Source organism: Zingiber officinale, chromosome 1A (genome assembly GCF_018446385.1).
Source record: "Zingiber officinale cultivar Zhangliang chromosome 1A, Zo_v1.1, whole genome shotgun sequence".
Lineage (NCBI taxonomy): Eukaryota > Viridiplantae > Streptophyta > Magnoliopsida > Zingiberales > Zingiberaceae > Zingiber > Zingiber officinale.
Genome location: NC_055987.1, coordinates 103,380,344 through 103,452,432, shown reverse-complemented (window position 1 = coordinate 103,452,432; position 72,089 = coordinate 103,380,344). Strand labels below are relative to the sequence as shown.

The following is a 72,089-nucleotide window of genomic DNA, read 5'->3' as shown; positions in this document are numbered from 1 at the left end:
TTGACTAAATCAGCCCACTTCTTAGCCATCAGGATATCCTACTCCATGGAATAGCTAGCTCAGTTGTATCTCAAGGAGGTAGTCAGATTACATGGAGTCGCATGAACCATTATATCGATGCGAGATAGAGATTCACATAACACTTACGGGAGTGTATGCGGCACGGTTAAAGTTCAAGATGACCTTCCATCCCCGGATGGACAGAGGGCGAGTAATTCGTACTCAAGATATGCTCCGAGCATGCCCTAGACTTCAAGGAAGTTGGTGCAAATATCTGAGTCTAGCGAGTTTGCATACAATAATAGCTATCGTGCCACTATCGGTATGGCACCTACGAGGCTCTCTATGGGCGGAGGTGTAGATCTCTAATCTGCTGATATGAGAGTGGAGAACTAGAACTTGAGACAGATCTAGTAGCAGATACCACAATGGCTATACAACAGATCCGCCAGAGGATAGAGACATCTCAGAGCCGCTATGCTGATACACGGCGCAGACCCTTAGAGTTTTCAGTTGGGGATTCAGTGTTCCTCAGAGTAGATACCATGAAGGGAGTAATGCGTTTTGGGAAGAAGGGCAAACTAAGTCCCAGATATGTGGGACCATACCTTATCAGCAGGAGAGTTGGCAAGGTAGCATATGAGCTAGAGTTACCTCAGGAAATGTCAGTTGTCCACAATGTATTCCATGTCTCTATGCTGAAGAAGCACATCCCAGATGCCACCCAGGTGATTGAGCCCTAGTTGGTACGAGTCCGCGAAGACCTCAGCTATGACAGTCGGCCTACTTAGATAGTAGATCGAGCAGTTAAGAAATTGCGGAATAAGGAAGTACCATTAGTAAAGGTCATTTGGCAAAGTCACACAGCAGAAGAGGCAACCTGGGAGACAGAAGCCAGTATGAGACAGAAGTACCCAGAGTTATTCTAAGTTCGAGGACGAACTTTTTATAAGGTATGGGGGATTGTAATGCCTGAAATTTCTCAAAATAATTATTAGAAATATCCTAGTATTTTTCTGGAATTTTAGGATATTTTTATGGTATTTTTAGAACAGCGGAAGTAGCAAAAATAAATAGAAAATGAAAATAGCCTACACGGGAATTGAACCCGAGACCTAGCGAACCCTATGACTTATAGATAGCTTTAGTAAACCAAGTGAACCAAGCAGGGCCGTGCTGAAAGAAGAGGAAATCAATTATATTTATATTTAAGTTCGCCGAATTAACCACTTAATATAAATAGGGAAATAATTTAGTGAAGGGTTATTTTGATCGTGACTCTTCTCCTCCTCACCCTAACCTCACGCCGCCCCCTCCCTCTCCTCTTCCTCTCTCGGCGCACCAAGCCTAAGGGCTCTAGGAGCACCTTCCGGCGACGACTCCGACACGAGGACGTTTCCCTTCGCGAGAGGAACACGTAGACGCGAGAGAATCGTCGAGAAGATCGTCTCCACCGGAAATCTAGCGATCAGAATCGTAAGAAAATCCGAACAGGAGGTAAGAAACCCCTCACCTGCAGTATAAGTAGCTGTCGTATGAATTTTATGCTTCAGTTTAGTAGTATGTAGATTTTCGACACAAAGGATGCGAATTAGCGTATAGCAAGTGTTCGATTAAATTATTAGTACAGTTAAAATGCGACTTAAGCATTTTACTAGCTTAGCTAAATGCAATAGAAGCCTTTTCATAGCTTATTTAGTCTTGCTTCAGTTTTTACGGGACTAGACGTCCAATGGGTGGGCTCCCTTTAACGCCCGCCCTCCCTGCTAACCCTAAGGGACGGGGCTACGATACTCTATGTACAAATTTTTCTTTTTAAAAATAGCGGAAGACTTAAAATGATTTTGGCAGTTTAATAAAAACTTTTCTTTTGTTTTTCTTTTCATCAAATCCGAACTACACTATCATGACATCAATAACATGATATCAAAATTAGTAGAAACATAACATCAATTCACACATACGGTACTACAATTCATGATACCAAAGCATAATTCCTTAAAAGTTTTTAAAGCAGGTTCTTATTTGGTTGCCTAGTCACTGCCACACACATCTCCTTGCCTCTCCTACTGCTCCTTTAGCTCATCCAGCTTTAAGCTATGAGCACTCATGGCTCAGTAAGTTCCTTTCCTACTCACTAAAATCGAAAATCATCACATGATCAATAAATGTCTCAACATAACATGATCTCAACTAGTCATGGCATAACATATCATACTCTTTAAGCATATCATGCAACATAACAAAATCATAACTAGTCATGGCATATCATCTCTTAAAGCATAGCATGAAACATAACATAATCATATCTAATCATGGCATATCATAGTGTCATCATAAGTTGGCATGGCATATCAAGCTCTTAAAGCATAGCATGAAACATAACATAATCATATCTAATCATGGCATATCATAAATCATAGCATCATCACAACATGATCATAAGGTATATGCAATATGATTTTGAAAACATGTATCCGAAAAACATGTGTATGTCTCATGATCTTTAAAACCATTTCTTCTTACATATATACTTGAACATAATATCAACAAAATTAGGGCCCCGGCTTGTACCACACATAGATAAATCACGTAGATAAGCGCGCTTCCTAAGTATATCCAAGGTAGCAAGTCTTGAATCATACTAGGAACTAGGTCAGGATCACACAGCAATAGACCTAGGGGCGTACTAAGGAGCCCATCCCTTTATTTTTACTAGCCTGGATCACACAGCCAAAGGCCTAGGGACTGATTAGGAGCCCACCCTTGGTACAAGCCTTACAAAGTAAAGTAGCATGTATAAAAATGCATCATTTAGTCACTTAGCATATCATAGAAGTATGCATCACTTAGGCATACATTTTGTCATAAAAGTATGCATCACTTAGGCATATATCATATCATAAATAGTATGCATCACTTAGGCATACATCATGTCATAAAAAAAGTATGCATCACTTAGGCATACATCATGTCATAAAAAGTATGCATCACTTAGGCATACATCATGTCATAAAAAGTATGCATTACTTAGGCATACATCATGTCATAAAAGCATGCATATTTTCACCACATACCATATCATGAGAGCATGCATATTTTAGGCACATAGCATATCATCAAAGCATGCATATTTCTATCCACATAGCATATCATGAAAGCATGCATATTTTTAGCACATAGCATATCATCAAAGCATGCGTATTTCTATCCACATAGCATATCATGAAAGCATGCATATTTTAAGCACATAGCATATCATCAAAGCATGCATATTTCTATCCACATAGCATATCATGAAAGCATGCATATTTTAAGCACATAGCATATCATCAAAGCATGCATATTTTATATCCACATAGCATATCATGAAAGCATGCATATTTTAAGCACATATCATATCATGGAAAGTATAAATCACAAGCATACATGTTTAAGCATAAGAGTGTATCATGTGATTATACTATCATAAGAAACATGGTAACATAGTTAGCTTGGGTTCTAAGCTTCCTAATCCCTTGGGTTCTTATCATGGCCGAACCCCCCCTTAGATCTCAATTTAGGTAAAAACAACCTCCAAGCATGTGGAACCTAAATTATCATCACATCAATTTCATAGGAAGCATTATAAGCATGATTAACTTGGTTTCTAAGTTCTCCAAGTCCCTAAACTTCATGTAGCCGAACCCTATCAGGTGTGAAACAAGGTCCCAAATGTCATGAAAGCATGGAAACCTTAAACCATATTTATAGCATTTTTTCCCAAGTAACATAGTAAGCATATTTGAGCTAGTTCCTAAGTTCTTCAAGCCCTTAACATAGGTCATGGCCGAAATTTAACAAGTATTCATTAGGGCTAAAAGCAAGCATACAAGCATGTGAACTTGAACTAACATCATGTATAAATTCATAATAAGGCATTATACAATGGGTATGGCCGAAACTTACCTTAGCTTCATTTTAGGTCATTAAACAACATATAGCATGAGAACTTTAGCTTTCTACTTATCATATTTCATGTAGAGTGACATGAGCATATTTAATTTTTGTTCTAGGGTTTCTAGAGCATCTATCCCTTCATGGCCAAAACATACAATGGTCCATTTAGGTCATGGAAAAATTATACAAGCATGTGACACAATCAACATATTATCATATTTCCATAAGAAGCATTTTTAACACAATTTGTTTCAATTCTAAGGTCTCTAGGTCATTTAAACCCTACTTGGCCGAGACTCATCAGTGGTTAAATTGGCTTCAAATAGCCTAAAAGCATAGGAAGTCATACAAGTTTCATAGCATGTATAAAGACAAGCATAATAAACATACATGTGAATTGTGTCTTAGGCTTCCTAGGTTTCTTTCCTTTTTCTTTTATTTTTCCTCATGGCCGAAACCTACCAATCTCTAAACTAGGTTTTAAGTGGCCTAAAGCATGGAAAACCTAAGTAAGTTTCATGGAAAAAATTGCTAAGAACATCATATACAAACTTGGTTCATAAACAAGCTAGGACCCTTGTGATCTTACATGTCATATATCATGTAACTAAATTCTCTATACCCTAATTAAGCATGAGAGCATTAAATAACTTTCATATCTTAATATCACAGAGGTCTTGAGCATGTTAAAATTTTGTTTAAGCTTTTCTAAGCTATTCATCTTATCATGGCCGAAAATCTTAAATGAAGAGTTCATGAATTTCTAGCAATATTCAACATGCAATTCTTTAAGAGAACTCTATATTCTATCATATAAACATGGTTACTTAAATTTAAAGGTCTTCCTAACCATAAGCTCTTTCTTGGCCGAAACATATGAGTGGATTTCTTTTGGTTCCAAGTAACTTTCAAGCAAGAAAACCAATAAAAGACCCTTAGTAATTCATGGAGGAAATCTTGTACTAGTTTGGTTAAACAATGATTTCCCTAACCTCTTTAAAATAATTTTGGCCGAAATTCTAGGGTTAGGTACTCCTCTGATCAAGCATCATATAGGTATAAAAACATGAAGGAAAAACTTCCTACATATCATAGAAAAAAATATCATGAAATGAGGACTTGTTTAAACCTTCCTAGATTTGAAAACTCTTCTTTAGCCGAATTTTCTTAAATTCTATTCTTGGTTTTCTAATCCTCATAAAATTCGAAAAGCACATAAAACACCTTGTACCACAGGTGAGGGGAAGCTTACATCTTTTTCGCTTGTGGATCTAAGGTGTGGTGATGGAAGAAGTAGCCTCTTCTTCTAGTTCCCTTTCCTTGATTCCCTTGCTAAGTCCTTCTTGTATCTTAGGCTTTCTTAGGAGAAAACCTTGGCTTGGGGCCGAAGATGGAGGAGAGGGGACTGAGGGTTCGGTGAGGGAGAGGAGAGAATGAGAAAAATGAGAGAAAATAGAATTTTCCCTTTACATATTCTCTTTTATGTTAAGGGGGAAGAGGTAGCAAAATTGGTTTTTGCTTTCCTTCTCCCTTAGCCTTTTTTCCTATTTTCTTTTATTTATTTTATTTTCTAATTTATTCTCATCATTCATGATGAAACAAGGGGGAATGAATCCCCTTAATTTTCCATTTAAGGTCACGGCAAGAGAGGGAAAAGAGAGAGGAAGGGAGGAAGGCAAGTTGCCTTTCTCTTGTTCTTTTCTTGCTTTCTCTTCTTAGATCTTTACTCCTATCTTTATCATGCATTCCCTTTCCTTGCTATCAATATCTTCTCTCTATCCCAATTGGTTTCTACTAATGAATTCTATAAATTATAGTATAAGAGGTTCAAGGTTCAATCCTTGACCTCCTCTTCTTTTTATTTCATTTTATTTCTTTTTGCTTCAACTCACTTCTTATTATTTTTCTAAGGAAAAATTCATCATTCTCTTATTTATCTTAAAAGCTTAGTGGGTGTTACAGTACCCCGTACCTCATAAAAAGTTCGTCCTCGAACTTTAAAATAGTTACATCAGGTGGCACTGAACTTTCGGCTGAGTGCATCGGCCACTTTGTTCGCCTTTCCTGGGTGATAAAGAATCTCGCAGTCGTAATCTTTAACTAGCTCGAGCCATCGGCGTTGCCTCATATTCAGGTCTTTTTGCGTGAAGAATATTTCAGACTCTGATGGTCGGTATAAATCTTACACTGAGCTCCATATAAATAATGTCTCCATATTTTGAGAGCGAAGACCACGGCTGCTAGTTCTAAGTCGTGAATGGGATAATTATTCTCATGCTCTTTAAGTTGTCTAGAAGCGTAGGCAATGACTTTGCCATCTTGCATGAGTACAGCTCCAAGTCCTGTGATGGAAGCATCGCTGTACATATCGAAACCTCTGTTGGTTTCCGGAAGAGTAAGAATCGGAGCACTGGTCAGTCTCCTTTTTAATTCCGCGAAACTCTTCTCGCAAGCTTCTGTCCATTCATACTTGGTATTTTTCTTGGTGAGGGCTGTCATAGGGGCTGCGATTTTGGAGAAATTCTCTACGAATTTCCTGTAATAGCCTGCTAGCCCGAGAAAACTCTTGACTTCGCTGGCATTCCTTGGTCTGTTCCAGTTATTTACAGCTTCGATTTTGCTTGGATCCACCATAACTCCATCTTTGGAGATGACATGACCTAGGAACATTACCCGGTCAAGCCAAAACTCGCATTTGGAGAATTTTGCATATAGTTGTTTCTCTTGAAGGATCTGTAGTACAGTATTCAGGTGTTCACCATGTTCTTCTGGGGTTCTCGAGTAGATAAGTATATCGTCAATAAAGACGATTACAAATTTATCAAGATATGCCGTAAATACCCGATTCATCAGGTCCATAAATACTGCAGGAGCGTTGGTTACTCCGAAAGGCATAACTATGAACTCATAGTGTCCATATCGGGTTCGAAATGCTGTTTTTGGTATATCATCTGGTTTCACCTTCACTTGATGATAACCGGATCGTAGGTCTATCTTTGAGAAAACGGTCGCACCCTTCAGTTGATCGAACAGGTCATCGATCCGTGGGAGTGGGTACCGGTTCTTGATCGTCACATTATTCAGCGCTCGGTAGTCTATACACATTCGCATAGACCCATCCTTCTTCTTTACGAACAGCACTGGAGCTCCCAATGGAGAGTGACTAGGACGAATAAGTCCCTTGTCGAGTAATTCGGATAACTGTTCCTGAAGCTCCTTTAATTCAGCCGGAGCCATACGATAAGGTGCTTTTGAGATCGGCTGAGTACTAGGAATCAATTCGATCTCGAATTCTATTTCTCTATCAGGGGCCAACCCTGGTAGTTCATCAGGAAATACTTTTGGATAGTTGCATACTACCCTGACATCTTCTAGCTTCGGGTCTTTGACTTGATTGGTATCAACCACGTGCGCTAGAAACCCTATACATCCTTTATCTAACATCCTTTGTGCTTTAATAGATGACAATAACTTCTCTGTTCCTTTCGGTTCCCCGTAAAACTCAAACTCTGGTTCATTTTCGGGTCGGAAAATCACTTTCCTTTTGCGGCACTCAATTGAAGCGCCGTATTTGCTAAGGAAATCTATGCCCAATATTATGTCATACTCCTGCATATCAAGTACTATCAGATTGCAGTAGAGTTCTCTGTTTGCGATCCGAATGAGTACTGCTTGCAGCATATGGTCCGATGGCATAATCTCCCCGGATGGTAAGGTTGTTAAGAATGTGTCAGGTCTGGTGGAGTCACTGTCCCCTCGGTTCGTGCATTGCGTGTCCTAACCATGTTTATCTAAATAATGACAAATAGACTAGTGTAAGTGGTTATCATTTTTAGTCAATCTAACATACTGTTTTGTTTCTATCTATTTGTTCTGGTATTATTCCTAACCTACCGATATGTAATCCTAATCTAAATTATAACTAAAAGTATAGAATAAAGCATCAAGCATAAACATGCAAAACATGAAACTAAAGCATAAACAACATAAGGAAAAATAAGGAATAGAGTGACAAACAATATAACATAAGGAAATAAAGCATAAGCAACATAGCAACGAAAATAAAACATAGGCAATATAACAATGAAGAAAAATAAAGCATAAGTCATATAACAAGAAAATTAAGCATAAGCATATAACAAGAAAATTAAGCATAAACATTCTTACTTGGAGCGGCAGATCGGAGGCTTGATGTGTGTGTAGTGAGCTGACAAAAACATTGGCTCTGATACCAACCTGTAACGCCCGCCCTCCCTGCTAACCCTAAGGGACGGGGCTACAATACTCTATGTACAAATTTTTCTTTTTAAAAACAGCGGAAGACTTAAAATGATTTTGGCAATTTAATAAAAACTTTTCTTTTGTTTTTCTTTTCATCAAATCCGAACTACACTATCATGGCATCAATAACATGATATTAAAATTAGTAGAAACATAACATCAATTCACACATACGGTACTACAATTCATGATACCAAAGCATAGTTTCTTAAAAGTTTTTAAAGCAGGTTCTTATTTGGTTGCCTAACCACTGCCACACACATCTCCTTACCTCTCCTGCTGCTCCTTTAGCTCATCCAGCTTTTTCCTTTATCTGTGGTACAAGGAAAATAAGCTATGAGCACTCATGGCTCAGTAAGTTCCTTTCCTACTCACTAAAATCGAAAATCATCACATGATCAATAAATGTCTCAACATAACATGATCTCAACTAGTCATGGCATAACATATCATACTCTTTAAGCATATCATGCAACATAACAAAATCATAACTAGTCATGGCATATCATCTCTTAAAGCATAGCATGAAACATAACATAATCATATCTAATCATGGCATATCATAGTGTCATCATAAGTTGGCATGGCATATCAAGCTCTTAAAGCATAGCATGAAACATAACATAATCATATCTAATCATGGCATATCATAAATCATAGCATCATCACAACATGATCATAAGGTATATGCAATATGATTTTGAAAACATGTATCCGAAAAACATGTGTATGTCTCATGATCTTTAAAACCATTTCTTCTTACATATATACTTGAACATAATATCAACATAATTAGGGCCCCGACTTGTACCACACATAGATAAATCACGTAGATAAGCGCGCTTCCTAAGTATATCCAAGGTAGCAAGTCTTGAATCATACTAGGAACTAGGTCAGGATCACACAGCCATAGACCTAGGGGCGTACTAAGGAGCCCATCCCTTTATTTTTACTAGCCTGGATCACACAGCCAAAGGCCTAGGGACTGATTAGGAGCCCACCCTTGGTACATGCCTTACAAAGTAAAGTAGCATGTATAAAAATGCATCATTTAGTCACTTAGCATATCATAGAAGTATGCATCACTTAGGCATACATTATGTCATAAAAGTATGCATCACTTAGGCATACATCATATCATAAATAGTATGCATCACTTAGGCATACATCATGTCATAAAAGTATGCATCACTTAGGCATACATCATATCATAAATAGTATGCATCACTTAGGCATACATCATGTCATAAAAAGTATGCATCACTTAGGCATACATCATGTCATAAAAAATATGCATCACTTAGGCATACATCATGTCATAAAAAGTATGCATCACTTAGGCATACATCATGTCATAAAAGCATGCATATTTTCACCACATAGCATATCATGAGAGCATGCATATTTTAGGCACATAGCATATCATCAAAGCATGCATATTTCTATCCATATAGCATATCATGAAAACATGCATATTTTTAGCACATAGCATATCATCAAAGCATGGGTATTTCTATGCATATAGCATATCATGAAAGCATGCATATTTTAAGCACATAGCATATCATCAAAGCATGCATATTTCTATCCACATAGCATATCATGAAAGCATGCATATTTTAAGCACATAGCATATCATCAAAGCATGCATATTTTATATCCACATAGCATATCATGAAAGCATGCATATTTTAAGCACATAGCATATCATCAAAGCATGCATATTTTATATCCACATAGCATATCATGAAAGCATGCATATTTTAAGCACATATCATATCATCAAAGCATGCATATTTCTATCCACATAGCATATCATGAAAGCATGCATATTTTAAGCACATAGCATATCATCAAAGCATGCATATTTTATATCCACATAGCATATCATGAAAGCATGCATATTTTAAGCACATATCATATCATGGAAAGTATAAATCACAAGCATACATGTTTAAGCATAAGAGTGTATCATGTGATTATACTATCATAAGAAACATGGTAACATAGTTAGCTTGGGTTCTAAGCTTCCTAATCCCTTGGGTTCTTATCATGGCCAAACCCCCCCTTAGATCTCAATTTAGGTAAAAACAACCTCCAAGCATGTGGAACCTAAATTATCATCACATCAATTTCATAGGAAGCATTATAAGCATGATTAACTTGGTTTCTAAGTTCTCCAAGTCCCTAAACTTCATGTGGCCGAACCCTATCAGGTGTGAAACAAGGTCCCAAATGTCATGAAAGCATGAAAACCTTAAACCATATTTATAGCATTTTTTCCCAAGTAACATAGTAAGCATATTTGAGCTAATTCCTAAGTTCTTCAAGCCCTTAACATAGGTCATGGCCGAAATTTAACAAGTATTCATTAGGGCTAAAAGCAAGCATACAAGCATGTGAACTTGAACTAACATCATGTATAAATTCATAATAAGGCATTATACAATGGGTATGGCCGAAACTTACCCTAGCCTCATTTTAGGTCATTAAACAACATATAACATGAGAACTTTAGCTTTCTACTTATCATATTTCATGTAGAGTGACATGAGCATATTTAATTTTTGTTCTAGGGTTTCTAGAGCATCTATCCCTTCATGGCCGAAACATACAATGGTCCATTTAGGTCATGGAAAAATTATACAAGCATGTGACACAATCAACATATTATCATATTTCCATAAGAAGCATTTTTAACACAATTTGTTTCAATTCTAAGGTCTCTAGGTCATTTAAACCCTACTTGGCCGAGACTCATCTGTGGTTAAATTGGCTTCAAATAGCCTAAAAGCATAGGAAGTCATACAAGTTTCATAGCATGTATAAAGACAAGCATAATAAACATACATGTGAATTGTGTCTTAGGCTTCCTAGGTTTCTTTCCTTTTTCTTTTATTTTTCCTCATGGCCGAAACCTACCAATCTCTAAACTAGGTTTTAAGTGGCCTAAAGCATGGAAAACCTAAGTAAGTTTCATGGCAAAAATTGCTAAGAACATCATATACAAACTTGGTTCATAAACAAGCTAGGACCCTTGTGATCTTACATGTCATATATCATGTAACTAAATTCTCTATACCCTAATTAAGCATGAGAGCGTTAAATAACTTTCATATCTTAATAGCACAGAGGTCTTGAGCATGTTAAAATTTTGTTTAAGCTTTTCTAAGCTATTCATCTTATCATGGCCGAAAATCTTAAATGAAGAGTTCATGAGTTTCTAGCAATATTCAACATGCAATTCTTTAAGAGAACTCTATATTCTATCATATAATCATGGTTACTTAAATTTAAAGATCTTCCTAACCCTAAGCTCTTTCTTGGCCGAAACATATGAGTGGATTTCTTTTGGTTCCAAGTAACTTTCAAGCAAGAAAACCAATAAAAGACCCTTAGTAATTCATGGAGGAAATCTTGTACTAGTTTGGTTAAACAATGATTTCCCTAACCTCTTTAAAATAATTTTGGACGAAATTCTAGGGTTAGGTACTCCTCTGATCAAGCATCATATAGGTATAAAAACATGAAGGAAAACCTTCCTACATATCATAGAAAAAAAATATCATGAAATGAGGACTTGTTTAAACCTTCCTAGATTTGAAAACTCTTCTTTAGCCGAATTTTCTTAAATTCTATTCTAGGTTTTCTAATCCTCATAAAATCTGAAAAGCACATAAAACACCTTGTACCACAGGTGAGGGGAAGCTTACATCCTTTTCGCTTGTGGATCTAAGGTGTGGTGATGGAAGAAGTAGCCTCTTCTTCTAGTTCCCTTTCCTTGATTCCCTTGCTAAGTCCTCCTTGTATCTTAGGCTTTCTTAGGAGAAAACCTTGGCTTGGGGCCGAAGATGGAGGAGAGGGGACTGAGGGTTTGGTGAGGGAGAGGAGAGAATGAGATAAATGAGAGAAAATAGAATTTTCCCTTTACATATTCTCTTTTATGTTAAGGGGGAAGAGGTAGCAAAATCGGTTTTTGCTTTCCTTCTCCCTTAGCCTTTTTTCCTATTTTCTTTTATTTATTTTATTTTCTAATTTATTCTCATCATTCATGATGAAACAAGGGGGAATGAATCCCCTTAATTCTCCATTTAAGGTCACGGCAAGAGAGGGAAAAGAGAGAGGAAGGGAGGAAGGCAAGTTGTCTTTCTCTTGCTCTTTTCTTGCTTTCTCTTCTTAAATCTTTACTCCTATCTTTATCATGCATTCCCTTTCCTTGCTATCAATATCTTCTCTCTATCCCAATTGGTTTCTACTAATGAATTCTATAAATTATAGTATAAGAGGTTCAAGGTTCAATCCTTGACCTCCTCTTCTTTTTATTTCATTTTATTTCTTTTTGCTTCAACTCACTTCTTATTATTTTTCTAAGGCAAAATTCATCATTCTCTGATTTATCTTAAAAGCTTAGTGGGTGTTACACTCCCACATTCGCCTCTAGGTTCAGATAACCTAGTTCTGGGTTTAAACAACCTAGTAAAAGCAAGACAAGTATTATTAGCTTATGTTCAGTATTTTACTTTCTCAGTGGCACTATACTGGATTTGATATCCATTTGGGTTGGGCTCTCATAGTCGTTCCTAGGTTCAGCTAACCTAGTAACCCTACTAAATTCGGGACTTGCAAACCCGGGTCTAGTTAGGGATGCGCGCACAGTAAAGTACAGTTGCCGGGCCCAAACAGCAGCATGATTACATATTTTCACTTATTATGTAATTAGTTTTCAGAACCTCACAAAATAGCTATGTGAAAGCAATACAACTCTAGCAATAGTTTAGCATCAGCTTAGTTCAGTCCATGCTCTGTTTAGTTTTCTTATGGAGGCATGTGATAGTCTTATGATCAGTTTTGATTTCCATATCTTATGAACCTGTATGCCATGTTTTAGTATTCATGTGTAGTGATTTCAGTATGCCATGTTTCTCAAGATCAGCATATGATTTTAATAGCATTCTTTCAAAAGCATATTGCATCGAATGCATGTTTTAGTGAGGTAGATGGTTTCTTACTAAGCTCTCAAGCTTACAGATACTATTTTCCTTATACTGCAGATAAAGGTAAAGGGAAGATGGACTAGTGGAGGCTGGAGGTCAATGCAACGATGAAGATGTGTGTGAGCTGGAGTTTGGAATGAAGATCTTAGGAATTTAGCAAGTTTAACTATTAGAACTTTGTTACTTTTAGTTTCTGCAGTTCAGTTTACTTAAATGTCATGAATTAGTGGATTACGCACATGCCATGTTAAAAATGCTAGATAATTGATGTTAGGAGGCATCTCTGTTAGTTTAGAATTGATATAAGAGATTTTGGCACGAAACAGTGCTGAAATCAGACTTCTATACGAAATCAGAAACCCCAATTGATCGACCGATCGATTGGAGGCTTCTCAATCGATCAGCCGATCGATTGAGAAGTTCGTACCGCGAACACTAAGCTCCTGGATCGATCAGCCGATCGATCCGGATGCTTTCGGTCGCGAACAGAAAGCCCTGGGATCGATCAATAGATCGATTGGCCAGTCTGGATCGATCAGCCGATCGATCCAGAATATTGCCCCGAGCACCGTGGCGTGCTGAATCAATCACTGGATCGATCCAACCTGAGTTCCGCATACAGTAGCCACCTGGATCGATCAATGGATCGATCAAGCCATTCCAATCGATCCGTGGATCGATTGGGAGGCCTGATTTTAGTAAGAAACTCTTAGTTAAGTTCCTTGACCATTGGGGGATGTAATATATGTCATGAATGGTTTAGATCACACCTCTTAGCACATATAGAATCAAGAAATGATAATAGTTTAGCAAAATTTTAATTAGTACAGCTTCCGCACCTAGACTTAGTGATGGTCATGGAATAGTTAGCATAGCATAATGTGACGGTCCGGCCTCACAGCTTAGTTAGTAGAAGGCGGGTCGTTACAGAGTGGTATCAGAACAGTTTCTATACTTCCTACACACACATCAGCATTGAACCTGCAGCTTCCAAGTAAGAATACCTCTCACTTTGTATGTTTATTGCTTTCATGTTTGTAGATAACTAAAGCATGCTTGTTTATGATCGTAGTTAACATGATAACAATAGTTACTCCATTATGATTGTATTGGTTATGTATGTCCTTTGTTCCTTTAGAAATGGCACGAGGACGCCCAGCTAGAAGGGCACCAGCCACTGAGCCCCAGCATGAGGCAGACAGTTCAGTACCTCCCCCAGACCTTACAGCATTAGTGGCTCAGTTACAGCAGCAGTTAGCTGAACAGCAACAGGAGATAGCCACCTTAAAGGCTAATCAGCAGAATACTCCCACAGTCACCCCGGAACCAAACTTAGCAACGCCAGTAGTCTTAGAGGTTCCACCAGTCCAGCCTACGGCACCAGTAGCCCCAGCAGCAAGAACGCAGAGAGAAGCCTATCTGATCCAGTGACAGAGAGTCAAGCCAGAGAGTTTCTCAGGCACCATTGAACCATGGGATTCTCAAGCCTGGTTCAAAACACTAGAGAGTACGATGGAGCTTCTGGACTGGCCAGAACATGAGAAGGTGAAGTGCGCCTCCTTCTGCCTGGTAGGAGATGCACGCATGTGGTGGGAGAGAATTAGAGTGAAGCGCCCAGTAAACCAGATGACATGGGCTGACTTCGAGAAGGAATTCTTTGAGGAGTTCTTTCATATGCGGGTCACGACCCGCCACTATGACGAGTTCACGGAGTTTCGCCAGGGCAGCCTTTCAGTTGAGGAGGCCGTGAAGAAATTCAACAGGCTGGCTCGTCTGTGTCCTGAGTTAGTCAGCACTGGAAAGGAATGAGTCCGACTGATGCTTAAGATGCTAAGGCCGGACATAGCACTGAATGTAGCCAGTGGCGTTCATAGGCCACAAACCACAGAAGAACTAGTGAGTAGTGCCCTAATCACTGAGCATTATCAGAACAGCATCAAGCAGCAGAAGCAAGTTCTCTCAGAATCCAAGGGCCAAGGAGGCTCAGGTACTCAGAAACATCAGGGCCACAGCTCCCACGGCTCTAACTAGAAAGGGAACTCCAGCAACAAGCGCAAACCAGGGAGTTATCCAAAAGGAGGACCAGCTAGCAAACAGCCCAGTTATCCAAAGTGTGCTACTTGTGTGTAATTCCACCCTGGAGTTTGTCATAAGGGCACACGAGGATGCTTTGAGTGCGGACAAGAAGGGCACATGGCCAAACAGTGTCCGAACAAGACCAGCTTTCCTCCACCACAGCCGGTTCAGTATGAAGTCAAGCCAGCACAGTTGCATCAGATGCAGGCCGCTTTAGATGGTCCACAGATCAGCCAGGGCAGATTAGAAGCCCCTCCAGCTACGACCAATGTGAGGATCTACTCACTCACTAGAGAGGACGTAGCAAATGGCTCGATAGTTGTTACAGGTCAGATTAGTATTTTACAGCAAAGTACAACTATCTTATTCGATACTGGGGCAACCCATTCTTATATATCCAGGGCATTTGCCGAGAAGTTAGCAATACCTTCAGAGGTACTCAGTAGTCAATTTCTGATGACATTGCCTTCAGGAGAAATTATGGCATCCACGCACTGGCTCAGAGCAGTGCCAATCATTATAGCAGACAGAGAACTCTTTTGTGATCTGATAGTGCTAAATATGACTGACTACGATGTCATCTTCGGAATGGACTTCTTGATCAGATACGGTGCTTCCATCGAGTGTCGTAAACAGAAAGTCGTATTCCAACCAGAAGCAGAAGCACAGTTCGAGTTCATCGGAGAACCCAAGAGAAAGGCCAAAAAGTTTCTTTCAACTATGAAAGCACAGAGATAATGGATTCAGGATGTACGGGATTTTTAGCACACATAGTCAGTACTAGTCAGGACAAGGACCGACAGCTAGCAGAGGTCCGAGTCGTATGTGACTACCCAGCAGTCTTCCCTGAAGAGTTACCAGGCCTAGCACCAGACAGGGAGATCGAATTTGAGATAGAACTCATCCCCGGTACAAATCCTATTTCCAAAGCACCCTACCGCATGGCTTCAGCAGAACTGAAGGAACTTCATGAGCAACTACAGGAGCTGCTTGACAAAGGCTTCATACGTCCTAGTCACTCACCATGGGGAGCGCCTGTATTGTTCGTGAAGAAGAAGGACGGGAGCATGCGCCTGTGTATAGATTACCGGGCATTGAACCAAGTCACCATCAAGAACAGGTATCCTCTTCCCAGAATAGATGACCTGTTTGATCAGCTAAAGGGAGCAGCAGTGTTCTCTAAGGTAGACCTCAGATCAGGTTATCATCAGGTGAAAGTTAAAGATGGGGATATACCCAAGACGACATTCAGGACTAGATACGGACATTATGAGTTCGTAGTCATGCCCTTTGGTGTGACAAATGCTCAAGCTACTTTCATGGACCTCATGAACAGGGTATTCAGAGAATACTTAGACAAGTTTGTTATTGTGTTCATCGATGACATTCTTATCTATTCAGGACCTCAGGAAGAACATGCAGAGCACCTGAAAATAGTATTGTAGACCCTTCAGTAGAACCAGTTATATGCCAAGTTCACAAAATGTGAATTTTGGTTAGATCAGGTGTCCTTCCTGGGTTATATCATCTCAAAGGTGTTGGCTAGAGCCCAAGAGCCAATCATTTGATGATTGTATTTTGGACTTGTTGTATCATATTTTATATAAATAAAGGCATTTGGTTTTTGGTTATTATACTTACTTGTATTGGTGCCAAATAAACTAAGTATAGTAACGCCCTTGAGTAGAAGGTTCTTACCTATATCAATCGGTTAGTTGAACCGATAGTGAGATGATATAGGGAACACTACCCTAAATCATTCCTAGTCGAGTATTAACATTCAGGGACAATGTTAATGCAATAAGACTAGCATGTAGGTCAACTCGATGACTTGATCTCACAAGTCATAGATATAGAGATATCAAGTTGACACATGGGTATGCATTAGAGAATGTATACTGAATGACCCGCCATGAGAAAGTATCATGGATCGTTATATGAGTGTCATATACTTTCTCATGTGGCTATTAGTATGACTACTAGTCCTTAGACCTGAAGTCACCATGGTTCCCTACATAAGGAGTTATGTACTTTAGTTTCGTCAAACGTCACCCGTAACTGGGTGGACTATAAAGGCGATTACTGGGTATGTAACAAATTATGCAGAGGGATGTGAGTGATGTAGATGGGATCTATCCCTTCTATATGACGGGAGTGACATCGGTATTCTTGATAGAGTGAGACCACGAAGTGCATGGCCATGTCCAAATGAGTCAATATAGGATATTACAACTTGGGTAGTAATGATGTGTTGCTAGATACCGCTCATTACTTATGCTCCTAAATGGGTTTAGGGGCATTGCCAACGTTACAAGAACCTATAAGGTCACACACTAAGGACAATTAGATGGAGATTAGTTCATATGATGAACCAAGAGGACTTGATTCATTTGATGGATCCAATTGGATTAAGAGTAATCCAAATTGGGCTAATTGAGTTAGACTCAAGTTGATTCATGTATACAATGAGTCTAATTTAGATTATGACTCATTAGATCAATTTAATTTAACGAATTAGATTCATTATATTAAGTTGGCTTGAATCAAATGGTTAGATTAGATCAACCATGGAAGAGATTTGGTCAAGTTTGACTTGACTTGAGAGGAAGATGAAAAGTCAAGTTAGACTTGACTTTATGCCACCTCATTGGTGAGTTGGCATTGATGTGGACTAATGATGTTACTCCACATCATCATTGGGTGCCACCTCATGGAAGTTACAAAGCCATTCTCTTTAATGGCTTCACATTAATGACACTTAATGCATTAATGTGGAGAGTTACACACATGATGGTGGCCGGCCACTTGAATGAGAAGAATAACTTTTCATTTTGGAAATTATTCTCTCATTCATTCCTTCTTCTTCCTCCTTGAGTTCTTCTTGCTCTCTCCCTCTCCTCTTCTTGCCGTGGCCTATCAAGGTGCTAGCACACCTTTGTTTTGGTCTTCTCCACCTAAGTTGTCCGTTTGGATACTTCTAGAGGACCGTACGCTTGACGGTCTAGAGATCCGGCATTTTGGACGAGCGGGATTCGCGTAGGGCGCGCATCAAGGGTATATACATCTTAACCTTTGTAGATTTAGTGTAAATCAAAGTTTTCTAACTCGTACTCGAAATTTTTCGAATTTTCCCTTTGCACGGATCCAGTGGCATGGGTGATTCGGGGTTTCCGCGACGCGAAAAGCGGTTTTCGCGGCTCGAAAAATCCAACAGTGGTATCAGAGCCACGTGCAAAGCGAGTACGAGTTTCGTTTCATATTTTATGAAAAAATATAAATCTGTAAACTTTCTGTAAATTGATGTTTTTATAGTTTTAATGGGTTTTTTTCTCGTAGTAACGAAGCACAAGTGTTTAGACACTTGTAGGCTTCGACTACCGAGAAGTTTTTCACGAAAAGGCGAAGTTTCGACCCCAAAACGTTTTGGGACAGCGGGCTTAGTTGCTATTGGATCGCTTAGGAGCAACTCGCGATGGTTAGATCGCGGGTAGGGGTACTTCCCCTAACCCCGTAAGGGGATTTGCTCCGCAATTGTGCCCAAAATCGCTAATCGGGACCGCCGGGAAAAATTTACCCATAAAATTGTAAAATTATGAAAAATTTCAGAAAATTATGAAAAATATATAATTTTAAATTATATATTAATTTTGTGATAGTCATGGCCCAAATAACCCAAATTAGATTTGGAAATTGTGTTGTAATTTATAATACGGCCTGCGCGCCGTCATTTGTGTTTGCGTGTGCTGTATATCATTCGCGACCTGCGCATCGTGCCTCTCTTTTATATATTCTTGTTGTAAATTAGATTTAGACTCGAATGTAACTCGAGTTTCAAAAATTGTAATGTACAAAATTGGAGCGGAGGAAGGTCCACTCGATACGGAGTTACGAGGAGGGCGCGAGCAACACAAGGTGGCTAAAAGGAAAGCGCTTAAGAAGCTGTTGACCCTAGGTTGACCATCCGATCTTCTCATTGGCTTGAGAAGATCGTAGTAGGGCCATGACTAAATCATAAAAATTATTTAATTAATTGATTTTGTGTATGTGATGCATAATTTAGTAATTAATTAGTGCCTTACGATTAGATTAGATCTAAATCGTGCACAAGATGCACCCTTACGATTAGATTAGATCTACATCGTGTACAAGATGCACTCTATTGGATAGATTAGATCTATCGTGTATTTGAAACACATCGACGTTTAGATTAGATCTAAATTACGTCAACTCTAATGCCTACCATGCCGTGATACCTACCACTACCTCGATCGCATGTTGTTGTTAAATCTGCTAAAGCAGAGCAACACATACTATCTTGGTAGGGTACGGAGGGACAATCTTGGTCCCGCCTATCAACGCATGGGTGAATACAAACTCAATTAGATTGAGTATTCCTAGTTTACTCGGTTGGATCGAGTACAACTATAGACATTCTTCCAATGGTTGGAAAGGTAGGACAAAATCACGTTTATATTGATTCTCGGGCGTATTAGCAAAAGCTAACTCGAGTTTTAATATAAATGCAGATTTTATCCTATAAACAAGAGTTGCATAGAGATGTAATTGGTAATCGTTACCTACCGATCATACTAAGTCTTGGGCGTATTAGCCAAAGCTAACTCAAGGGTTAGTATGATATGGATCTTGTCCCACATGAATTATAGAATTCAGTGGGAGCATCATTTACTTAAAGGCCTAATTAAATGATTTAGAATATGGTATTTATTTCTGCTTTTATTTCTGTTGTAGATTACCATGACGTCGAATACGAACACCTTCTCTCTGCGATCTGTCCTTGAGAAGGACAAGCTCAACGGAGCAAACTTCCTGGACTGGTACAGGAACCTGAGAATAGTTCTCACTCAGGAACGTAAACTCTACGTTCTGGAGCAGCCCATTCCGGAGGCTCCTCCTGCCAATGCCCCGCGAGCTGACAAAGATGCTTACAAGAAGCATCAAGATGACGCATTAGATGTGTCATGTCTAATGCTCGCGACCATGAACTCTGAGCTTCAGAAGCAACATGAGTTAATGGGCGCTTACGATATGGTTGAACATCTTCGTCAACTGTATCAAGGTCAAGCGAGGCATGAGAGATTTGAGATCTCAAGGGCACCTTTTTTGATGTAAGATGTCGACGGGCCCAGAGGCCCATATGTACTCAAAATGATTGGGTACATTGAGAACCTACAAAGGTTGGGGTTCCCTCTTGGCCAAGAGCTGACCACTGACAATCCTTGCCGGATAGCTACAGTCAATTCGTTCTAAACTACAATATGAACGAGATTGACAAGCCACCGCCCAAGCCGCTTAGCATGTTAAGCTAAGCCCAACACTGCTCTGATGGTTCGTAAACATAAGGGCAAGGGCAAGCCCAAAGGCAAGGGAAAGTCCCAAGCCAAGGGCAAAGGCAAGGCAACATCAAGCCTAAAGGAGGGGTCGCCAAGGATGCTACCTGCTTCCACTGCGGTCAGACCGGGCATTGGAGGATCTTAAGAAGAAGCGAAGTGAGACTTCCACTTCAGGTATATATGTTATAGAAGTCAATCTATCTATTTCTACATCATGGGTATTAGATACTGAATGTGATTCTCACATTTGTACTGATGTGCAGGCGCTGAGAAATAACAGCGCATTGACAAAGGGCGAGGTGGACCTACGAGTAGGCAATGGAGCACGGGTTGCTGCTGTTGCTGTAGGGACTTACTTTCTATCTCTGCCCTCTGGGCTTGTACTAGAGTTAGACGATTGTTGTTATGTGCCTGCATTAGCTAAGAACATTATATCAGTTTCTTGTTTGGACAAGAAAGGTTTCTCGTTTACTATAAAGAACAAATGTTGTTCCGTCTATTTAAACGATATGTTCTATTGTAGTGTACCTCTGATAAACGGACTCTATATTCTAGACCTTGAGAGCCCTATCTATAACATAAATACCAAGAGGTTCAAGTCAAATGACATGAACCAAACTTACCTCTGGCACTGTCGCTTAGGTCATATAAATGACAAGCGCTTATCCCATCTCCATAAGGATGGTATGCTGGACTCATATGAGGTATGCGAGTCATGCCTACGAGGCAAGATGACCAAGACTCCTTTTAGTGGGCACAGCGAGAGAGCGACTAATTTGTTAGGACTCATACATAGGGATGTATGTGGCCCTTTCAATGTTGCTGCTAGAGGCGGTTATAGGTACTTCATCACATTTACTGATGACTTCAGTAGATATGGTTATGTGTACTTGATGACACATAAGTCTGAATCCTTTGAAAAGTTCAAAGAATTCAAGAATGAAGTACAGAACCAGCTTGGCAAGAGTATTAAGATACTTCGATCCGATCGAGGTGGAGAATACCTTAGCCATGAGTTTTGTGACTATCTAGCTGAGTGTGGGATTCTATCCCAACTCACTCCTCTTGGAACACCACAGTGGAATGGTGTATCCGAAAGGAGGAATCGTACCATATTAGATATGGTGCGATCTATGATGAGTCACACAGATCTTCCGACATACCTTTGGGGTTATGCTCTAGACACGACAGCTTTTATACTCAACCGAGTTCCATCCAAGGCCGTGATAAAGACACCATATAGGATATGGACTGGGAGAGATGCCCAGGTGTCTTTCATGAGGATTTGGGGTTGTGAGGCTTACGTTCGACGTCAAGTCTCAGACAAGTTAGGACCCAAATCCGACAAGTGCTACTTTATTGGATATCCCAAGGAAACTAAGGGATATTACTTCTACATTCCCAGTCAGCACAAGATATTTCTAAGGGACTTTGTTTCTAGAAAGACTAGTGGGAGCGCGTTCGATCTTGAAGAAGTTCAAGATGCGAACAATAGCACTGATGCCTCGATGGAAATTGAACTGGAACCACAAAGTGTTGTGGATGATGTTGTTCCACAAGGAGTTGAGGAACAACAACCAGTTCAAGTAGACATACCTCTTCACAGGTCTGATAGGGTACGTCGTCAGCCTGAGAGATACTCATTTATCTTGGCTGACCATGATGACGTTGTGCTCATAGAGGATGAGCCTACCACCTATCAGGAAGCTGTGATGAGACCAGATTCCGAGAAATGGCTAGAGGCCATGAGATCCGAAATGGAATCCATGTGCACCAACCAAGTATGGACTTTGGTGGATCCACCTGAAGGGGTAAAACCCATTGGGTGTAAGTGGGTCTTTAAGAGAAAGACTGACATGGATGGACTTATCTATAAGGGTCGCTAAAGGTTTCAAGCAGATTCATGGTATTGACTATGATGAAATCTTTTCTCCAGTAGCGATGTTTAAGTCCATTCGGATCATGCTTGCTATTGCAGCTTACCACGATTACGAGATCTAGCAGATGGACGTCAAAACCGCGTTTCTGAATGGAAACCTACTCGAGGATGTGTACATGACACAACCTGAGGGTTTTGTAGATCCACAGCATACTAGCTGCATAGGTCCATTTATGGACTAAAGCAAGCTTCTCGGAGCTGGAATCTTCGATTTGATGATGCAATCAAACAGTTTGGTTTCATCAAGAACGAAGATAAACCTTGTGTCTACAAGAAGGTTGTAGGGGATATAGATGTCTTCCTCATATTTTATGTGGATGACATACTACTCATTGGGAAGGACATCCCTATGCTTCAGTCTGTCAAGACCTGGCTAGGGAGTTGCTTCTCAATGAAGGACATAGGTGAGGCATCCCGCATTCTAGGAATACAGATCTATAGAGATAGATCTAAGAGATTGCTTGGCCTAAGTCAGAGTACATACATTGACAAGGTGCTCCTTCGGTTTGCCATGCAAAATTCCAAGAAGGGATTTCTGCCGATGTCACATGGCGTGAGTCTTTCGAAGACTCAAGGTCCCTCTTCTAGAGAGGAGAGAGACCGCATGGATCAGATCCCTTATGCCTTAGCCATAGGATCGATCATGTACACCATGCTATGTACTCGACCTGATGTCTCGTACGCTTTGAGCATGACGAGCAGATCCAGGTGAAAGTCATCGGATAGCGGTCAAGAATATTATTAAGTACTTAAGAAGGACTAAAGAATATTTCTTGATATATGGAGGCAATGATGAGCTAGCTGTATAGGGTTCATCCCGACCGACCGGGATGACTATAGATCGCAATCGGGGTTCGTATTTTGCATTAATGGTGGTCCTGTGAGTGGAAGAGTTCGAGCAGGACACAGTAGCTGATTCTACAACAGAAGCCGAGTAGACAGTTTGGATTCGCAAGTTCATCACTGAACTTGGGGTGGTCCTAGCATTGCTGACCCTATTGAGCTCTATTGTGACAACAATGGAGCTATAGCACAGGCGAAGGAACCTCGCTCACACCAGCGGACCAAACACATACTACGGCGCTTCCATCTCATTTGAGAGATAATCAAGAGAGGAGATGTGAAGATTTTCAGAGTACCTACAGAGGCTAACATCGCAGATCCCTTGACCAAGGCTTTGGCACAGAAGAAGCATGATGGTCACACTAGGTCATTTGGGCTTAGAGCCTACACTGATTGGCACTAGTGCTAGTGGGAGATTGTTGGCTAGAGCCCAAGAGCCAATCATTTGATGATTGTATTTTGGACTTGTTGTATCATATTTTATATAAATAAAGGCATTTGGTTTTTGGTTATTATACTTACTTGTATTGGTGCCAAATAAACTAAGTATAGTAACGCCCTTGAGTAGAAGGTTCTTACCTATATCAATCGGTTAGTTGAACCGATAGTGAGATGATATAGGGAACACTACTCTAAATCATTCCTAGTCGAGTATTAACATTCAGGGACAATGTTAATGCAATAAGACAAGCATGTAGGTCAACTCGATGACTTGATCTCACAAGTCATGGATATAGAGATATCAAGTTGACACATGGGTATGCATTAGAGAATGTATACTGAATGACCCACCATGAGAAAGTATCATGGATCGTTATATGAGTGTCATATACTTTCTCATGTGGCTATTAGTATGACTACTAGTCCTTAGACCTGAAGTCACCATGGTTCCCTACATAAGGAGTTATGTACTTTAGTTTCGTCAAACGTCACCCGTAACTGGGTGGACTATAAAGGCGATTACTGGGTATGTAACAAATTATGCAGAGGGATGTGAGTGATGTAGATGGTATCTATCCCTTCTATATGACGGGAGTGACATCGGTATTCTTGATAGAGTGAGACCACGAAGTGCATGGCCATGCCCAATTGAGTCAATATAGGATATTGAGCTCATTTGATTTAGTGAGTCTACTTAGAGTTCAAGATTTAGATTGGTCAGAGGATGACACGGTCTATGCCTCACATTGGCCAATCTAGATGTCTAGGATAGAAGGACACTTGTCATATATTGTGAGGAGTCCCAACTAGTAGTCACAAGGTGATGTTGGATCTGAACATTCTTGTAACTTGGGTAGTAATGATGTGTTGCTAGATACCGCTCATTACTTAAGCTCCTAAATGGGTTTAGGGGCATTGCCAACGTTACAAGAACCTATAGGGTCACACACTAAGGACAATTAGATGGAGATTAGGTTCATATGATGAACCAAGTGGACTTGATTCATTTGATGGATCCAATTGGATTAAGAGTAATCCAAATTAGACTAATTGAGTTAGACTCAAGTTGATTCATGTATACAATGAGTCTAATTTAGATTATGACTCATTAGATTAATTTAATTTAATGAATTAGATTCATTATATTAAGTTGGCTTGAATCAAATGGTTAGATTAGATCAACCATGGAAGAGATTTGGTCAAGTTTCACTTGACTTGAGAGGAAGATGAAAAGTCAAGTTAGACTTGACTTTATGCCACCTCATTGGTGAGTTGACATTGATGTGGACTAATGATGTTACTCCACATTATCATTGGGTGCCACCTCATGGAAGTTACAAAGCCATTCTCTTTAATGGCTTCACATTAATGACACTTAATGCATTAATGTGGAGAGTTACACACATGATGGTGGCCGGCCACTTGAATGAGAAGAATAATTTTTCATTTTGAAAATTATTCTTTCATTCATTCCTTCTTCTTCCTCCTTGAGTTCTTCTTGCTCTCTCCCTCTCCTCTTCTTGTCGTGGCCTATCAAGGTGCTAGCACACCTTTGTTTAGGTCTTCTCCACCTAAGTTGTCCGTGTGGATACTTCTAGAGGGTCGTACGCTTGACGGTCTAGAGATCCGACATTTTGGACGAGCGGGATTCGCGTAGGGCGCGCATCAAGGGTATATACATCTTAACCTTTGTAGATTTAGTGTAAGTTGAAGTTTTCTAACTCGTACTTGAAATTTTTCGAATTTTTCCTTTGCACGGATCCGGTGGCATGGGTGATTCGGGGTTTCCGCAACGCGAAAAGCGGTTTTCGCGGCCCGAAAAATCCAACAGTGGTATCAAAGCCACGTGCAAAGAGAGTACGAGTTTCGTTTCATATTTTATGAAAAAATATAAATCTGTAAACTTCTGTAAATTGATGTTTTTATAGTTTTAATGGGTTATTTTCTCGTAGTAACGAAGCACAAGTGTTTAGACACTTGTAGGCTTCGACTACCGAGAAGTTTTTCACGAAAAGGCGAAGTTTCGACCCCAAAACGTTTTGGGACAGAGGGCTTAGGCGCTATTGGATCGCTTAGGAGCAACTCGCGATGGTTAGATCACGGGTAAGGGTACTTCCCCTAACCCCGCAAGGGGATTTGCTCCGCGATTGCGCCCGAAATCGCTAATCGGGACCGCTGGGAAAAATTTACCCATAAAATTGTAAAATTATGAAAAATTATAGAAAATTATGAAAAATATATAATTTTGAATTATATATTAATTTTGTGATAGTCATGGCCCAAATAACCCAAATTGGATTTGGAAATTGTGTTGTAATTTATAATACGGCCTGCGCGCCGTCATTTGTGTTTGCGTGTGCTGTATATCATTTGCGACCTGCGCGTCGTGCCTCTCTTTTATATATTCTTGTTGTAAATTAGATTTAGACTCGAATGTAACTCGAGTTTCAAAAATTGTAATGTACAAAATTGGAGCGGAGGAAGGTCCACTCGAGACGGAGTTACGAGGAGGGCGCGAGCAACACAAGGTGGCCAAAAGGAAAGCGCTTAAGAAGATGTTGACCCTAGGTTGACCATCCGATCTTCTCATTGGCTTGAGCAGTAGTGTTCTCTAAGGTAGACCTCAGATCAGGTTATCATCAGGTGAAAGTTAAAGAAGGGGATATACCCAAGACGACATTCAGGACTAGATACAGACATTATGAGTTCGTAGTCATGCCCTTTGGCGTGACAAATGCTCCAGCTACTTTCATGGACCTCATGAACTGGGTATTCAGAGAATACTTAGATAAGTTTGTTATTGTGTTCATCGATGACATTCTTATCTATTCAGGAACTCAGGAAGAACATGCAGAGCACCTGAAAATAGTATTGCAGACCCTTCAGCAGAACCAGTTATATGCCAAGTTCACAAAATGTGAATTTTAGTTAGATCAGGTGTCCTTCCTGGGTCATATCATCTCAAAGGGTGGTATCATGGTAGATCCCAGTAAGATAGAAGCTGTGAGTAACTGGAAAAGACCTAAGAATGCCAGTGAAATCAGAGGCTTTCTGGGATTAGCAGGCTATTACAGAAAATTCATCGAGGACTTCTCCAGGATAGCCTCCCCACTGACAGCTCTTACCAGAAAGAACAGAAAATTTCAGTGGACAGAGGACTGTGAGAACAGCTTTAGCGAGCTAAAGAGAAGATTGACCAGTGCACCTATTCTGACTCTACCAGAGAATACAGACAGCTTTGATATATATAGTGATGCCTCTAAGTTGGGACTAGGAGCAGTGCTGATGCAAAGCGGCAAGGTGATCGCCTATGCCTCCAGACAACTCAAGGAATATGAGCAGAATTACCCTACTCATGACCTTGAGCTTGCAGCAGTGGTGTTCTCTCTCAAGATTTGGAGACATTACTTGTATGGAGCTCAGTGCAGAGTGTATACAAATCATCAGAGTATGAAGTACTTCTTCACTCAGAAGGATCTGAATATGCGACAGCGTAGATGGCTAGAGCTGGTCAAGGACTACGATATAGACATCCTCTACCACCCAGGGAAAGCCAATAGGGTAGCAGACGCACTTAGCAGAAAGTCTAGTGCTACCCTATTATCTTTAGCAGCCATGTCACCGCCCCTACAGAAAGAGATCACAGATTTCGGTCTCGAACTCATAGTTGGACAACTCTCTACTATGACATTAGAGTCTACCTTGCTTGGTGACATTCATACAGCTCAGGAACAGGATCCTGAAATTCAGAAAATCAAGCAAGGGATAGCAGAATCAGAAGGTGGAGAGTTCAGAATATCAGATAGCGGGGTATTATACTTTGGTGACAGATTATGTGTTCCAGATCAGGAGGAACTACGAAGAAAGATTTTAGATGAGGCTCACAGGACTCCCTATGCGATGCATCCTGGCTCCACCAAAACGTACCAGGACTTGAAGAAATGTTTTTGGTGGCCTGGGATGAAGAGAGACATCGCTCGATATGTCAGCACCTGCCTAACCTGTCAGAGGGTTAAAGCAGAACATCAGAGACCAGGAGGAGTTTTGCAGCCTATTCAGATTCCAGAATGGAAGTGGGAGGACATTTCTATGGATTTCATAGTGCGATTACCCAGAACCACGAATGGTTTTGATACCATCTGGGTAATAGTTGACAGATTGACTAAATCAGCCCACTTCTTAGCCATCAGGATATCCTACTCCATGGAACAGCTAGCTCAGTTGTATCTCAAGGAGGTAGTCAGATTACATGGAGTCTCACGAACCATTATATCAGACAGAGATAGCAGATTCACATCACACTTCTGGGAGTGTGTACAGTCAGCGTTGGGCACAAAGTTAAAGTTCAGCACAACCTTCCATCCTCAGACAGATGGACAGACGGAGCGAGTAAATCAGGTACTCGAAGATATGCTCCGAGCATGTGCCCTAGACTTCAAGGGAAGTTGGTGCAAATATCTGAGTCTAGCAGAGTTTGCATACAATAATAGCTATTAGGCCACTATCGGTATGGCACCTTACGAGGCTCTCTATAGGCGGAGGTGTAGATCTCCAATCTGCTGGTATGAGAGTGGTGAACAGAAAGAACTAGAACTTTAGACAGATCTAGTAGCAGATACCACAGCAGCTATACAGCAGATCCGCCAGAGGATAGAGACAGCTCAGAGCTGCCAAAAAAGCTATGCTGATACACGGCGCAGACCCTTAGAGTTTTCAGTTGGGGATTCAGTGTTCCTCAGAGTAGCTCCCATGAAGGGAGTAATGCATTTTGGGAAGAAGGGCAAACTAAGTCCCAGATATGTGGGACCATACCTTATCAGCAGGAGAGTTGGCAAGGTAGCATATGAGCTAGAGCTACCCCAGGAAATGTCAGCTGTCCACAATGTATTCCATGTCTCTATGCTGAAGAAGCACATCCCAGATGCCACCCAGGTGATTGAGCCCCAGTTGGTACGAGTCCGCGAAGACCTCAGCTATGACAGTCGGCCTACTCAGATAGTAGATCGAGCAGTTAAGAAATTACGGAATAAGGAAGTACCATTAGTAAAGGTCATTTGGCAAAGTCACACAGTAGAAGAGGCAACCTGGGAGACAAAAGCCAGTATGAGACAGAAGTACCCAGAGTTATTCTAAGTTGGAGGATGAACTTTTTATAAGGTATGGGGGATTGTAATGCCCGAAATTTCTCAAAATAATTATTAGAAATATCCTAGTATTTTTCTGGAATTTTAGGATATTTTTATGGAATTTTTAGAACAGCGAAAGTAGCAAAAATAAATAGAAAACGAAAATAGCCTACACGGGAATTGAACCCGAGACCTAGCGAACCCTATGACTTATAGATAGCTTTAGTAAACCAAGTGAACCCAGCATGGCCGTGCTGAAAGAAGAGGGAATCAATTATATTTATATTTAAGTTGGCCGAATTAACCACCTAATATAAATAGGGAAATAATTTAGTGAAGGGTTATTTTGATCGTGACTCTTCTCCTCCTCACCCTAACCTCACGCCGCCCCCTCCCTCTCCTCTTCCTCTCTCGGCGCACCAAGCCTAAGGGCTCTAGGAGCACCTTCCGACGACGACTCCGACACGAGGACGTTTCCCTTCGCGAGAGGAACACGTAGACGCGAGAGAATCATCGAGAAGATCGTCTCCACCGGAAATCTAGCGATCAGAATCGTAAGAAAATCCGAACAGGAGGTAAGAAACCCCTCACCTACAGTATAAGTAGTTGTCGTATGAATTTTATGCTTCATTTTAGTAGTATGTAGATTTTCGGCACAAAGGATGCGAATTAGCGTATACCAAGTGTTCGATTAAATTATTAGTACAGTTAAAATGCGACTTAAGCATTTTACTAGCTTAGCTAAATGCAATAGAAGCCTTTTCACAGCTTATTTAGTCTTGCTTCAGCTTTTACGGGACTAGACGTCCAATGGGTGGGCTCCCACAGTCGCCTCTAGGTTCAGATAACCTAGTTCTGGGTTTAGACAACCTAGTAAAAGCAAGACAAGTATTATTAGCTTATGTTCAGTATTTTACTTTCTCAGTGGCACTGTACTGGATTAGATATCCATTTGGGATGGGCTCCCATAGTCGTCCCTAGGTTCAGCTAACCTAGTAACCCTACTAAATTCGGGACTTGCAAACCCGGGTCTAGTTAGGGATGCGCGCACAGCAAAGTACAGTTGCTGGGCCCAAACAGCAGCATGATTACGTATTTTCACTTATTATGTAATTAGTTTTCAGAACCTCACAAAATAGCTATGTGAAAGCAGTACAACTCTAGCAATAGTTTACCATCAGCTTAGTTCAGTCCATGCTCTGTTTAGTTTTCTTATGGAGGCATGTGATAGTCTTATGATCAGTTTTGATTTCCATATCTTATGAACCTATATGCCATGTTTTAGTATTCATGTGTAGTGATTTCAATATGCCATGTTTCTCAAGTTCAGCATATGATTTTAATAGCATTCTTTCAAAAGCATATTGCATCGAATGCATGTTTTAGTGAGGTAGATGGTTTCTTACTAAGCTCTCAAGCTTACAGATACTATTTCCCTTATACTGCAGATAAAGGTAAAGGGAAGATGGACTAGTGGAGGCTGGAGGTCAATGCAACGATGAAGATGTGTGTGAGCTGGAGTTTGGAATGAAGATCTTAGGAATTTAGCAAGTTTAACTATTAGAACTTTGTTACTTTTAGTTTCTGCAGTTCAGTTTGCTTAAATGTCATGAATTAGTGGATTACGCACATGCCATGTTAAAAATGCTAGATAATTGATGTTAGGAGGCATCTCTGTTAGTTTAGAATTGATATAAGAGATTTTGGCACGAAACAGTGCTGAAATCAGACCTCTGTACGAAATCAGAAACCCCAATCGATCGGCCGATCGATTGGAGGCTTCTCAATCGATCAGCCGATCGATTGAGAAGTTCGTACCGCGAATAGTAAGCTTCTGGATCGATCATCCGATCGATCCGGATGCTTTCGGTCGCGAACAGAAAGCCCTGGGATCGATCACTAGATTGATTGGCCAGTCTGGATCGATCAGCCGATCGATCCAGAATATTGCCCCGAGCACCGTAGCGTACTGAATCGATCACTGGATCGATCCAACCAGAGTTCCACATACAGTAGCCACCTGGATCGATCAATGGATCGATCAAGCCATTCCAATCGATCCGTGGATCGACTGGGAGGCCTGATTTCAGTAAGAAACTCTTAGTTAAGTTCCTTGACCATTGGGGGATGTAATATATGTCATGAATGGTTTAGATCACACCCCTTAGCATATATAGAATCAAGAAATGATAATAGTTTAGCAAAATTTTAATTAGTACAACTTCTGCACCTAGACTTAGTGATGGTCATGGAATAGTTAGCATAGCATAATGTGACGGTCCGGCCTCACAACTTAGTTAGTAGAAGGCGGGTCGTTACAATGCTACACATTTTCTTTTGAACCGTTGACTTATCATTTCCAGATTTCTAAAGGCACGAGGTTCAATATTGAAAAAGCTACTCATATGTGGTCTGAGATGCTCCAGTGGAGGATCAACTTTGGTGCTGATACTATCATTCATGTGAGATTAGCTAATGTACATTTTCCTTTCCTACTTGTTAGTTAGAGCCCTAGAGCCAATCATTTGATGATTGTATGGACTCATTGTATCATATTCTTGTATATCGATAAAGGTATTTGTTTGGTTATTATACTTATTTGTATTAGTGCCAAATAGACTAAGTATAATAGCGTCCTTGAGTAGAAGGTTCATACCTATATCAATCGATTAGTTGAATCGATAGTGAGATGATATAGGGAACACTACTCTAAATCATTCCTAGTCGAGTATTAACATTCAGGGACAATGTTAATGCAATAAGACTAGCATGTAGGTCAGCTCGATGACCTGATCTCACAAGTCATGGATATAGAGATATCAAGCTGACACATGGGTATACATTGGAGAATGTATACTGAATGACCCGCCATGAGAAAGTATCATGGATCGTTATATGAGTGTCATATACTTTCTCATATGGCTATTAGTATGACTATTAGTCCTTAGACCTGAAGTCACCATGGATCCCTACATAAGGAGTTATGTACTTTGGTTTCGTCAAACGTCACCCGTAACTGGGTGGACTATAAAGGCGATTACTGGGTATATAACAAATTATGCAGAGGGATGTGAGTGATGTAGATGGGATCTATCCCTCCCATATGACGGGAGCGACATCGGTATTCTTGATAGAGTGAGACCACGAAGTGCATGGCCATGCCCAAATGAGTCAATATAGGATATTGAGCTCATTTGATTTAGTGAGTCTACTTAGAGTTCAAGATTTAGATTGGTCAGAGGATGACACGGTCTATGCCTCACATTGGTCAATCTAGATGTCTAGGATAGAAGGACACTTGTCATATATTGTGAGGAGTCCCAACTAGTAGTCACAAGGTGATGTTGGATCTGAACATTCTTGTAACTTGGGTAGTAATGATGCGTTGCTAGATACCGCTCATTACTTATGCTCCTAAATGGGTTTAGGGGCATTGCCAACATTACAAGAACCTATAGGGTCACACACTAAGGACAATTAGATGGAGATTAGGTTCATATGATGAACCAAGTGGACTTGATTAATTTGATGGATCCAATTGGATTAAGAGTAATCCAAATTGGACTAATTGAGTTAGACTCAAGTTGATTCATGTATACAATGAGTCTAATTTAGATTATGACTCATTAGATTAATTTAATTTAATGAATTAGATTCATTATATTAAGTTGGCTTGAATCAAATGGTTAGATTTGATCAACCATGGAAGAGATTTGGTCAAGTTTGACTTGACTTGAGAAGGAAGACCAAAGGTCAATTTTGACTTGACCTTTTGCCACTTCATTGGTGAGTTGGCATTAGGTGGACCAATGAGGATGTTCCACATCATCATGGTGTGCCACCTCATGGGAGTTACTAGTAAGTGCCACCTCATGGAGGTTACATTCTCTCCTTGATGACAACTTAATGCATTAATGAGGGGAGTTACAATAGAGTGTGGCCGGCCACTTTTGATTGAATGAGAAATTCAATTTGCTCATTCAAGTGATTACTCCTTCTTCTTCCTCAAGCTCTCCCTCTCCCTCTCCTCCTTGCTTGGCCGAATCTTACCAAGGTGCTAGCACACCTTTGTGTGAGGTTTTCTCCATCTACGTGTCCGTGTGGATACTTCTAGAGGACCGACGCTTGACGGTCTAGAGATCCGGCAATTCCTTGGACGAGCGGGAACGCGAAAAGGGCACGCTTCAAGGTATACTTCTTAACACATAGATCTAGGAGTAGATCTAGATATTTAAACTCGTACTCGTAATTTTCGTTCGGTATTCCTTCCACGGATCTACGGCTTTGGGTGATTCGGGGTTTCCGCGACGCGAAAAGCGGTTTTCGCGGCCCGAAAAACCCAACACTACTTTCTTGTAGCAAAAGTAATGAGCACAGTTAAGAGCTTCCACTAATGATTTACAGGTTAATAGCTTGGCATGGTTTTGAACTTTTTTTTCCCTTAAGGATCTAAAGTTCTCTAGGCTTTTGATTGGAAGTCCCACATTGGGCTTTAGATATTATCAGTGAAGTAATGTGCCAAACTACATGGTATAAATTCTGGATTTAACCTGGAAACGTGCTATGTAGAATTTTGAGTTTTAGACTTATTACAAAGTCTTGCATACCTATATCTATGTTATGAGTACTTGTGGTTCAAATGCTAAACCACTCATGGGGAAATCTGAATGAAATAGAACAAACCTTGCCCTTAATTAAAATGTGTTCCACTTGTTATTTGATTGATAATTCTGTCTTAAAGATGACATTTGACAACCACAAAGCACATTAAAATAAATTCATAGTTGGAAATAATTCCAACAGAAACTTGGTTTGGAATATAAATCTCATAAACCTCGTATATACTTGTTTTTTTTTATCTTTCACTATGAGATGTCACCACACTGCATTGGATATGAGAATGACAAGGTTAAAAACTAACATATACATTGTTTGATATTTGAAGAGTGATAATTTGAGTTTAGAGTTTACCAATGTTTCAAAAGGTTATTATGCCTTCCATTTTCTAACAAATTAAGTTTACTTAGGATTTTGTATTTGATGAACTCGACGAAGTCCTCCATTATTAAGATTTTGAACTCTACGCCATAGATCGCCTCCGAGGTACCTTGCAAAAACTCATCTTTTCCCATTTCTAGGGTTTGTGGTTCGTTGTATACCTCCCATTCCTTGATCAATTTCCCTATCCTGCATCTATTTGGCTTTGTTGGTAACTTATATTCGATTGTTTTCATGAAGTCCTGCAGGGTATTTCAGATGGTTTGCCCTGAGGAAAAAGGCCCGAAGAGATGGAGAAATTGGTATTGCATGTGATTTTGTTTGGATCGTTCATTTTACTTTTAAATATATGTTTTATTTTGGGAAAATTAGGTAACTAAACTATGGAGGGCACATATGAGGCATCAAGATCCATCAGAGGTCATGAACAAAGATATCATTTCACACTTCATTCTTCGTCTTGCATATTGTAGAATGTAGGTTTTGATTTTTATGGTCATGTTTTATTTTGATATCACACTATCTTTCCTGAGTGTTATCTCCTTCACCTCCTAGGGATGAATTAAGGAAATGGTTTCTTTCCATGGAGACTTCTCTTTTCCGCTATCGATTCCGACTAGAAAGCCCCGAGTCATAGGTATATCCTGGATACCTTGTATGAGGTTTGGAGCTCTTATCTAATTTCATTTACCAAAATTATATTCTATTGCTCGTAGAGGTCACTCATGTCTGAATTTCAGCTACCCTATAAGGCTATTAGTCATGCAGAATTCGAGGTATGACTGCAAATTTATGCACCATATTTCTGGTCATATTACAATACTACAAATTTTTAGACATCTCTTTCTATCGAGATGCATTTTTCTCATGTTCTTTGGCCATGGGGTTATCTAAGATGTCTTTTAGTACTTATAGGAAAATATTTTTTATTGCATTGCAGACTGTAAAGGAAAAATTGACCCAAGTTGCGCATTCTATTGGTCAACCGTTGAATGGTATGTCATTACCTACCAGATTTATATTTGTGATGCTACTAGTAACTAGTAATGGGCAAGATTGAACTTCAATAAGTCATCTTAAAACTCTTGTGATGCAATATATATTTGTCAATTTATCTTCTTATCAAATTCCAGGGAACTGATTATAAATTGTTTTGTTCTGTTTGAAAGTAACACAGATACCAGTTGCTCAATCATTTATAGCTTTTACTGTTATGTCTAGTAATTTGACAAATTTTTATTGTTTTTTGCAGCTGATACACTCTTTTTTAAGGTACCATTTATCTACTTGTTTTTAGTCTAAACTCTCTTTTTTACTACAACAATGTTTCCTTAGTTTCTACTGACCTGTGTCTACTTGCAGGCACCCTTTGAAGAAGTGCCAGAATTATTTGTTGGCCGCAGGGTTTTCCTACAAAAAGGTTTTGCTTATGTTATGATGCATCAGGTCCATGTTAAATATATCTTTATACTTTCAAACTCCACAAGATGTGATTATAACTTTATACTTAGTCGGAACTTTTTTTATTTTCATACTAGATCGTTAAAACCTGACAAGTTTTTTGGATGCTGAGTCACGCTCTGTTATCTTTTTCATGGTATTGTAGATGTGCAGTAACATTTGATAAATGATCTAATATCCCGCCTTGTGAGGCAGCAAGCAGTTCTTCTGATCAAGCAAATAGGTACTGATTTTATTTTAATTGAACTATTAAATCATGCTCACACTGACTTGTTAGTGTATGATTAATTCCTTGCATTTGTTCATCAGGAGACAACATTGTATCTTTGATGTTGATCAGATTTTTGTCCAAGAAGTTTCAGAGTTTTGATCCCAAATGACTCACTAACATCTATTAACCAGTTTTTTTATGTTACTCAAAATACCATGCATTCTCACAAGCAGCTAATCGGTTTATAGTTCTCACTTCAACAAATGTGTTCCTGAAATAAAAGACAGTAGTACCAACACTACAAAGACAGGGGGGCTTCTGGCTCCATCGACAAGATGTAGAGTGGATGTCTTTTTTTCACCCTGATTGTTTCTGTTTAAATTTTGTATCTGTTTCTCGCATAGATTTCATTTCTAGATAAAGTTAGCCAGTAGCTTGACGTTACCATAATGCTCTCATTTTCATCATGATGATATGTTAATCTTATTTTTGCATTGAATTTTATTCAAGACTATTGTCACTTCTAATGCTACATAATAAAACAGAACGCCAATCAAGTGATATAATATCGATAGGCATTTGGTTAATCTTTTTTGGTTGACTAATGTACCATGATTGATTATTTTCTAGGCAGTAGATTTTGGTGGAAATGCAGCAAAGGCAGGACTTAGGGCTGGAGACCAAGTATTGTACACAAGCAGCTTCTTTGGGGATGAGCTGCGGCCTGTTGATAAGCTGGGTTTTACCAAAACAGCTATCCAAGCAAAGCCAGACTCTGTTTATTTTGTAGTAAACAGGTATGATCTACTGGGGTCGTGTTGTGAAGTCTGGCAGAAATACCTAAATATGAAATGGTGAAAATATTTGTTAGGGATTTCCATCCAGTAATATATCCATGTACTTTTCTTCTTGAAGAGAGGAACATTTAAATGTTCAGAATATTAGGGAGTTTGTAGACACAATGTGCACTTTTCCTAATACATTCTTTATCTTTTATCTGATTCTTATTCTCTCTGTTGCATTTCTTTACACTCTAACAGGGGAGCAGAGGTAGATGTAAAAAGACTAACTAAGAGGCCTGCTCCTCCTCGATTTGGTCGCACCTTGACTGAAGCACAAAAGGCAAGCTAATCATTTTGCCTCAGTCTCGATGTTGTCCTGTGACTGATTTCTTTAATTTTTTTTTATTGATTGACATTTCTTTGAATTGTTTCTGATGTGTTCAAATCATACGTTGTCCAAATTATCTAGTTTAACTTTATTGCTATTACTTAAATTCAAAATTCTTAGCTGTTTGTGCATAATTAAACAAGTGTTATTCCAATTCGACCCTCTTTTACTCACGTTTCAGAATGATATTCTGAATATGAAAAGATTGAACCTCCATCAAGTACTGATTAATTAAATTACAACTATGAGAAAACTTTGTTGCAATAATTTCTGGTTTGGAATATATTAAGTTCCCAGGAATGATAAATCTATCACTATATGATGTGGTTGAGATAAATGATGAATGTGTCTCTTTTTAAGCATTCAAATTAGTCATCTTGTTACTTGGTGCTCTTACTATTTTTTCAACTATGATTTTTGGTCTTGGTTTACTAATATATTATTTATGTGTTTTTACAGTTTACAAATCTCAAGTACTCCAGAGTTGAAATTGATGAAGTGCGGTTCGAGTGGGCTGAATGCATGCTAGATTACATTTGAAGTGCGGTTCTACCTTGATGTGTTAAAAGAATGTTCTACCTTGATTTTGATATCTATTAGCTAGCTTTTGATGTAAAAAGAATGTTTGGGTATTTTAAGGATATTGTTGTAAGAAGATTATTTATATAATTTGTGAATATTTGTGTATTTTATGGATATTATTGAATGAAGAATATTTGTATAATTTGTGAATATTTGTGTATTTTTTTTTATTGTTGGTTTTTCATTGTTTCGGAAATCAAATTTGTGCTTATACATATTACATCGATTTTCCACCGCTGTAAAACCGGTGTTATTAACTAATATTACATCGGTCATTTACCGCTGCCAAAACTGGTGTTATTAACATACAATATTACATCGGTTTTACACCGTTGATGAAACGGTGTCGTTAAGTGATACTACACCGGTTAATAACCGATTCGAAGACCGGTGTCGTTAAGTGATACTACACTGGTTTTAACCCGATGTCTAAAATGGTAGACTTTTAACGTCGGCTTCATAGACATCGGTCGAAAATGAAATAGACACCGGTGGAAAACCGGTGGCTATGAAGGTTTTTATTGTAGTGATATTTTATCTTGATTCTCATTTGTTATCTTTTTGTCGTGTGTTGGTAGTTTACGTCATGCAGTCTGGAGATTTCTCATAATTGTTGTTAGCATTAGTTGAGTTATTTCTTTGTTCAGTGTATAGACATTCCTTTTAGCATCTTTCCAGATTAACCAAACTTTTCCCCTCTTTTTCATCTTCATTTAGCAAGTGTAAATACTCCAAAGTTTGTAATGTAATATAAAGTGCAAAGGAAAAGAGTGCGAGCGATTTAGATTGGAAACAAATCCGAGAATTAACTTCAAATAAAGAAAATTGCCTTTGGAGATGAATTGTGAATTTATAATTAAGTGCATCAGTAGCAAGTTAAATTAATAAGATGCAATGGTCAACATTGTTTGAAGTGCTCTTCTGATTTTGGAGGTTTATTGTTTGATAACTGCTCTAGTTTCTTTCTTAGCTTGGTTCATTTCTCTTATTCAACTTTAGCTAATGTGATGGTTGCTAGAAATAATTCAATCACTCCAGTTTGTTTCTAAAGTTCTTTCTCCAATAACTCAACCTGTAACTCAAGATTATTGATAATACAATAACAATAACAACAACAACCAAGTCTTTTCCCACTAGGTGGGGTCGGCTATATGAATCCTTTTACGTCATTGAGCTCTATCTCCTATTATATCATCATCTATATTTAAATAAATTTTATCTTGTTTTATTGTTGCTAACCAAGTCTTTTTTGGTCTTCCTCTTCCTCGTTTGATATGCATGTTTATCATAGTTTCACATCGCCTAACTGGAGCATTTATTTATCGTCTAAGTACATGTCCATACCATCTTAAATGTGTCTCTCGGAGTTTATCCTCAATAGATGCAACTCTGACTTTCTCTCTAATGCTCTCATTTCTTATTTTGTCCATCTTCGTATGTCCACACATCCACCTTAACATCCTCATCTCTGCAACTCTCATCTTATGCTCATGTGCTCGAGTCATAGCCCAACATTCAGCTCCATATAACATAGCAGGTCTAACAGCGGTTTTATAGAACTTACCTTTAAGTTTAAGAGGTACTTTACGGTCACATAAAACACCCGATGCTCCCCTCCATTTCACCCATCCTGCTTGTATTCTATGTAAGACGTTTCTCTCAATCCCTCCATCATTTTGTAAAAATGATCCTAAATATTTAAATCTCTCGGTTTCGGGCAACTCGTCCTCTCCTATCTTAACAATTGCTTCATTACTTCTAATATTGCTAAATTTAAATTCCATATATTCTGTCTTTAATCTACTAAGCTTAAAACCTTTCCCTTCTAGTGTTTCCCTCCAAGATTCTAGCTTAGCATTTACTCCTTCACGTGTCTCATCTACCAAAATAATATCATCTGCAAACAACATGCACCACGGTACTATATCTTGAATGTGCGCAGTGAGTTCGTCCATAATTAGTATAAAAAGATAGGGACTTAGGGCTGATCCCTGATGTAACCCTATCTTTATTGGAAATGCTTCAGTTACTCCGCCTGAAGTCTTTACTCTGGTCGTTACATCCTCATACATATTCTTAATTAGTTCAATATATGTTACGCTAACACCTCTCTTTTCTAAAATTCTCCATATAATTTCTCTTGGGACTCTATCATAAGCTTTTTCTAAGTCAATGAATACCATGTGTAGATCTTGTTTTTGCTCCCAATATTTTTCAATTAATTGTCTAAGGAGATGTATAGCTTCTATTGTCGACCTTCCAGGCATGAACCCAAATTGATTTTCTGTCACTGTGGTCTCCTTCCTTAATCTTTTTTCTATTACTTTTTCCCAAAGTTTCTTAGTATGACTCATTAGTTTAATACCCCTATAGTTTGCACAATTTTGTATGTCTCCCTTGTTCTTATATAAGGAACTAGAGTACTTATCCTCCATTGATTAGGCATTCTTTTCGTTTTCAATATCATGTTAAATAATTTTGTAAGCCATTCAATACCTTCTTTCCCTAAGCACTTCTATACCTCTATCGGAATATCATCTGGTCCAACGGCTTTTCCATTGTGCATCTCATTTAAAGTTTGTTTTACTTCTGAAGTTTAAATTCTAGCATAAAAATTAAAATTTCTATGCTCATTTGACCTAATTAAATTACCTAAGTTAAGTTGGTCACCTAAACCTTCATTAAAAAGTTGATGAAAATATCTCTTCCACCGCTCTTTTATTTCTCCATCATTTACTAATACCTTATTACATTCATCTTTAATACATTTTATTTGGCTAAGATCTCTTGTTTTCCTTTCTCTCACTTTAGCTATTCTATAAATATCTCTTTCCCCTTCTTTTGTATCCAATTCTTGATATAACCGTTCAAAAGTTTCATTTTTTGCTTCACTCACTACTTTCTTAACTTCTTTCTTGGCTATTGTATATTTTTTTAAGTTTTCCTCGTTCTTACAAATATATAATTCCTTATAAGCTATTCATTTGTTCCTTCACTTTCTCTTGTACTTTCTCATTCCACCACCAAGATTCTTTACTTAGTGGTGCATGCCCCTTTGACTCACCAAGTACACTCTTAGCTACTATTTTCAACTTTGATACCATCTTATCCCAAGTTGTATTAGAGTCATCGTATATTTCACCTAATGCTTGTACTTCTACCTTCTCCTTAAATATATTTTGTTTCCCATCCTTTAACTTCCACCACTTAATTCTAGGAATTGTATATATTTTCTTTCTATTGATACTATGTTTGAGGCGTATATCCAACACTACTACCCTATGTTGGGTAGTTAAGTTTTCTCCTGGGATGACTTTGCAATCTTTACAAATCTTTCTATCCTTCTTCCTAACCATAAGAAAGTCAATTTGCGATTTATTATTCCCACTTTTGAATGTGACTAAGTGTTCTTCTCTTTTCTTAAAAAATGTATTAGCTAATATAAGGTCATATGCTATCGTAAAATCTAATATAGTTTTCCCTTCCTCATTCCACGTTCCAAACCCATAACTCCCATGTACTCTCTCATATTCCTCATTTTTCACTCCAACATGCCCATTTAGATCACCTCCTATTAAAATCATTTCATTTGGTGGAATATTTTGTAATATTTCATCTAAGTCCTCCCAAAACCTTGATTTGGTAGCTTCATCTAATCCTACTTGTGGTGCATATACGCTAATTATGTTCATAGTTTCTTTCGCCACTATTATCTTAAGGGTTATAATTCTATCCCCTTTTCTAACTACTCCTACAACTTCATCCTTTAACAAATTATCTACAATGATACCCACTCCATTTCTTGCTTTACTCTTTCTAGTGTACCATAACTTAAAACCCGAGTTCTCTATCATCTTTGCCTTCTCGCCTATCCATTTTGTCTCTTGTACACATAAAATACTAATTTTTCTCCTAATCATCATATCTACTACCTCCATTGATTTACCAGTGAGAGTTCCTATATTCCATGTTCCAAATCTTAGATTATTAGTTTTCCTATCATATTTGTTCTTATCGAACCTATGGTGTGAGAACTTTTGCCTATTTAACACTACACCCAAGTTCTCATGGAGATGTAGCGGTCCTTGCTGAGACATTACAGTCGGACCCTGTAACGCGAACTCTTGCATATTTATCACTACACCCGAGTTCTGGAGATGTAGCGGTCCTTGCCGAGACGTTACAGTCGGACCCTGCAACGCGTTCCTTCTGGGGAACAACCTAGCATTAGCATAATAGTTTAATGGATTCATTCATTGAATATTTACCATAGTTTGACGCTGGCTGGCAACCTAACGCAACCCTCCTCCTTTATCCGGGTTTGGGACCAGCCATAACCGGTCATCATGGGAGGAGTTAAGATTATTGATAATGGAGGAAGAATTTGAAGATTTTGAATCAGATGAAGAAACACAAGATGAAACAGATCACGACTCTAATAATAGTGCTAGTGAAATGGAAAATTATAATTAAATATAATTGCTATTTTGTTTAGCAATCTTTTCAATTTTATTGTGTTGATTTTGATCTTCATTGGTGTACTGCTATTCTATTGTGTTGATTTCGATCTTCATAGGTGTACTGGCATTTATTGCTTCTATTAGTGTACTGCTATTCTATTAGTGTTACTGCTATTACTTTGTGTTAGTACTGGTGTTTACTGCATGGTGTTTATTGCTAGTGTTTACTGCTAGTATTTTGCATAGTATAATCCGTACTGCATAGTGCTGATCACTGTAGAAATTTGTTGTCCACTGCTGTTGCCTTTGTTGAATTTTGTAGAAATTTTGTTTACTAAATTGTATTTGTTGTTTACTACAAATAAAAAATATTTGTAGAAATTTTTCACATTTGCTGTTGTTTACTGAATCTTACTGCTCTTTTTGTTCTTCGTTGGTGTACTGTTATTCTATTGTGTTGATTTTGATCTTCATTGGTTTATTGTCATTTACTGTCGTTTATTACTTTATGCTAGTGTTCTATTGCTACATAGTGCTACTGCTATTGTTCTATTGGTTATGTATTGTTTCATAAATTGCTATTGTTCTATTACTGCTAGTGTTCTATTACTGCTATTGTTCTATTGGTTATGTATTGCTAGTGTTCTATTACTGCTATTGTTTGTTCTTTTGGTAATGTTCTATTTATGCTAGTGTACTAGAAATTCTGCCGTTTCATATGGTTGTTCTATTGGTGTTACTGCTATTAGTATTGGTGTACTGTTATTGATGTTATTGTTGTTTGTGTTACAAAACTAGTGTTTACTGAATTTTACTGCTAGTGTTCTATTACTGCTATTGTTTGTTCTTTTGGTAATGTTCTATTTATGCTAGTGTACTAGAAATTCTGTCGTTTCATATGGTTGTTCTATTGGTGTTAGTGCTATTAGTATTGGTGTACTGTTATTGATGTTACTGTTGTTTGTGTTACAAAACTAGTGTTTACTGAATTTTACTGCTAGTGTTTACTGCATAGTGCCTAATGCTATATTGTATGGACAACAACGGATGCTAGAAATATTCAATTACTGCATAGTGCCTCAAGCTTTGTTTGTCTTCTCCATATACTTGCCTTTTTGCAAGTCATTGAACTTTAAACACCAGTGCATTAAATGTATCGGTTGCTTATATGTGCTTTGTCAATATGCAAGTGCAGTGGTGATCTAAGTACTGTATAGCGCCTAATGCTAGTGTTTACTGCTATTAGTATTGGTGTAATGCTTGTTTGAGTTAAAATATGAAAGGAAGATACATATGAGGCATGCATACTGGTGTAATGCTATTAGTATTGGTGTATTTTATTTTGTTTACAGAAATTTGTCACGCTTGATATTTTCTGCAGAAATTTTATTTGTATAGTGTAATCTATACTACATAGTGTTGTTCACTGCAGACATTTATTGTTCACTGCTGTTGTCTTTGCTGAACTCGTTATCAAAGAAAATCGGCAAAGGGAAGAAAAACTTATCGAGGAAGGTAGACAAAGGGAAGAAAAACTTATGGAGGACGGTAGACAAAGAGAAGAAAATCTCAAGGAGATGGTTCATAAGATGATTCAAGAGGTTGGATATACAAATCATTTGTATCCAGGAGGATCTGGTCCCCGCGAGGATCATGATAAATGAAATAAAAATTAGATTTAGTTAGATAATATGAATATTTGGATGATGTGATATTTTTGGATTAAAAATTAATTGCTTCAAATATTTTTAATTTATTTAAAATGTGTGATTGTTTTTGCTAAAATAATATGTAGAAGAGTAAAATAAAAATATAATATAATAAAAAATTATTGATAATTTTAAATATGAATTTTGTAAACAGATTTATAAACAAATTAAAATTATTTTTGACATGTTATTTGAAATAGATTAATAATAAATTTAAAACAAAATGAGAGACAAAATTTATATACGAATTTATAAAGATGATTGTAAACAGATTTATAAACAGATTAAAATTATATTTAACATATAATTTGGGACAGACTAATGACAGATTTAAAACAAAAGTATAAACGAATTTTATATACGGATTTATAAACAAGATTGTAAATGGATTATAAACAAATTAAGATTATATTTATTATATAATTTGAGACAGACTAACAACGGATTTAAAACAAAATTAGAGATGGAATTCATATTTGAAATTAATTTCATTTGGTTAAATTTAAAACAAATATATAAACTGTTTTTCAATCGGTTTATGAAATTAGAGACGGAATAATTCCGTCTCAAAATTAGCTACGGGGCTTTCACTAACGGAATTTTGAGACGGAATATTCTGTTTTAAATATTGTTTAGAGACAGAAAAATGACTTTCAGAATCAAATTTTTTTGTCTCTGAAGCCATATTTTCTTGTAGTGATTGCAGTCTGCCATCTTGAACTGAGATACAATTTTCTTGGCATAAGCTGATTGTCTAAGTAAAATTCGGCTCTTCTGTTGCTCCACTTCAGTCCCTAAGTAGTAGGAGAGAAGACCCAAATCACTCATCTCAAATTCTGTCATCATTTGTTGTTTAAACTTGTTGATTTTCTCTGTGCTACTTCCTGTCACGATGAGATCGTCGATATTCACTCCAACAAGTATACTTCCTTCTCCTTCACCTCTTGTATATACTGCATGTTCTTGAGTACATTATTTGAAGCCAAGCTCTTCCAGACTCCTGTTCAAACGCATGTTCCAAGCTCGTGGAGCTTGCCGCAGCCCATAGAGGGCCTTGGACAACCTGTATACCTTATGTTTCTAATTTTGTACTTCAAACCCTTCTGGTTGAGTGACATATATTTCTTCTTCTAACTTTCCGTTAAGAAATGTTGACTTCACATCTAGATGGTGTACCTCCTAGCTTTGATTTGCCGCAAGCGCAAGAATGACTCGAATAGTGTCAAGTCTAGCGACAGGCGCAAACACTTCTTCAAAATCGATGCCTTGTCTTTGTACATAGCCTTTAGCCACTAATCTTGCTTTGTGCTTAACGACTTTCCCATCTGAATCTTTCTTCAATTTGAACACCCACTTTAGGCCGATAGGCTTGTGGCCTAATGGGAGCTTAGTTAGGTTCCAGGCATTGTTCATCTCAATAGATTTTAGCTCTTTCTCCATTGCTTTGTACCAGCAAGCCTCAGTTGCAGCTTCTTGATAACATGTCGGCTCTTCGGATATCACCTTCATCACCTCACCCTCTTCTTCATCAATACCAACCACTTCCTCAGTGTTGGCGTAGATATCAACAATGGATCTAAAACGGACCGGTCCTTCATAAGACTCGGGTGAGTTTGTTATCGAAGGCGAGGAAGCTGTATGGGTATTCGATGATGGTGTAGATGGACTTGACGCTCCTGTCATGGGTATCACGGCTACTGCCGGTGTTGTGACATCTTCCGTTGGGGCCTGAATGTCTGCTGCAACAATCACTTCGTCGGTGCCGAATGCATCCACCACCATAAACTCTGGTACCTTTTCTTCATTGTTGGCACCTACATTCCATGTCCATTCACAATTTTCTCGAAACATCACATCTCTACTTACTTGTAGCTTGCCATGCCTTGGATCAAATAGACGATGAGCTTTGCAGCCTTCCTCGACACCCAAGTATACCATGGGTGAGCTTCTGTCGTCAAGTTTCTTGAGGTGAGGGATTGTATTTTTCACATATGCAACACAACCGAACACTCTCAAGTGGGAGAGATGTGGCTTTCTCCCCATCCAAGCTTCAAATGGAGTGCGCTCTCCTAGCACCTTAGTTGGGAGACAGTTTAACAGATAGACAGCATGCCTAACCGTCTCTCCCCAGAACCTTGCCGGCATATATGTACCCTTGAGGAGAGATCTTGCCATGGCCATCACGGTGCGATTACGGCGCTCCACAACACCATTTTGTTGGGGTGTGTAGGGAGCCGTGAGATGTCGCTCGATTCCTTCATTTTCACAGAATTGAGTGAATTCCGTGGATAGAAACTCGCCGCCCCGGTCTGTTCAGAGTGTTTTGATCTTGTATTCAGTCTTGTTCTAGCTTCTCCGCTCTAAAGTTTGCTTGGCACGGGAATGGGGACCTTGCATGCTTGGCGATCACACACACCTCGCAAAGCTTGTTCGGCTGGGGCAATAGAGGCACATCAACCGCCAATTTCTTCTCCCCTAACAGCTTCAAGTCATGGAAATCGACATGTCCGAGCCTTGTATGCCAAAACCAGGTTGGGTCTTCTAGGCTTGCTAGGAGACAAATTTGCTTGAATGTCTTCAAGGTTATCTTGTACATGCGATTTTGTGTTCACTTTACTAGCATCAAGAGCTTCCCGCTCCTATCAATCACCTTCATGGTATCTCTTTCCAAGTGCACCTCATTCCCAGTTTCTGTCAATTGACCGAGACTTATGATATTACTACAAAGTTTCATAATGTAGGATACCTCGTGGAGAGCCTTCCGATCATCGTTCTTGCATTCGAACACAACCATCCCCTTGCCCATGATCTCAATGGTTGATCCATCGCCAAACCTCACCCTCTCGGTGATGATTTCATCTAGTTCTTGAAACTTCTCACGATGGTCAGTCATGTGGTTACTGGCACCGTTGTCAAGGTACCAGACGTCTTTATCTCCTTTATTAATATCGCGGTACATCTCCGGTAGCAACCTATCTTCACTTAGCAGAATGGTATCCTGCCGCTCACGCCTAGTGTCAGGCTCCTCGTGGGACACGGTCATGATCAGTGATGGCTCTTCATCGTGGCGCAAGTGAGGTGAGCCTCATCATCACGATGCATGTTGTAGCATTTGGACGCATAATGCCCCATTTTCTCACAATTGAAACACTTTATACGGCTCTTGTCATGAGTGCCTCTGCCATTGCTGCTAGTGCCTCCTGCATTGTCTTGGCTCGGTGTACCATGACCATGACCGCGCCCCTGCCCACGCCCACGCCCACGCCATTTTCCATGACTAGGGCTACTGGACCCACGCCCCTTGCCTCCTAACGAAGTGTCCACGTTGCTCCCCTTTTGTCGCATTTGTCATTCGACATGAGTAAGTAGGAGCTCCTTCAGTGCTGTTGGTGTTGCCGCGTAATCGTAGTGTTCGTTCCTCGTACGCCTTTAGTCGCCCAATAGTCTCCTCAAATGATATTGTCTCAAGATCATGAAACTGCTCAATACCGGCAACAATAGGGAAGAACTTATCAGGGAAAGAATCAAGCAACTTCTTTACCAAAGAGGAATCTTCAAGCGTGGCACCAAGAGTGGAGAACTTGCTACTCATGGCGCTGAGTTTGCCAGCAAACTCATCAATCGTCTCGGTCTCCTTCATCCGGAGAGCGTCAAACTCGCTCTTCAACGTTTGTACGCGTGCCTTCTTCACCCGATCACTACCAAGGTACCTCGTCTTGAGGCTGCCCCAGACTTCCTTCGCTGTCTTCTTTTTTGCAATCTAGAGAAGGATGTCTTCGGGGATACATTGCAAGATGTATGCACGCGCCTTTTTGTCCTTCTTTATATCTACTTGGGCTCCTTCCGTTGTCTCCACTGCCTCCCAGACTCCCTGGGCATCAAGAATCGCCTCTATTTTTATTGCCCACACAATATAATTATGAGGGCTTAGCATCGGATAAGGAAATGACACTCCGCCGTTCTCCTTCGCAGCAACTTGTGGGATGCCAGACATTTTTGTGGAATCGTGGATTCTTGGGTGTTCTATAATGCCAAAGCTCTGATACCATATGTTGGCCTAAAATCGGATAGGATAGCACACCCAAAGCACAGAGCACACAAGAAGAATAGGACAAATAGAAATTTAACTTAGGAAAGAAAACTTTTCATTGAGATGCTTTCTACACTCTTCTACGACCCTTTATATACACCTCAAATGATAAGAGCAAAAACTACGAGATCCATAAAAATAGGATCGGCTCGGACTAGATCCATAAAAATAGGAAGACCGAGTAATAAGAAATTATCAAGAAAATAAATAAAAAATAAACTAGCGACGTGGGGATTTAACCTTATTATGTTTGGATTATTTTCTCACATCACCGAGGATAGGTTATCCTTGTGAGCAGCCAACACCAACTGACTCTACAAGTCTAGCCGAGCAGTTGGCTACTGCTTATCACCACACATTATCGCCGCTACCTCAATCCACTGTTACTCCTTTCCGCATGTGACACCACACCGGTGTTGGGAGCTGTTGTCCGCTAACCATGTCGCTGGGAGCCTCTACCATAAGTCATCGATGTGAGGCACCTCTATTTCTGCCCCACGAGCAACCGCTCGAAGCTATCGGCGCTAGAAGCTACCACCGATAGAGACGAGTATTAGGTATTTCGACAATTTACCAAAGGGCGCACTTGAAAATCTGAATTTACCAAAAGGCGTACACTACTTTGGTATTTACCAAAGAGCGCACTTTTTTAAAAGCATTTCCTATTTTACCCTCATGATAATTTGACTTTTTCTATTGTTTTTCTTTTCTTCATTATATTTCTCTCACTTCTCTCTCTCCTCTGTCGGCAGAATATAGGAATAACATTAGTCAATCTTTAATCACATTTTAATACATTTGAAGAAGCCAAAATAAATAATGGACACCAGATTTGGACTCCTTGCAATTTTAGAAATCCACAGGAACTTAAATGGGTGCAATCGGAGCTTTCTAGGTCGATCAGTGGGTTTCGGTCAAAACCCACTGATGGACCTAGAGAGCTCCGATTGCACTCATTTCAGTTTCTATGGATTTCTAAAATTACAATGAGTTCAAATATGGTGTACATTATTTATTTTGGCTTTTTATAGATGTTAACAAGCAAAATCAAAGAATCGGCATAAAAGCCCACGTTGGGCCTGATATGGAATCATATCAGGCCCAATGTGGGCCTGATATCATTCCATATCAGGCCCAACGTGGGCCTGATATCATTCCATATCAGGCCCACGTTGGGCCTGATTTGAGTCCATATCAGGCCCAATGTGGGTTTTTTTGCCGATTCTTTGATTTTGCTTGTTAACATCTATAAAAAGCCAAAATAAATAATGGACACCATATTTGAACTCCTTGCAATTTTAGAAATCCATAGAAACTGAAATGGGTGCAATCGGAGCTCTCTAGGTCCATCAGTGGGTTTTGACCGAAACTCACTGATCGATCTAGAAAGCTCCGATTGCACCCATTTCAGTTTCTATGAATTTCTAAAATTACAAGGAGTGAAAATATGATGTCCATTATTATTTTTGGCACTCCTAGTGGTGGACCAGAGGTTTTGAAAAACCCTAAATCTCTCTTTCTTTTTTTTTCCTTTTTTTTGTTTAGGCATGATATGAAGAGATATCATGCCCACGTTGGGCCTGATATCTCTTCATATCAGGCCCAATGTGGGCCTGATATCTCCCCATATCAGGCCCAATGTGGGCCTGATATGGGAGATATCAGGCCTAGATACAACAAAAATAAAAAAATAAAAAAATAAAGAGAGATTTAGGGTTTTCAAAACCTCTGGTCCACCACTAGGAGTGCCAAAAATAATAATGGACACCATATTTTCACTCCTTGTAATTTTAGAAATTCATAGAAACTGAAATGGGTACAATCGGAGCTTTCTAGGTCGATCAGTGGGTTTCGGTCAAAACCCACTGATGGACCTAGAGAGCTCCGATTGCACCCATTTCAGTTTCTATGGATTTCTAAAATTACAAGGAGTTCAAATATGGTGTCCATTATTTATTTTAATTTTTTTTATAGATGTTAACAAGCAAAATCAAAGAATCGACATAAAAGCCCACGTTGGGCCTGATATGGAATCATATCAGGCCCAACGTGGGCCTGATATCATTCCATATCAGGCCCACGTTGGGCCTGATTTGAGTCTATATCAGGCCCAATGTGGGCTTTTTTACCGATTCTTTGATTTTTGCTTGTTAACATATATAAAAAGTCAAAATAAATAATGAACACCATATTTGAACTCCTTACAATTTTAGAAATCCATAGAAACTAAAATAGGTGCAATCAGAGCTCTCTAGATCCATCAGTGGGTTTTGACTGAAACCCACTGATCGATCTAGAAAGCTCCGATTGCACCCATTTCAGTTTCTATGAATTACAAGGAGTGAAAATATGGTGTCCATTATTATTTTTGGCACTCCTAGTGGTAGACCAGAGGTTTTGAAAAACCCTAAATCTCTCTTTCTTTCTTTTTTTCCTTTTTTTTGTTTAGGCTTGATATGAAGAGATATCATGCCCACGTTGGGCCTGATATCTCCCCATATCAGGCCCAATGTGGGCCTGATATGAGAGATATCAAGCCTAGTAACAACAAAAAAAAAAAAAAAGAAATAAAGAGAGATTTAGGGTTTTCAAAACCTCTGGTCCACCACTAGGAGTGCCAAAAATAATAATGGACATCATATTTTCACTCCTTGTAATTTTAGAAATTCATAGAAACTGAAATGGGTGCAATCGGAGCTTTCTAGATCGATCAGTGGGTTTCGATCAAAACCCACTGATGGACCTAGAGAGCTCCGATTGCACCCATTTTAATTTCTATGGATTTCTAAAATTGCAAGGAGTTCAAATATGGTGTCCATTATTTATTTTGGCTTTTTATATATGTTAACAAGTAAAAATCAAAGAATCGGCAAAAAAGCCCACATTGGGCCTGATATAGACTCAAATCAGGCCCAACGTGGGCTTTTATGTCGATTCTTTGATTTTGCTTGTTAACATCTATAAAAAGTCAAAATAAATAATGGACACCATATTTGAACTCCTTGTAATTTTAGAAATCCATAGAAACTGAAATGGGTCCAATCGGAGCTCTCTAGGTCCATCAGTGGGTTTTGACCGAAACCCACTGATCGACCTAGAAAGCTCCGATTGTACCCATTTCAGTTTCTATGAATTTCTAAAATTACAAGGAGTGAAAATATGGTGTCCATTATTATTTTTGGCACTCCTAGTGGTGGACCAGAGGTTTTGAAAACCCTAAATCTCTCTTTATTTCTTTTTTTTATTTTTTTATTTTTTGTTGTATCTAGGCCTGATTTCTCCCATATCAGGCCCACATTGGGCCTGATATGGGGAGATATCAGGCCCACATTGGGCCTGATATGAAGAGATATCAGGCCCAACGTGGGCATGATATCTCTTCATATCATGCCTAAACAAAAAAAAAAAGAAAAAAGAAAGAAAGAGAGATTTAGGGTTTTTCAAAACCTCTGGTCCACCATTAGGAGTGCCAAAAATAATAATGGACATCATATTTTCACTCCTTGTAATTTTAGAAATTCATAGAAACTGAAATGGGTGCAATCGGAGCTTTCTAGATCGATCAGTGAGTTTCGGTCAAAACCCACTGATGGACCTAGAGAGCTCCGATTGCACCCATTTCAGTTTCTATGGATTTCTAAAATTGCAAGGAGTTCAAATATGGTGTCCATTATTTATTTTGGCTTTTTATAGATGTTAACAAGCAAAATCAAAGAATCGGCAAAAAAACCCACATTGGGCCTGATATGGACTCAAATCAGGCCCAACGTGAGCTTTTATGCCGATTCTTTGATTTTGCTTGTTAACATCTATAAAAAGCCAAAATAAATAATGTACACCATATTTGAACTCCTTGTAATTTTAGAAATCCATAGAAACTGAAATGAGTGCAATCGGAGCTCTCTAGGTCCATCAGTGGGTTTTGACCGAAACCCACTGATCGACCTAGAAAGCTCCGATTGTACCCATTTAAGTTCCTGTGGATTTCTAAAATTGCAAGGAGTCCAAATCTGGTGTCCATTATTTATTTTGGCTTCTTCAAATGTATTAAAATGTGATTAAAGATTGACTAATGTTATTCCTATATTCTGCCGACAGAGGAGAGAGAGAAGTGAGAGAAATATAATGAAGAAAAGAAAAACAATAGAAAAAGTCAAATTATCATGAGGGTAAAATAGGAAATGCTTTTAAAAAAGTGTGCTCTTTGGTAAATACCAAAGTAGTGTACGCTTTTTGGTAAATTCAGATTTTCAAGTGCGCCTTTTGGTAAATTGTCGTAGGTATTTTGATTAATTGTTCATGTAATGCATTATTCGATTAGATGACTAATGAGTTTAATTATTTAGGTTAATCAGCTAAAGGATTTAAATATGTATATTATTAATGAGAATGATAAATTGTTGGATAACTAATTAGGATAATTAATTGAGTAATTTATCAGCTTAGGAATTAATAGATTTATTGATCAATTAATAGATAATTTGATTCATTAATATTGGATTAAGGAATTTACATATTATTATCGATTAATTAACTATGTAATAAAATTTAATTAAGGGATAATTAGATAATAATCAATTTAATAATTGATAAGATTTATTAATTTACTAGCTAATTGAGCTAGTAACCAAATTAATAATGGATTAATTAAGAGGACTATTTTAGTACTAGGTTCTGTTGTATATCATGTATTTGTAGGACTCAAGATCAAAATAAAGTCCTCTGACTTAAAGATGGTTTGGACGAGTTATATTTGAGGTGGGTAGATCTTTCTTATCTTCTTGATAGTTTTGATTATAGTGCATGATTATTTACTGCCATATTTTGATGAGGTCGTAGTTACTTGCTTACCTTAAGTCTGTCCTATATCATTCCTGAGTTTGATACCTTATTGTTTGTCCTTATATGTTGACCTATTGTTGATATCTATACAATTATGTTTGATATTCATGATCGTGTTTATAGATATTCATGATATTATCATACCATAGTGTAGGACGTTGGATATTCTGCTAGATCCCTTGGTAGATGATTTGAGTTTGTATTTGTTGTTGGGATTATCATACCGTAGTGTAGAATATCGAACATCTTGCTAAACCTTTGTTTGTTATTTCATACCATAATGTAAGATATGGAATATCCTAATAGATGTCTTGTTGTTATTTAGGCATATTGCTTATGTTCGTGAATTTATATTATAATATGGTTATATACTTAGGTTCATGCCTACAGTGCATTGATATTATATGTAGTATAGTTATATATTGGTGAGGGCATATATATTAGTCAGATGGTGCTAACCTATACTTGATGGGAATCACTCCCTAGAAGAGGGGTAGTGTATTCCACTAGACTTTTCCTTTCATATCAACCTCTATGATTACTTGATCTTGACCCCATTGTTTATTATATGTGTGATAATACTATGGAATTAGTTGAGATATTAATACTAGATGAGTAGTATTCTCTTGATGAGGTTAGTTGACTAATATATTGAGGACCTGATTGTCTATTTTCTACCTATATATTAGTAGGATTTGTTAGTATCCTAAGGTAGTTTTGATGTGATCAACCAAGTTAGATTATGTTCTGTTAGTTTTTAACCCTTGTGTCTAAGTGTGAAGGAACTTAGGAGCACATGAAGTCGAGCAAAAGACACAACTAGCGAGAAGGACGACACGGGAAAGAGTCGACGGGCTCGGTGCGTCCGAGGGACGAGGTGCTGCTGAAGAGTACGCTGGTAGATGAGAAGGAGACACATGGAATTTTTGAGGGACTAGAAGTCCGAGCGAAAGATTGCTCGAAGGTCGGAAAATGAGTTCGAGTGAGCCCTATTCCGGATGGTCAAAATCACCCAAGCAAGTAGTGTTGAGTTTTTTCGGGCCGCGAAAACCGCTTTTTCGCGTCGCGGAAACCCCGAAACTCCCTAGCCGACGGATTCATGCAAAGAAAGACTTTCGAAAAACTATGAGTATGAGTTTACCTAGATCTACACTTATATCTACATGGAGAAAATCTTATACCTTCGATGCGTGCCCTTCGCGAGTCCCGCTTGTTCAAGGAGATGCTGGATCTCTAGTTGTCAAAGTAGACAACTTTCTAGAAGTATCCACACGAACAAGATGTGCTCTCTAACACACAAGGATGGAGAAGAGAACACCACAAGTGTGCTAGCACTTCTTGATTCTCTCGGATGGGATTGGAAGAAGAAGAAAGGAAAAGAAGAGAACACACTCCTCTAAAATCTCTATGTGACTTTCACTAACCTTTCTTCTTGGATTAGATTCACTATCCTTTCTTCTCCCTTGCTTGAAACCCACGACCAAGAGAAGAGAAGGAGCAAGAAGAGAGCTTAGGAGGAGGAAGATGACTTGAATGAGAGTTACTCACCAAAAGAAAAACTTCTCTTTTCCCATCAAGTGGTGTAACCCCCTTCACATTAATCACAATTAATGTGGAGGCCATTAAAGAGAATAGTTGTAACCTCCATGAGGTGGCACATGTGATGATGTGGCACATCATCATTAGTTCTCCTAATGCCAAGTCACAAATGATGTGGCATAAAGTCAAGTCAAACTTGACTCTTCCTCTTCCTCTTCCTCTCAAGTCAAGTCAAACTTGACTTAATCTCTTTCATGGTTGATCTAATCCAACCATTTAATTCAAACCAATTTAATATAATGAATCTAATTCATTTAATTAAATTGATTCAATGAGTCATAATCTAAATTAGACTCATTGAACATATGAATCAACTTGAGTCCAACTCAATTAGCCCAATTAGGATTACTCTTAATCCAATTTGATTCATCACATGAATTTAATCCTCTTGGTTCATCATATGAACCTAATCTCCATCCACTTGTTCTTTGTGTGTGACCCAATAGGTTCTTGTAACGTTGGCAATGCCCCTAAACTCATTTAGAAGCATAAGTAATAAGCGGTATCTAGCAATACATCATTACTACCCAAGTTACAAGAATGTTGAGATCCAACATCACCTTGTGACTACTAATTGTGACTCCTCACAATATATGACAAGTGTCCTTCTATCCTAGACATCTAGATTGATCAATGTGAGGCATAGACCATGTCATCCTCTGATCAATCTAAATCCTGAACACCAAGTAGACTCACTAAATCAAATGAGTTCAATATCTCATATTGACTCATTTGGGCATATGGCCATGCACTTCGTGGTCTCACTCTATTAAGAATACCGATGTCTCTCCCGTTATATAGGAGGGATAGATCCCATCTACATCACTCACATCCCTCCACATAATTTGTTACATACCCAGTAATCGCCTTTATAGTCCACCCAGTTACGGGTGACGTTTGACGAAACCAAAGTACATAACTCCTTATGTAGGGAACCATGGTGACTTCAGGTCTTAGGACTAGTAGTCATACTAATAGCCACATGAGAAAGTATATGACACTCATATAACGATCCATGATACTTTCTCATGGTGGGTCATTCAGTATGCATTCTCCAATGCATACCCATGCGTCAACTTGATATCTCTATATCCATGACTTGTGAGATCAAGTCATCGAGTTGACCTAGATGCTAGTCTTATTGCATTAACATTGTCCCTGAATGTTAATACTCGACTAGAAATGATTAAGAGTAGTGTTCCCTATATCATCTCACTATCGGTTCAACTAACCGATTGATATAGGTGAGAACCTTCTACTCAAGGACGCTATTATACTTAGTTTATTTGGCACCAATACAAGTAAGTATAATAACCAAAACAAATGCCTTTATTTATATAAGAATATGATACAACAAGTCCAAAATACAATCATCAAATGATTGGCTCTAGGGCTCTAGCTAACAATCTCCCACTAGCACTAGTGCCAATTAATGTTGGCTCTAAGCCCCAATGACCTAGTGTGACCATCATGCTTCCTCTGTTCCAAAGCCTTGGTCAAGGGATCTGTGATGTTTGCCTCTGTAGGTACTCTGCAAATCTTCACATCTCCTCTCTCGATGATCTCTCGAATGAGATGGAAGCGTCGTAGTATGTGTTTGGTCCGTTGGTGTGAGCGAGGTTCCTTCGCCTGTGCTATAGCTCCATTGTTGTCACAATAGAGCTCAATAGGGTCAGCAATGCTAGGAACCACCCCAAGTTCAGTGACGAACTTGAGAATCCAAACTGCCTCCTTTGCTGCCTTTGATGCAGCAATATACTCGGCCTCTGTCGTAGATTCAGCTACTGTGTTCTGCTTCGAACTCTTCCAGCTCACAGCACCACCATTTATGCAAAACACGAACCCTGACTGCGATCAATAATCATCCTGGTCGGTCTGGAAGCTAGCATCACTGTAACCCTTTACAACTAGCTCATCATCGCCTCCATATATCAAGAAATATTCTTTAGTCCTTCTTAAGTACTTAAGAATATTCTTGACCGCTATCCAGTGACTTTCACCTGGATCTGACTAGTATCTGCTCGTCATGCTCAAAGCATACGAGACATTAGGTTGACTACATAGCATGGCATACATGATAGATCCTATGGCTGAGGCATAAGGGATCTAATCCATGCGGTCTCTCTCCTCTCTAGAAGAGGGACCTTGAGTCTTCGAAAGACTCACGCCATGTGACATCGACAGAAACCCCTTCTTGGAGTTCTGTATGGAAAACCGAAGGAGTACCTTGTCAATGTATGTACTCTGACTCAGGCCAAGCAATCTCTTAGATCTATCTCTATAGATCTGTATCCCTAGAATGCGGGATGCCTCACCTAAGTCCTTTATTGAGAAACAAGTCCCTTGCCAAGTCTTGACATACTATAGCAAAGGAATGTCTTTCCCAATGAGCAGTATGTCATCCACATACAATATGAGGAAGACAACTATGCCCCCTACAACCTTCTTATAGACACAAGGTTCATCTTCGTTCTTGATGAAACCAAACTGTTTGATTGCATCATCAAATCGAAGATTCCAGCTCCGAGAAGCTTGCTTTAGTCCATAAATAGACCTATGCAGCTTGCATACTCTACTAGTATGCTTTGGATCTACAAAACCCTCAGGCTGTGTCATGTACACATCCTCGAGTAGGTTTCTATTCAGAAATACGGTTTTGACGTCCATCTGCCAGATCTCGTAATCGTGGTAAGCTGCAATAGCAAGCATGATCCGAATGGACTTAAACATCGCTACTAGAGAAAAGGTTTCATCATAGTCAATACCATGAATCTGCTTGAAACCTTTAGCTACCAAGCGACCCTTATAGATAAGTCCATCCATGTCAGTCTTTCTCTTAAAGACCCACTTACATCCAATGGGTTTTACCCCTTCAGGTGGATCAACCAAAGTTCATACTTGGTTGGTGTACATGGATTCCAACTTGGATCTCATGGCCTCTTGCCATTTCTCAGAATCTGGTCTCATCACAGCTTCCTGATAGGTGGTAGGCTCATCCTCTATGAGCACAACATCATCATGGTCAGACAAGAGAAATGAGTATCTCTCAGGCTGACGACGTACCCTATCAGACCTGCGAAGAGGTATGCCTACTTGAACTGGTTGTTGTTCCTCAACTCCTTGTGGAACAACATCATCCACAACACTTTGTGGTTCCAGTTCAACTTCCATCGAGGTTTCAGTGCTATTGTTCACATCTTGAACTTCTTCAAGATCGAACGTGCTCTCACTAGTCTTTCTAGAAACAAAGTCTCTTTCTAGAAATACCCCAGTCTTTGCCACAACTACCTTGTGCTGACTGGGAATGTAGAAGTAATATCCCTTAGTTTCCTTGGGATATCCAATAAAGTAGCACTTGTCGGATTTGGGTCCTAACATGTCTGAGACTTGACGTCGAACGTAAGCCTCACAACCCCAAATCCTCATGAAAGACACCTGAGCATCTCTCCCAGTCAGTATCCTATATGGTGTCTTTATCACGACCTTGGATGGAACTCGGTAGAGTATAAAAGCTGCCGTGTCTAGAGCATAGCCCCAAAGGTATGTCGGAAAATCTGTGTGACTCATCATAGATCGCACCATATCTAATAGGGTAAGATTCCTCCTTTCGGATACACTATTCCACTATGGTGTTCCAGGAGGAGTGAGTTGGGATAGAATCCCACACTCAGCTAGGTAGTCACGAAACTCATGGCTAAGATATTCTCCACCTCGATCTGATCGAAGTATTTTAATACTCTTGCCAAGCTGGTTCTGTACTTCATTCTTGAATTCTTTGAAATTTTCAAAGGATTCTGACTTATGTGTCATCAAGTACACATAACCATATCTACTGAAGTCATCAGTAAATGTGATGAAGTACCTATAACCGCCTTTAGCAACGACATTGAAAGGGCCACATACATCACTATGTATAAGTCCTAACAAATTAGTCACTCTTTCGCTGTGCCCACTAAAAGGAGTCTTGGTCATCTTGCCTAGTAGGCATGACTCGCACGTCTCATAAGATTCAAAATCAAATGAGTCCAACAAACCATCCTTATGGAGTTGGGATAAGCGCTTGTCATTTATATGACCTAAGCGACAGTGCCAGAGATAGGTTTGGTTCAGGTCATTTGACTTGAACATCTTGGTATTTATGTTATAGATAGGGCTTTCATGGTCTAGAATATAGAGTCCGTTTATTAGAGGTGCACTATAATAGAACATATCATTTAAATAGACGGAACAACATTTGTTCTTTATTGTAAACGAAAATCCTTTCTTGTCCAAACAAGAAACTGAAATTATGTTCTTAGTCAAGGCAAACACATAACAACAATTATCTAATTCTAGTACAAACCCAAAGGGTAGAGATAGATAGTAAGTTCCTATAGCAATAGCAGCAACCCGTGCTCCATTGCCTACTCATAGGTCTACCTCACCCTTCGTCAATACCCTGCTATTTCTCAGCGCTTGTACATTAGTACAAATGTGCGAAGCACATCCGGTATCTAATACCCACGATGAAGAAATAGAGAGGTTGACTTCTATAACATGTATACCTGAAGTAGAAATCTTATTTCTCTTCTTCTTAAGATCTTCCAGGTATTCTTTGGAGTTCCTCTTCCAGTGCCTTGCTTGTCCTTGATATAGGTGACAGATGTACAACCATATCGTAAGCGCCCATCAACTCATGTTACTTCTGAAGCTCAGAGTTCATGGTCGCGAGCATAAGACAGGATACATCTAATGCATCATCTTGATGCTTCTTGTAAGCATCTCGGTCTGCTCGCCTGGCAGAATGGGCTGCTCCAGAACGTATAGTTTACGTTCTTGGGTGAGAACTATTCTCAGGTTCCTGTACCAGTCCAAGAAATTTGCTCCGTTGAGCTTGTCCTTCTTAAGGACAGAGCGTAGAGAGAAGTTGTTCGTGTTTGACGTCATGGAAATTCTACAACAGAAATAAATGCAGAAATAAATATCATATTCTTTTAAATCATTTAATTAGGCCTTCAACTAAATGATGCTCCCACTGAATTCTATAATTCATGTGGGACAAGATCCACATCATACTAACCCTTGAGTTAGCTTTGGCTAATACGCCCAAGATTTAGTATGATCGGTAGGTAACGATTACCAATTACATCTCTATGCAACTCTTGTTTATAGGATTATTATCCATAGTTATATTAAAACTTGAGTTAGCTTTGGCTAATACGCCCAAGAATTAATATAAATGTGATTTATGTCCTATCTTTCCAACCGTTGGAAGAATGCCTATAGTTGTACCCGATCCAACCGAGTTAACTAGTTACTCAATCTAATTGAGTTGTACTCACCCATGCGTTGATAGGCGGGACCAAGATTGTCCCTTCGTACCCTACCAAGATAATATGTGTTGCTCTGCTTTGGCAGATTCAACAACACATGTGATCAAGGTAGTGATAGGTATCACGGCACGGTAGACATTAGAGTTGACATGATTTAGATCTAATCTAAACGTCGATGTTGTATCATATACTCGATATAGATCTAATCTAATCGATAGGGTGCATCTTGTACATGATGTAGATCTAATCTAATCGTAAGGGTGCATCTTGTGCACGATTTAGATCTAATCTTAATCGTTAGGCACTAATTAATTACTTAATTAAACATGCATCACATACACAAGTAATTAACTAAATTTTGTGATTATGTCATGGCCCTACTACGATCTTCTCAAGCCAATGAGAAGATCGGATGGTCAACCTAAGGTCAACAGCTTCTCAAGCTCCTTCCTTTGACCACCTCGTGTTGCTTGCACCCTTCTCGTAACTCCGTCTCGAATGGACCTTCCACCGCTTCAAAATTTACATTACAATTTTGAAACTCGAGTTACTTTCGAGTATAAATCTAATTTACAACCAGAATATAAATAGGGAGGCACGACGCGTAGGTCGCGTATCAAATACAGCACACACAAACACATGACGATACGCAGGCCGTATTATAAATTACAACACAAATCCAATCATATTGCGTCTTTTTGGGCCATGACTATCACAAAAATAATATATAATTCTAAATTATATATTTTCATAATTTTTTGTAATTTTTCATAATTTTTACAAATTTTTATGAGTAAATTTTTCCCGGTGGTCCCGATTAGCGATTGCGGGCACAATCGCGAAACGAATCCCCTTGCGGGGCAAGGGCAGTGCCCCTACCTGCGATCTAACCATCACGAGGGTTCCTTTGCGATCCAACAGCGCCTTAGCCCGCTGTTCAAAAAAATTTTGGGGCGAAACTTTGCCGTTTTTAAAAATTCTTCTCGGTAGTGGAAGCCTACAAGTGTCGAAACACTTGTGCTTCGCTTCTACGAGAAAAATACTCATAAAAACCATTAAAAACTTAAAATTACAGAAATTCACATAATGTTTATTTTTCATAAAAATCAAAATAAACTCGTATTCGTCTTCGCACGTGGCTCTGATACCACTGTTGGGTTTTTTCGGGCCGCGAAAACCGCTTTTTCGCGTCGCGGAAACCCAGAAACTCCCTAGCCAACGGATCCGTGCAAAGAAAGACTTTCGAAAAACTATGAGTACGAGTTTACCTAGATCTACACTTAGATCTACATGGAGAAAATCTTATACCTTCGATGCGTGCCCTTCACGAGTCCCGCTTGTCCAAGGAGATGTCGGATCTCTAGTTGTCAAAGTAGACAACTTTCTAGAAGTATCCACACGAACAAGATGTGTTCTCTAACACACAAGGATGGAGAAGAGAACACCACAAGTGTGCTAGCACTTCTTGATTCTCTCGGATGGGATTGGAAGAAGAAGAAAGGAAAAGAAGAGAACACACTCCTCTAAAATCTCTATGTGACTTTCACTAACCTTTCTTCTTGGATTAGATTCACTCTCCTTTCTTCTCCCTTGCTTGAAACCCACGACCAAGAGAAGAGAAGGAGCAAGAAGAGAGCTTAGGAGGAGGAAGATGACTTGAATGAGAGTTACTCACCAAAAGAAAAACTTCTCTTTTCCCATCAAGTGGTGTAACCCCCTTCACATTAATCACAATTAATGTGGAGGCCATTAAAGAGAATAGTTGTAACCTCCATGAGGTGGCACATGTGATGATGTGGCACATCATCATTAGTTCTCCTAATGCCAAGTCACAAATGATGTGGCATAAAGTCAAGTCAAACTTGAATCTTCCTCTTCCTCTCAAGTCAAGTCAAACTTGACTTAATCTCTTTCATGGTTGATCTAATCCAACCATTTAATTCAAGCCAATTTAATATAATGAATCTAATTCATTTAATTAAATTGATTCAATGAGTCATAATCTAAATTAGACTCATTGAACACATGAATCAACTTGAGTCCAACTCAATTAGCCCAATAAGGATTACTCTTAACCCAATTTGTTTCATCACATGAATCTAATCCTCTTGGTTCATCATATGAACCTAATCTCCATCCACTTGTTCTTTGTGTGTGACCCAATAGGTTCTTGTAACGTTGGCAATGCCCCTAAACTCATTTAGAAGCATAAGTAATGAGCGGTATCTAGAAATACTTCATTACTACCCAAGTTACAAGAATGTTGAGATCCAACATCACCTTGTGACTACTAATTGTGACTCCTCACAATATATGACAAGTGTCGTTCTATCCTAGACATCTAGATTGATCAATGTGAGGCATAGACCGTGTCATCCTCTGATCAATCTAAATCCTGAACTCCAAGTAGACTCACTAAATCAAATGAGCTCAATATCTCATATTGACTCATTTGGGCATGGCCATGCACTTTGTGGTCTCACTCTATCAAGAATACCGATGTCTCTCCCGTCATATAGGAGGGATAGATCCCATCTACATCACTCACATCCCTCCACATAATTTGTTACATACCCAGTAATCGCCTTTATAGTCCACCCAGTTACGGGTGACGTTTGACGAAACCAAAGTACATAACTCCTTATGTAGGGAACCATGGTGACTTCAGGTCTAAGGACTAGTAGTCATACTAATAGCCACATGAGAAAGTATATGACACTCATATAACGATCCATGATACTTTCTCATGGCGGGTCATTCAGTATACATTCTCCAATGCATACCCATGTGTCAACCTGATATCTCTATATCCATGACTTGTGAGATCAAGTCATCGAGTTGACCTAGATGCTAGTCTTATTGCATTAACATTGTCCCTGAATATTAATACTCGACTAGGAATGATTAAGAGTAGTGTTCTCTATATCATCTCACCATCGGTTCAACTAACCGATTGATATAAGTGAGAACCTTCTACTCAAGGACGCTATTATACTTAGTTTATTTGGCACCAATACAAGTAAGTATAATAACCAAAACAAATGCCTTTATTTATATAAGAATATGATACAACATGTCCAAAATACAATCATCAAATGATTGGTTCTAGGGCTCTAGCTAACAAGCAGAGCCGGAGCCGGAGTGAAAGACCCGGACCCAAGTGAGTGGAGCCAGAGTAAGTACCTGGACCAAACAATTAACATAATTTTAACTTAGGTCTGGGCGCCTGAACCGAGTCTAGGCGCCCAGACGATCCTAGCACCCGGATTTGTTCCAGGCGCCCGGACTAAGAATTTTATCCGAATCATATCAAACGAGATCCGTTGCAATGAGGATAAAGTTTTATCCCCCTAGAGGTGCCTAGAACCCTTTCAGATGCCTCGATCAGGGCTATAAATACAGTCCTGGTTCAAATAGTTCATAAGAACACTCGTAAACAATTTCCTTTATCTATCTTTGCATTTTGAGTGTTGTAACTGTGGTAAGAGGCTTCTCCACCTAAAGGAGACTTTGATAGTGAGCTTCAACTTGCTTGGATTAACAACCTCCCTGGTTGTAACCAAGTAAACCTTGTTGTCCCTCTTCTTTCTAGTTTCTTATTTAATTTATGTAAGTGTTAGTTTAATTAAGATATAACATTCAAGGAAGGTTCGTGTTATTTTTGCAGGGCTATTTACTATTGGTGCGGGAAGCATCCAACAGTCGAACCTGTATTTTGATTATGTCAAAAGGTTCAAAGTTAGGTTATCTTGTTATCTAACAAGCATGATGAGATTGCAGGAAAGCCCTAAGTGTACTTAGACAAAAGTCCTAGCTACGGTTAGGCAGGTGGAAAACCCTAGGGAGTGGTAACCTTAGGCAGGAAGTCTTGGCGGGTCGAGGGGTTCGGGCAAAAAGTCCTAAAGTAGAGGACTCTAGGTGGAAAATCCTGGTGTCGCGAACCAGCTGAAAGACTGGGCAGGTCAAAGAGAGGACGTCCAGCGAAAAGTCCTAGAGCCTCGGGCGCTGAGCAAAACTCCAGTTGGTCTGGAGGATCAACTGGCAACAAATGTATTCTCCTAAGAGGAGTAGGTGAGGACGCATTCCTCGGTGAGGGATAGACTGTGATTGGGTCGGAGCTCATCCATGCTGCGGATTTGACGGGGTTGAGGGCACCCTCCATGGTGTTGGAGGTGCCTTCCACGAGCTTTATAAGAAGGTCTCAAGCAGCAGCAAAGGACGACATCAAAAACACGATCCATCTTCCGTGTGCTGCTTAAAGAACGTTCCGACAAAGCCACAACTTGACTCTGACGACCAGAAACTTCAAGTTCACTATTCTCTTTATCATTGGTATGTTTTACTATATTTAATTGTACTTCAAAGTTGTAAAGATTTACAAATTGATAGTGATTGCCCACTGAAAATGATCAATGATCGCGGGCCTTGGAGTAGGAGTCGCCCAAGGCTCCGAACCAAGTAAATCTTGGTGTTTCGTTGTTTGTTCTGATTTTCGCTGCGTTTACTCTTATTCTTTGGAAACGAAAAGTGAAATCCACGAGCGCTATTTACTCCCCCTTCTAGCGCTTTCAATCCAACAATTGGTATCAGAGCGGGGTCGCTTCAAATTGGTGCAACCACCATTCAAGCAATATTTTTCGTGGTAATTTTTTAATTTTTCAGAGTCGATCGGAATCGGTATAATTACTGCCTTCTGATCCATTTTTCATAACCAAAGTTTTTTCTCAAAGTTGGTGTAACACCACTCGAGTTCGGGTTTTATTTTTCTTTATTCCGCACTACTAATCCAAGACTAAGTCTTGGAATAATTTTTTGTTTTTCCTTATGTGAGAGATCTCCCTTTGCTATAATGGGCCATCAAGAAGGCTACAACACAGCGCGCCCTCCGCTCTTCACCAGTGAGGGCTTAGACTACTAGAAGGGCCGAATGGAGTCATACCTCCAAACTCACTTTGAGATGTGGATGATCATCAAGACTAGGATCGCACTTCCACTCGGCGCTCGGGAAAACTAATAGCATACGAGAATTGGGATGCAAGCATAATCAAGAAAGTTGAGGCCAACGCCAAAGCAACCTGCACCCTCCAATGCGACCTTACAAAGGAGGAGCTAAACCGAGTCGGCCCATTCTCAAGCGCAAAAGAATTGTGGGAGAAATTGATCGAGCTGCACGAGGGCACGTCTGACACAAAGGTAAGTAAGCGTGAGTTACTTTTTAATAAATCGTATAACATCAAAATGTAGGAAGGAGAGATAGCTAGCCAGCTTCACGTGCAAATTCAAGATCTACTGAACGGACTTCACTCGATCGGACAGAAAGTGGAGAACCGCGACGTTATAAGGTATGCGCTTAATGCCTTTCTGAGGAACACTTTGTGGGCGTCCATGGTCGATGCCTACAAAGTTTCTAAGGATTTGTCTTTAATTAAATTAGATGAGTTATTTGTAGGATCGAAAAGAATTTAGATATCTCTACAATTGCATGATATTGTCCACTTTGGGTCTAGACCCTCATGGCTTTGCTCTTGGGCTCTCCTCAAAAGGCCTCATGCCAATGGAGATATCTTTTCTCTTATAAACCCATGATCTTTCCGATGTGTTTCCAATATGGGACTATATTTGCAACCTTACAACCCCAACAATCCCCCCCTCAAACAAAGGACCATAGGCTTTCCACGTTCGATCCTCGACCCACCAGGTCTTCCTACCCCTCGGTCCACCCGACCTACTAGGACTTCCTTGCCTAGTCGCAACTAGGACTTCCTGCCTGGTGATCTGGTCCTCTTGATCCGAACATAGGATCCCCCACTTTCTTTGTTCGAGGTCAATATTGTACTCACATGGCTCAATCAGACCATAGCTCTTGTGCACAGTCGGCGGTTAAATCTTCTGGCAGTCCGGGCTCTGATACCAATTGTAGGATCGAAAAGAATTTAGATATCTCCACAATTACATGATATTGTCCACTTTGGGCCTAGACCCTCATGGCTTTGCTCTTGGGCTCTCCCCAAAAGGCCTCATGCCAATGGAGATATCTTTTCTCTTATAAACCCATGATCTTTCCCATGTGTTTCCAATATGGGACTATGTTTGCAACCTTGCAACCCCAACATTATTTTTTGAATTCAAATTACATGAAGAGACTAATGCTTGGTCGGTCGAGAAAAGTATTGCATTGTTTTTAGGTACAAGCAAGACAAAGGAAGCGAGGAAGAAGCATCAGATCGAACCTGAGTCCGAAGAAGAATCAGACTTGGATAATGATGACGATGAGATAGAAGCCAAACTCGTCAACCTAGTACGCAAGCTCTACAGAAAGAAGAAGGGGCTCATGAAGGAGGATCAAGAAGGTGGTTTAGTCCAAAAAGGTACAAACAAGTCCAAAGGTAAAATTCGAAGTAACCTGCTACAAGTGTAATCAAAAGGGACACATCAAGGTCAATTGTTCCAACCTAAAAGAAGCAAAGAAGTAGAGAAAGGAAAAAGCACTACAAGCCACATGGGGCAAGCCCTCTTCAGAAGATTCCGACGAAGAGCTCGAGTAGACGAGCTTCCTTGCACTGACAGCCTGGGAACACATTGACGAATCGAAGACTGAGAGCGAATCGAAAGCTGAGTTCGAGCGAAGCCACGGATCCGTATCCATTTCCGAAGGGCCTAAACCCACTGTAAGTGCTTGTCAAATAGATAAATTATATAGTTTAGTTAATTATTTGTTACATAAGCTAGCTAAATCGAATGTTCGGGTCAAGTCACTTCAAAAGAAAGTAACAGTCCTTAAAAAAGTGACTAACCCTAGCTCCTTGACTAATCTTGATCAGACTGGAACTTCAACTCAAGTCCAAAAGCTTGTGGAAGAGAATTCTAGCCTAAAAGATCAAGTCATGGAACTAAAGGACATGTTGGAACAATTTACTCTGGGTTCCAAGAATCTTAATCTGATTCTTGGAAAATAGCGAGCCGTTTACAACCGATCCGGACTTGGATTCAAGGCTAAAAGAAAATACAAGTCGTATTTAACTCTGGTAAATAGAAATAATAGAAAATTAGTCCAAGTATGGATCCCCAAGTCAAACTTGATTAATCAAGTTGGACTTGGTCAATATTGGATCCCCAAGGATCAGGTTCATTACCTTGATAGGCCTTATCGAGGCTATGATCCAGGGGGAGCCAATAGAAAGATCATTTTTATCAATAGATATATATGTTTGATGTTTAATTTACTATTTTTTTATGCATGCTTAGACTAGGATAGATAAGGACCTAGGCGTGATTTACACTTGACTAAGTAGACCTAGGAGTTACTATAAGAAAATTAAATATTCAATTTCTTTGAAAGGCTTTGTCTAGAAGTGGTGGATGATCCCATAATCAAGAAGACCTAGTGTCTCGCCACACTCTGGAAGCCAATAATTGAAATAGTTATTTAATTGACTAATTGTAAAACTTAAGTCTAACACAAATGTAAATCAATCGTTAGATGATAATTGAAGATTGAGTTAACCATATCACAAATCTACTAAGGCTCCCTGATTGAAAATCTAGAAAATGGTGAGATGAACCTAGGCTTAAAATAGTTCCAAAATAATTCAATTAAATTAACTTAATTAATTTTAAAAAATTTCAAAATGTTTAAATCATAATTAAATTATATTTTTTTAATTAATTTCAAATCATAATTAATTTCAAAAGGATAATTAATTTCAAAATTAAATTATAATTTTTTTAAAAAAATTCAAAATTCAAAATCATTATTTACAAAAATATAATTTTCAAATCATAATCAAATTTTAAATTATTATATATTGTTCAAATCTTAATGATAATTAATTTTCAAATCATATTTAATTTTTGAAAATCTTAATGATAATTAATTTTCAAATTATATTTAATTTTTGAAAATCTTAATGATAATTAATTTTCAAATCATATTTAGTTTTTCAAAATCTCAATGATAGTTAATAGGTAAGATTATCATTTCAAACTTAATTAATATATTTTCAAAATCTTTAAAAAGCTTAAATGTTTACTCATATTTTAAATTCAAACTCATTGGAAATTCAAACTTAGATTTTAAATCTCAATATTGCTAAAATTGAAATAAAGTTAACTCTGATTCACACACACTCATAAGCTAAACATGCTTGATAACTTAGAATGGATGAGATGGAAAATTAGGAAAATAAATAATAACTTTTATGTTTACATGCTTGGACTCTAGGACCCTAAAAAATTTATTTTGGCATTAATTAAGGGGGAGTGCAAAGAAGTTTAAAACATTAATTTTTATCTTTATTTTCTTAAAACATTATTTTTCAAAGTTAAAGTTTTCAAAAAGTTCAAAATATTTCTAAAAAGGAAGTTCAATTTTTTGTGAAAAATAAATTATTTTTGAAACTAAGTATTTAATAAAATATTTTAAGTTTTTTAAAAAATCATTTACTTAGCTAAGTTTTTTTTTAAAAAATATTTTTAAAAAAATGAAGTTTTTATCACAATATTCCTAAAAGTAAAGTATTTTTCAAAATCCTTTTAAGCTGAGTGCTTTTAACTAAGACATTTTCAAAAATTCTCTACTTTAGCTAAGTTTTTTAAAAGAAATTATTTTCAAAGTTAAATTTCATTGAGTGCTACCCTTCAAGGGAGATTAATAGTTAAAAAGAATAAATTTTTTTTACAACCCTCTCTCTACTTAGTATTTTTTTTATTTATGTCAAAGGGGGAGAGAGAAGTCAAAGTTAAGAAAATTAAGAATTTAAAAAAGAGGAAGCATAGGAAGCATAAGGGGAGCACAAAGTTTTTTTTTCAAAATTATTGTATTTATGCTCATAATACTTATGCTTAAATTCCTTCATTTTATTGATATATTTTACTTAACTTTGAACCGTGTTGCCATAATAAAAAAGGGGGAGATTGTTGGTGTGGGAAGCATTCGACAGTTGAACCTATGTTTTGATTATGTCAAAGGGTTCAAAGTTAGGTGTCTTGTTATCTAACAAGCTTGATGAGATTACAGGAAAGTCCTAAGTGTACTTAGACAAAAGTCCTAGCTGCGGTTAGGCAGGTAGAAAATCCTAGGGGGTGGTAATCTTAGGTCCTAGGGAGTTTTAACCCTAGGCAGGAAGTCTTGGCGGGTTGAGGGCTTCGAGTAAAAAGTCCTAGAGTCAAGGACTCTAGGTGGAAAGTCCTGGTGTCACGAACTAGGTGAAAGACTAGGCGGGTCGTAGAGCGGACGTCCAGCGGAAAGTCCTGGAGCCTCGGGCGTTGAGCAAAACTCTAGTTGGTCTGGAGTATCAACTGGCAACAGGTATATTCTCTTGAGAGGAGTAGGTGAGGAGGCATTCCCGGGTGACAGAACAGTAGGTGTCAGTTCGACCTAGTGTTTCCTGTCAGAAATCCGAAGTCAAAATCGGACAGTCCGATATCTGTCAAATTCTATGTTTTATTATGTATTAACTCTATTTTTGCAAGGTATGTTGTACTAATGTATTTTGCAAGAAGTGAATTGGAGTGTTTTGCCTCAAGTAACTTGGAAAAGACCCTCTCACAGGAAGACGCGAGGCGCCCTCATGGAGCTTGAGGGCGCCTTGGATACTGAGCAGAGGGTGCCCTCATGGTGATTGAGGGCGCCCTGGACACTGGTGAGGGCGCCCTCATGGAGGTTGAGGGCGTCCTCAGGTGGATAGACTGTGATCAGGTCAGAGCTCATCCACGCTGCGGATTTGGCGGCATTGAGGGTGCCCTCCATGGTGTTGGAGGCACCCTCCACGAGCTTTATAAGCAGGTCTCGAGCAGCAACAAGGGACAACATAAAAAACATGATCCATCTTCCATGTGCAGCTTAAAGAATGTTCTGACAAAGCCATAACTTGACTCTGACGACCAGAAACTTCAAGTTCACTATTCTCTTTTGTCATTGGTATATTTTACTCCATTTAATTGTACTCTAAAGCTGTAAAGATATAAGAATTGATAGTGATTGCCCACCGAAAGTGATCAACGATCGCGGGCCTTGGAGTAGGAGTCACCCAAGGCTCCGAACCAAGTAAATCTTGGTGTTTACGTTGTTATTTTTTATTTATGTTGCATTTACTCTTATTCTTCTGAAACAAAAAGTGAAAGCCACGAGCACTATTCACCTCCCCTAGCGCTTTTGATCCAACATTTACCCCTCTCTAGATAACCCTCAAGGGGCCTATAATTAGTATCAGAGCAAGTTCTCTTCAGGAGGACTAACCCCTGAATGAAGCACATGAGATGGCCAGACCGAGCATCTACCCACCAACATTGGAGGGGGAGTTCTCATTCTGGAAATGAAAAATGAAGGTATTTTTTTGAACTGATTTTGATATAATGCTTTCTATGAAATTTGGTTTTGATGTCCCCAAAAGAAAAGATGGAAAAGAACTCGAGGAGCATCTTTGGACTTAGACGTAATGCGGTAAATTCAAAGCAAATGGTAAGGCTGAGTTCCACCTACTGAGTGTTCTTCCTGCTCAAGAACTCGACAAAATCAGCAACTACCAATATGCAAAAGAATTTTGGGAAATGTTTTTAGAGCTCTATGAAAAACCAAAAGAAGTCGAATCCAACCCCTTGATGGACACCAAGTCATCGACGGAAGAATCCGAGATCGAGGAATCTGCCGGAACATCACTCATAGCCAAATATCTACTAGAAGATAACGAAAACTCGTCCAAAATGAGCATCAAGAGTATCGATGAGGTAATGACATCGAAAGAAAGCAACACTTCAGGAGGAGCTTCAGATTGCGAGATCGATGAGGTAAGTCAGCCACAATCTCTTCCTCTTGACAAGTCATTTCAGTTTATAAAACTATTATCAAAAAATTACTGTAAATTACAAAAAAAAAAAAAAAGTATTAAAATAAACCTTAGCTATATCTTGTCAATTAGAAGATCTTGACAAGATTAAAATTGAAAATGAAAAACTGAAAATAGAAATAAAGGATATTGAAAAATTGAAAATTGAGAATGCAAATTTGAAGGATCAAATAGAAAAATTTAAAAATTCTACATGTTTAAATTTGTCTACTTCAAATTTAGGAACTATAAAGGGTTAAATTGGCAATTTAGATATTGCAAGGGGAAAATTAGAAAATTATCTAGAAAATATATTTTTCAAAATTTTTAATTAGCCAAATAGGAAGGAACCAACATTGGGTCCCAAAAATATACTTATGTTAATTATTGTTTTTTTTGGCTTTCAGAAAGAAAATTAAATATTTAATTTCTTTAAAAGATTTTTTCTAGAAAGTGGTTATTTTTCTAATATTCAAGAAGGCTTAGTACCTCGCCATAGCCTAGAAGCCAATTATTGAAATAAATATTTAATTAAATAACTGTAAAACATTTAATTATTTTAACTAAATACTTTAAATTGTATCGAAATTTTTATTAGAAAAATTCTGATAGTTAAAATTTATTTAACAAAAATTATATTTGTTAGAGTTATTTTAGCAAATTTATGTTTTTAAGACTTTATCTAAATAATCCGTTAGACAACTTTCTATGAATTAGTTATCCAAATGTAAATTTTTATTTTTTTTTATTTTCCTTAGACTTTAATTTTAGCTTTTCCAAAGTTGTTTTAAAAGTAACCTATTTAATGTAATCAAAAGGGGAGAAGGGAACATTAAGTCTACGAGGGAGATTTAATTTTTTTTTTTGCACATTATTAAGTTACAAATTTATTATCTTGTTATTATTTCTTTATGTTTGTTTACCCTAACTTAACTTGGGTTGTTCACATCAAAAAGGGAGAGATTGTTAGTACCCCAAGGCAGTTTCGATGTGATTAACCAAGTCAAGTTAGGTCTTGTTGGGTTTTAACCGCCGTGTCTAAGTATGCAGGAACTTAGGAGCATAGGAAGTTGAGCAAAAGACGCAGCTAGTAAGAAGGACGACACGAGAGAGAGCTAACAGGCTCGGTGCATCCGAGGGATGAGGTGTTGCAGAAGAGTACGTTGGCAGACAAGAAGGAGGCGCACCACATTTCTGAGGGACAAGAAGTTGGGGCGGAAGATTGCTCGAAGGCCGAAAAATGGGTTCAGGTAAGCCTTATTCCCGATGGCCGAAATCACTCAAGCAAGCAGAGCCGGAGCAAGAACTCGGACCAAATAATTAACATAATGTTAACTTAGGTTCGGGCGCCTGGACTGAGTCCAAGCACCTGGACGGTCCAGGTGCCCGGACCAAGAATTTTATTCGGATCACGTCAAATGCAATCCGTTGCAACAGGGATAAAGTTGTATCCCCCTAAAATCACCTGAAACCCTTCCAGGTGCCCCGACCAAGGCTATAAATACAACCCTAGTCCAAATGGTTCACAAGAACACTTGTAAATAATTTCCTTTATCTAGCTTTACATTTTGAGTGTTGTAACTACTGTAAGAGACTTCTTCGCCTAAAGGAGACTTTGATAGTAAGTTTCAGCTTACTTGGATTAATAACCTCTCCAGTTTTTTCTTTCTAGTTTCTTATTTAATTTATGCAAGTGTTAGTTTAATTAAGCTATAATATTTGAGGAAGGTTCGTGTTATTTTTACAGAGCTATGCACCCCCCTCTAGCCGCCCACCAAGGGGCCTACAAGATTATATCATAGTATAGGATACCGAGTATCCAAGTAGATGCTTACTTATTAT

General features: G+C 38.8%; 1 protein-coding gene and 2 long non-coding RNA genes across 3 annotated transcripts; 2 read left to right on the top strand and 1 right to left on the bottom strand.

Annotated features, from left to right (window-relative positions):
* Positions 1-31,384: 31,384 nt before the first annotated feature.
* Positions 31,385-34,254, top strand: LOC122008122. The gene is made up of 3 exons (XR_006119189.1): positions 31,385-31,452; positions 34,018-34,093; positions 34,229-34,254. It is a non-coding gene; the product is annotated as an uncharacterized LOC122008122 (long non-coding RNA).
* Positions 34,255-36,296: 2,042 nt separating this feature from the next.
* Positions 36,297-36,781, top strand: LOC122008116. The gene is made up of 2 exons (XR_006119187.1): positions 36,297-36,457; positions 36,701-36,781. It is a non-coding gene; the product is annotated as an uncharacterized LOC122008116 (long non-coding RNA).
* Positions 36,782-46,864: 10,083 nt separating this feature from the next.
* LOC122000991 lies at positions 46,865-47,575 on the bottom strand. Its single transcript, XM_042555521.1, has 2 exons — positions 47,414-47,575; positions 46,865-47,341 (listed from the first exon to the last, which is right to left on the bottom strand). Exons 1-2 carry the CDS (start codon positions 47,573-47,575, stop codon positions 46,865-46,867), a joined length of 639 nt encoding a protein of 212 aa, XP_042411455.1.
* Between the last annotated feature and the right edge of the window lie 24,514 nt (positions 47,576-72,089).

What these genes read in the sequence shown, in the direction of transcription:
- LOC122000991 (XM_042555521.1), bottom strand. Translation starts at nt 47,575, where the DNA reads ATGTCTGGCATCCCACAAGTTGCTGCGAAGGAGAACGGCGGAGTGTCA. An exon ending in AGACAACGGAAGGAGCCCAA is followed by an intron (nt 47,342 to 47,413) that starts GTAGATATAAAG and finishes ATCCTTCTCTAG; the next exon opens with ATTGCAAAAAAGAAGACAGC.